At 38.7% G+C, this 60,948-nt stretch overlaps 4 protein-coding genes across 7 annotated transcripts; 2 read left to right on the plus strand and 2 right to left on the minus strand.

The window, feature by feature from the left end:
- Positions 1-9,862: 9,862 nt before the first annotated feature.
- pax8 (paired box 8) lies at positions 9,863-25,309 on the plus strand. Of its 3 annotated transcripts, none has more exons than XM_028024587.1 (12): positions 9,863-10,025; positions 12,353-12,511; positions 15,930-16,095; positions 16,223-16,420; positions 16,558-16,634; positions 16,839-16,964; positions 17,695-17,870; positions 18,075-18,195; positions 18,398-18,655; positions 21,529-21,630; positions 22,674-22,763; positions 24,393-25,309. In XM_028024587.1, the coding sequence occupies exons 2-12, from the start codon at positions 12,490-12,492 to the stop codon at positions 24,464-24,466; spliced, it is 1,410 nt and encodes a 469-aa protein (XP_027880388.1). In that variant the 5' UTR covers positions 9,863-10,025; positions 12,353-12,489; the 3' UTR covers positions 24,467-25,309. The 3 variants fall into 3 exon arrangements, with proteins under 3 accessions (XP_027880388.1, XP_027880389.1, XP_027880390.1); XM_028024588.1 differs by having other exon boundaries at positions 15,954-16,095; XM_028024589.1 differs by lacking the exon at positions 18,398-18,655.
- Positions 25,310-34,363: 9,054 nt separating this feature from the next.
- Positions 34,364-47,940, minus strand: LOC114149683 (PH and SEC7 domain-containing protein 4). The gene is made up of 16 exons (XM_028025710.1): positions 47,507-47,940; positions 44,603-45,192; positions 44,233-44,314; positions 43,587-44,100; positions 40,169-41,089; positions 38,745-38,825; positions 38,541-38,653; positions 38,392-38,450; positions 38,224-38,313; positions 38,090-38,133; positions 37,834-38,000; positions 36,804-36,874; positions 36,579-36,724; positions 36,321-36,465; positions 35,492-35,638; positions 34,364-35,412 (listed from the first exon to the last, which is right to left on the minus strand). Exons 2-16 carry the CDS (start codon positions 45,065-45,067, stop codon positions 35,128-35,130), a joined length of 3,330 nt encoding a protein of 1,109 aa, XP_027881511.1. The 5' UTR covers positions 45,068-45,192; positions 47,507-47,940; the 3' UTR covers positions 34,364-35,127.
- Positions 47,941-49,749: 1,809 nt separating this feature from the next.
- On the plus strand, positions 49,750-53,588 carry LOC114149684 (zinc finger protein 660). Its single transcript, XM_028025711.1, has 2 exons — positions 49,750-50,089; positions 51,238-53,588. The coding sequence occupies exons 1-2, from the start codon at positions 49,891-49,893 to the stop codon at positions 52,800-52,802; spliced, it is 1,764 nt and encodes a 587-aa protein (XP_027881512.1). The 5' UTR covers positions 49,750-49,890; the 3' UTR covers positions 52,803-53,588.
- A 950-nt stretch (positions 53,589-54,538) lies between these two features.
- hcar2 (hydroxycarboxylic acid receptor 2-) lies at positions 54,539-59,220 on the minus strand. 2 transcript variants are annotated; one of them, XM_028024840.1, is made up of 3 exons: positions 59,161-59,220; positions 56,040-56,963; positions 54,539-55,955 (listed from the first exon to the last, which is right to left on the minus strand). In XM_028024840.1, exons 2-3 carry the CDS (start codon positions 56,927-56,929, stop codon positions 55,889-55,891), a joined length of 957 nt encoding a protein of 318 aa, XP_027880641.1. In that variant the 5' UTR covers positions 56,930-56,963; positions 59,161-59,220; the 3' UTR covers positions 54,539-55,888. The 2 variants fall into 2 exon arrangements, with proteins under 2 accessions (XP_027880641.1, XP_027880642.1); XM_028024841.1 differs by lacking the exon at positions 59,161-59,220 and having other exon boundaries at positions 56,040-57,721.
- Between the last annotated feature and the right edge of the window lie 1,728 nt (positions 59,221-60,948).

Raw genomic sequence — 60,948 nt, forward strand, 5'->3', positions numbered from 1 at the left:
GAATTAAGTCTGTGGTTTTCAGCTGAGCTCCCTTCTCTCTCTCGCACACACACACTCCGACTCCCTTCCTCTATCCTTCCCTCCCTCTCACCTCTCTCTTTTCGTTTAATCCCCACTCTCCTCCTCCTCCACCTCCTCCTCACACCAGCCTCTCCTTTTCCCTCTGATGCCGGCTGTCTTGGACTGTTGGCCACACGTTGCTCTGTGTTCTGTTGCTTAACTCCATCAATCACTGAGCGCACAGAAAATAGTGTGTGCATCTGCGTGTGTGTGTGTGTGTGGGGGGAGGGGGGGAAGTGTACGTAGGGGATGAGGAGAGGTACGGAAACAGGAATATACGGTTGGAAGAAATAAGAGAGATGAAAACAGACTTTGAAGAAGGGCTAGTTTTAGGAACCTGGAGGGAAGGAAACAAATGCGTGGGAAGAACAGCTCTTAAATTTTTGAGATCTGCTGGGCCCCGGGTGTCGGTCCAGATAACTTCCTGAAAACTGTCTGCCTCTTTGGACGGAACCATGTTATTTCTGGCTTTCACTGAGCAGGGACCAGGGACAGTAACGATAATGATAATGATGATTATGATTATGATGATGATGCGTTTTTAGTGCTTATGTTAATGGTTATTACCTGAGCGAGATGAGAACCTGAGTGCAAAGAGTGCAGCTCTGTCTGAGCTTGATGAAACAGAAATCAAGACAGTCGCCGCCTACAAACTGCTGAATTTTGCTAAGCTTTCATTTCATTTTGGGAAAATAAATAAATAAAACTGATTACCGTAGTTTTACAATTTTAATTAGAAATGTAATTAGCTGTTCTTGGAATTGAATTAGTGTCCCAATCAGGGCACTTTTAAATGATCTGTAAGTGAGTCTCTGACTAAACTCAACTCCAAATATCTGCAGCTTGTGATTTTTATAGCCACCCCTCCCCCAACAAGTCATGTTTTCCTGGGCCTAAAAATATATTTTTCTATTTTTATATGCACAGCTTCCAGAACTGTTATAATGATAGGCTGTGTGCATTATTTCACTGATCTAACAAATCAGTTAACAATGGTAATTTTTCAAACAATTTCATGGACATTAACCATGTTAGTTAAAACCACTTCCTCTGTGTAATAGATTATGCCTCAGTGTGGGTGAGAAAGAAACATTTGTTTGTTTCAAAGGATTTAAAAAAAAGAGGACATGAATAACATTTTATAGCAACACATTGTAGTTTGTCCTGCAAAAAGCCCAGTCTGAACGAAATATAAATGTCAGCCAAGAAAAACGGATGTCATGGCATTTTGAACGTTTCTGGTGAGTGAGTCATGATTGGCACAGTCACAGTGCTGATGCAGACAACAAAGACAAAACAAGGTTTGTTTTGCTGCATTTTGAAGCGTGTAGAGTTAAGTTAAAACTTATTCAGATCCCTTGTAGTCTTAAATGTAAATTTATTTATATGTAACCAAGAATTTTGTTTCAGTTTGGAAATGAGACAAGCATCCCATGAAACGTAAACAATGTAAACAGAGGGTTAATTTTTGAAATATTATAATGCTTTCATTCTTATTTTCTCAAATTAAGGTGTATTGAAAATTATATTTATACTCTTATCAATAACCAACAGAAAAGCCCTTATTGGCAATAAGGCAGTGGAATGTGTCTTTTACAGTGTGGTTAATGTTAAGCAGTATTTTACAGCATTTAGCAAAGAAAACAAATTCACCACATGGATTTAATCAAACACACAAATCAAGGCCTCCAAATGAAAGAAGTGCTGCAATAATATTTTATATTTAGCTGGAAACAGATTATTTACCTGCTAACTGATGCAGAAAGAAGCTGATATGGTTGTGAAATACATGCTCTTGGTGATAGAAAGTTCTTGGAATCAGAATAGGAAGGGACATTTTTAAAACAAACAAAAAAGACCTTGTCAACACATTAAAACCTGTAATCTTAAATATTTCTCACTGAGTTACTGCAGAAGCTTTAAAACATATTGTTTTTTATATGGTTAAAATGATAGAAAAGGATGCTGTGTTCCCCCGAATGACTGGCGCTCATGAAATGATGCACAAAAACCTGTGAGCATTTAAATTGCAAAAGTAAATTCAAGGCACTCTCACAATTGTAGCTGTCTGATCTAAATCTGGTCAGACAGCTGACATCTGAGAAGATGTATCAGACCTGAGAAGATCCCATGAGTCTTTGTGGATCTGAAGTCTTCGGGATGACAAGCCTCCCAATAAAAATTCTTGGCCATAGAAACACTTGATGAGTTAGACCATGAGTATAACCGGTATTTAATTTAGACTTTCGACTACAGTTATTAATGTCATACAAAGATTTGCCAGAAAAAAAAGATACAACATTATATTATATGGTAAAATGTGACACAACACAAATGTTACCAATGCAATATGATACAGTAAGAGGCAATATGTACAGAATGACACAATACAGCAACAGCCAAGGCAATTCAATACAATAAGTTTGATAAGACCTGATAATACTATGATTTTAGATGGTAAACTATAATATGTTAAAAATCTAAAACTGTTGTACTATTTAATAAGAAATGATGTAATATAAAATGCCATAATACAAAATGATACAACATAGTCCAAAAATAAGACAATATAACACAAACTTCCAACACTCTACAACACAATACAATGCAATAAATAGGATTCAAAATGATACAAGACACCATTAGCTGACACAATCTGATATGATGTGATACAATATTGTATGGAAAGATATAATGCGATACGTGACACAATGTCTACAATGTGGTAAGATACATAATGACTGATGTGATTCAATGTGCTAATTTAAGCATAAAGTATGTTAGTACAGCATAAAACATGTGCAGTATATAATGTAGACAAAGGTATTTTTGTATGTAAGGTTGTGTTCAAAGAGTTTTAGTTCTAATATTATTTCTGCATGTATTTTCAGATGCTCAGACACATAAACTGTAAGTTTTTTTCACTAAATGATTAAATAGACCTATCATGAGCTCCAATGAGGCTACTGCTTTTTATTCTCTCAAACTTGTTACCAACTAAAATAAGTTATTTTTTACACCAATAACAAAAAATACTCTTCTGCTAAAATTAAAAGAAAAAGAGAAATGTATAATAAACAGTGTATCTTCAGCTTGAGTGGGATGCTTCAGAAAGACATGTTAGCTTGGTACAAAACATGTAATGACTTTTCAGCACTCTGGCAATGTTTAGTTTGTGTGTTGATTTTCCCAGTTTCTTTTTCTTTTTCTTTTTTCTCCATCTTACTGCCGCATATCCCACTCAGTCACTCACTCCATTGCTTCGCTGTGATCCAGCTGTCCACACCATTCATCATCCCGCCACTTTCTCCCTCACAGAATTATTATTTCTTCGATGTGTTACTAGTTGAAAACAAATCCATTTTTCTGACCATCAATTCATCATCTGGAATGGCGAGTCACACTCGAGTTGTGAGAGCAGTCACGTTCTCGTGACTTGTACCGTGTACTTTGTGTATCCGGCGTAGGTAGCTACTGTACACGTGAGCATGTCTTTGTGCGCATGAGAAGAAGAATGAAGGCGAAATGAAGAAAATTAGAGGTAGGTAAAAATGTTGTGACAGAACAGAGTGAGAAGTTATTGGAGGAAGTGATGAGGTTGAGGGAAAGTAGAGCTCATTGTGGGTGTGAAAGAGAGGAGGGGGCTTCCCTCTTCTTCCCGTCATCCTCCTTCACCTAACGTCTGTGATAATTTATCACTCCTCCTAGCTTCACTGACAAACTATTTGCAGGAAAATGAGTTTTTCCGCCACGGATTTGTCCTCTGGGAACAGAAAGGGGAGCCGCTGTGTTTTTATTTCCATCGCACACCCATCCAGATGTGTGTTTGTTCACGTGCGCGCACACGCATGGTCGTGAGATTTCCCGTATTTATTGGGAGGAGGGGGGGAGGTGGTTAAGATAAATGAGGTAAATTAATAGAGTCACTGAGGGAAAAGATCTGCTTCCACGCCAGCAGACTGCAACTGACACACAAAGAGATCAACAACACACACACACACACCCACACACAGTCCCTCCCTTATTCACCTGCCTCCCTTCGTCGCGCACTCTCCTCCTGATCCCTCATTTGCCCTCCCACAGATGACAAATGTAACACTCAGACAAACAGCGATCAGGGCCATACAGCATAATGTCAGCTTGGATCAACACTGGGACAAAAGCAAATATCAAAGCATTGACACTGCATCGCTGGCTCTCAGCCTGTGTGTGAACATGTAGGGGTGCGTGTGCGTGTGTGTGTGCTGCTTCTGGCCTGGGTCGGGAGAATCCAATCTCAACTTTCAACCTCATCAACCAAGATATCGACAGTGTGCTTGACGGAGAATTACACAACAGTAAAGGCCTAATTATACTGCTATTACCCTGGGCTATTCATAATCGTCAAACAGGATGTTATCATAGGAGGATCGCAGCAGTAAATTTGCAGGCGCTCTCTCTCTAATATAATGCCTGTTATATCATTACATTTCTTTGCACTTTATCGTCTGTTGACAATAGATGTAGCAGGATATAGTCAGTCCAGTACAACTGACAGCGCTTTGATTGCGTTGAGGTGAACACATGGACTGCACAGAGCGCTGAGTGTTGCATAACAAAGCTACAACACAAGGTTGTTTTTTTGTTTCCTTTTCGTCTCATCTCCTTGAGACTCATCTCCTTCCTTCTGCCCTTTATTCCTTTCTTCCTTCCTTCCTCCATGCTTTAATGTTCTGCATTATCTGGAGCATCTTGTTCAATGTGACCATGTTCCAGAGTAAAACACATGTTCACCTATTTGCTTATTGTGCTCAGTGTCTGTTTCACCTTTCTTTAAATACAAATTCAGATTTCACAGTGAGAGAGAGAAGCAACATGAGGACCTAGAGAACTTTATGTTGCTGGAATAACTTTCTGCCAAAATATGCTAATTTGTGATTAAGTTGATTAAGCCCAATTGTGTTTCTAAACCTCTTTTAAGATGCCATAAATTGTTCTTCTTGTTCTGGGAAGCAGAAATAAATCCAGATTGAATTTGTTTTTGGTTCCACATTGGTCTAATCTTTACAGTATTGTTTTTCCGAATCGCCTTACAGATAAAATGGCTCCTGAGCCTCAGTCTGCCTACAGATCTCCTCTACATAGAAAGTCCTTCTGCTCTCTCTGCACCCAGTAGCAAACCCTGTGATGCCTGTTTCCACAGCATTCTCCTCTGGGCTGACGGGTATGACGACAAGCTCCACCAGCTTCTGTGATCAAAGATCCCCACAATTACAAATGTGCGTGGATCTGAGAGAACCAGCATTGCCCACACTGAGGTCATTCATGTAAATCATCAAGGTAATGTCCACACGTTTAGCTGAATTCCAGCTCCTTTTCAGGCAGAAAATGACAAAACAGCCAAAGTCTGGTGAAATTTGAGAGACATAAAGAAAGATTTCCCTCCTGGCCACAGCTTCAGGTCACATACGGGCTTAACACAACTAAACATTATGCTCGCTGCAAGCCCCTCTGTTTCTAATGGCTATTACTGCCTGTTTGCCTTTGTGGGCCTCACAATAGCATTCATGCTGGGATTTTGTGTGAGTCTTGCTGGCAACAGTTATTAGCCCCCCAAAAGAAATCTGAAGGGGAAGCAGTCAAGAGAAGAACAAGAAGATTTTGGGGTCCCGGCTGCAGCGTGGGGGGGGCTGGGTGGGGTTGATGGAAAGGGAAAGGGAGGGAAGCAGGGAGTGAGGTCAGAGGGTAACACAAAAGCGGAAATGGGGGGCACACGGAGAACAAAGGACAGGGCCGAACCAAGACAGGCACGGCTGGAGGGAGGGTGGACAGTGCACAAAACACAGGAAGATGAGGAGAAAAAGATGAGGGGGCAGAGTGGAGGGGAGCCCCCAGCAGATGGTAAAGGCCGGGCGAACAGAGAGGGGCGGCACCGAAGGGATGAAGGAGGGAGAGCTGAAAAGCTTCTGGCAAAACTCATGACAGAGCGAAGAAGAAAGAGTCAACACTTCAACACGTCTGGGTCTGGGTCTTAATGGGAGCACTGAACGTCACCCATTTACAGCTTTTTTCTTTAAAATATATGGAGATTTGATTGTTTTAGGAATTTCATACGCCTCGCAAAAGTACTCAGACACTTTCAGGCGTTCACATTTTGTCACAGTAAACCTAGAAAAGTCGATAGATTTTACTTGGACATGAGTAGGTTGACACAAAGTATTGCATGGATGGCTTCAAAATATATCTTTACAAAAGCATGACAAGTGTGCACTTTGTAGAACCTTGCTTGGCTGTAATTACACAAAATCTTCTGTGGCTTTGTACATCTAGAGACTGAAATCTTTTCACATTACGTCTTGCAAAACAGTTCAAGTTTGGTCAGACTGAGTAGCAAGTGTGCGTCAGCATCAATTTTTGAATTTTCTCAGGTGGATTTGGGCCTAGACTTTCACAGGGTCAACCTAACAACGAGATAAAACTCTGAGAGTGATGCTGCCACAAAAAATGCTTTATGTTGGAGATGGTGACCTTGTGGTGATGAGCAGTTTTGGTTTTTCACCAAAAATAGTTTCTAATAAAAATGTTTGAATCTTTAATTTTGGTCTCATCCAGAGAAGCTTCTTCATCATATTTGATGTGTTCACTGGGTTCATGGGGGGGAAAATGGACTTCATTTTGCATCTTTGTTTTGTTTTTATTTACTTATTTATTTTGCAGATACCTTTCTTGTCACTCTTCCACCTGAGATGGATCTCTATTTGCTAAGTAAGTTGCTTCTGGATTTTATTAAAGCGAATCAGAGTCAAGGGGGCTGAATAAAGATGTTAAATCATGTGATTATTTTAACATTTCCACCCAAAGTTTGTGCTGTTCAGAGGTGTGAGGAAACTTCCAAAGTCATCAAATTCCACCTTTTCAGCACTTGTGAAAAATCATTACCCTAATGACTTCATCAATACTCTGCCTTTTCGTGAGCTATTTTAAACCAATTACAGGGCTCATCTCCACCCGGTGACCACAAAAAGACATTTAGCATCGCGGGTAAACGTTTCAAAGTTGTCAATGGATGGGAGGGGGGGGGGGGGGGGGGGGGCTCACGGGAGCGCGCAGAGGAACAGAAGGGAAGCGACGCATCACTGCGGGAGTGCGCACGAACACCCGCAGTATTTAATCTGGAAAGTTTATTTTCACGAACAGATGCTTGATTAGTACTTGACAGGCATCTGCTTGTCTATGATGCTGATAAATTACTCAACTCTCCAGCTCCCACGACGTCAGAGAGTATGACGGCGCAAATTAAAGGTTTCTGACAGGTGAACGTCGGGTGTACAATAGAAAGAAGCCGCTTCCGCTTCCAGTTGTTTTCAGAAACCGGACACTTTGGGCACTACAGTATAAACAGGAAACCTGTTGGCGTATGCATGAAGTCTTATCTAAGGAGTCGGAAATGTTGGTTACTCTGACCTTTTCCCCGCAGCTCCGGCAGCCACCTGTCGCCGCAGGTTACCGGACTTTTTTCTTTCTTTTTTTTAAACGTTGCTTCAAGAAGAATAAATCCTTACATAAACGATGTCTGTCCGAATAAAACACTGAATAATCACATTTTGTATTGAGTTTGAATAGAAAAGGACTAAAACTTCTAGATTATAAATCACCAAATTGGAAATTTGGTCCGCAAGACAACCGACCGAGTAAAAGGATCGAGTTATTGAGCCTGTGGGCTGTGGAAAAATGTTTAACTTAATTTAGTTCCAAAAGCGGCGGGTATTAAACGACATTAATGTGCAGATTTTCTACAAGAGAAAATACGTATAGGCCTACCCATTTATTTAGATTTTGTAAGAAAATCCCTTGAATGAATCTAAATGCACGCGCAACTCTAATAATTTATAAATAATGTTCAAGGGAGTTTATTTATTTATTATTTGATTAAAATTAAACTCAGTCATTCATCATAATGGTTTTTGTAGCATTTGGGGGGGAAAAACAACTAAAACTCCCCAAATGTTTTCCTAAACGTTCATATCTGAAATTTATTTATTTATTTATTTATTTATTTATTTATAGTCTTGCTGAGAATCTATTGCTTCTGTCATATAAATCTAACACAACTAACAACTTTTTTTTATTTGTTTATTCAATTATTTATATTTAGCTGAATAGAACAAACAAGTAAAAAGTGCCTGTAAAACTCAACCTGAAAGTATTTATTTATTTACGTTTTTAAAGAAACACTCTTCATCTTTTACAGTCTTGATCAGGGTGTGTGTATGAGTCTCATCTCCCTTTGGCAAGTTAGGACATATAATTAAGCTCTAATTTAATTGTCTTTAGTTTCCAATGTGAGAGATAGCGATCGGTGAGTTTTAATCCGTTGTTCAACTCTCGGTAACCTCTCCTGTGCCTCCTCTCCCTGCAGGCACTTGTCCTTTTCTCTGCCCGCCGCAACTTCTGCCTCCACCTGATGTGGGGAGTCTCTTCAGTCTCTCGATTGTTGTGTTTATTTTAAAACACTGCTCGCTTTTGTCCCGACGTATCGAGGCAGAGGCGGTTCAAAGGCGACAGATGACGGACTTCAGTGGCAAACGGAGGAGATAAGAGTTCCAGCTGCAGGAGCTTTGTGTTTTTCATTCCTTCTTCTTTTTCTCTAGTCATCAGAAATCTGCAGTTATGTGTCTTTAACTTTTCTCGAGATTTCTCCCCTGATAAAAACAAAGGGAGTAAATGGAAGTTTTTTTTGTTTGTTTTTTTTTTAGGAGACAGACGACACGGTGCCATGGATGGCTGCCATTAAAGGTGTTGTGTTTGTTTTACACACTGGTGAGAACAACTTCCACAGTGTTTTAAACACGCCGGGGTCCCGACACCCCGCTGTGACGTGGCGCACGTTTGAGGCCTGCAACAGCGAAAGCACCACGAACCAGCTCGTCTTTCCACGTCTGCCTGTGCAGTTTAGTTATAAAATGTATTTTAACTGGAAGTTAAATCATTTTTGCAGAATAAAGAAGTCGAAAGAGCGAATTGAGGCGATTTATTCAGTTTGTGCGCCTGCTTTTCACATGTTTTATTACTTTCCTTGCAGCCAGGGGAGGCGAGCTATTTAAATATAGCTCTGTTTAAAGCAAGGTATTAAAAAGCAGCAAGCTGAGCCGTCAAATCTATCGTTGTTTCCTAAAAGGGCAAATTCAGAACCAAAAGTGGTTTGTGAAGCGCGTATTACCTTGACAATAATTTATTTGAATTAATGGGCACGTCTTAATTTGTCTGATCTTTGTGACCGAGAGGCTTTTCATTCATCTGAATCAGATGGACAAGCGGAGGAAGAAAACGCCTCTTGATTCAGAATTGAAGTTACAAATTTAGAAAGAGCATTATTTCAGTTCTGACGCAAAATGAACATTATTAAACAGAACAATGCGTCTTGGTTCCATTTATATAATCATATGGAGATTATGTATATGTATATAGAAACTGGGATTATTGCTTTATCTAAAACCATTTAGATAAATCGTTTTCAGCCAAGTTTCAGGTGTTTCATTTAATCAAGACAGGAAGAAATATCCTTAAACAGTCTAATCAAAGCGCGCCTGACACTGGATCTAAATGGAAACCTCAAGTGTTTCCGTACGCTCACTCAGTGGGTGTTATGCCACCAAAATACCAGATCAGTCATCCTCCTTTTTTCCCCCCTTTCGTTTTTTCTTCTTCTTTTTCTTGCACAAAGCCACGCCCCCCTCATCCTCTCTGTCCAATGGCATCAGCGCGCAGAGCTGCGCGCAGCCCGGTTGGATAAAACCTGGGTCAGTGTTGGCTGCACACACACAATCCAACTGCACAGTGTAGTCAGAGTCAGGACACACACCGCGCTTCACTGCAACAGACTCATCAGTTGGACAATAAAACTATATCCGCTGTGGATCTTCTTTTTATTATTATTATTATTTTTTCAAGCCACAATTTTACCTGGAGCTCCGTCGTGGGAAAAGGTAAGCTCGGTTTTTCACGTCTCTCGCGGGATTTTGTCGCCTGCTTGCCTTTCTCAGTAAGATGGAAATTTGTTGAGCAGCAAAAGCGGAGCTTTAATTTGTTCTTGAAATTCTGCGAACTGCCGGGAGACGGAAGGAGCGCACTGTGGGGGTCTGAGTGGTCACCAGAAAAGTAGACAGACAAGGAAAAATAATGTAGCCCAATGAATATGAAGTGAGCAGCTGAGATGATCCAGAAGTTGTGGCTCAAACTGAATATATTAAACAGAGATTAATTTACTTGAACTAGTCTGTTACACATTACTTGCTCTGTTGTTGTTTTTTTCAGGTGGTTTTGTCTGTTTGTTTTCTGCCTATATGGTTTTGGTGAGCAAGAAATGATGTTTAGCCTGTAGCGTTTGTTGATGAGACAGTAATGTAAGCAGTTCTGCTGAAAATCATAAACCACGATCCGCATGCATGACACATTAGGTGACATAAGTGGAGGTAAAAATGGTGGAAGCGTTTCTGTTGTCTCCTTTTTTATTATTATTATTTTTAAATCCTAAACATTAAAATTTGAAATGAATCCCAGGAACACGACTTTAGTAACTCAAACCTACTTCCCGATATGTTGTGTATGTGGCAGCTAGATCAATTGGTAATAGATATGCAATAAAGTGATGTCTTCTTCAAATTAAATAATTTATTTCCTTGAAAAACTACACACAGCTTCAGATTTTTTTTTGTTTAATTTTTATCCTCAATGACATGAAGTGTAACACAGTTTTTAAGTTGCATATAACATACTAAAAAAAGGCAATACAAAATAACAGAATTAATGACAAACATTGTATTAAATGTAATAGTTTATTCTTACAGTCCCAATTTTCAACTAAAGCACTTTACAATAAAGCAGACTCAATTAATATTTTTTGTATTAATATATGAACAAATAAGTCAGAATCATTCATTTTACAGTAAAGTCTGTTGGGTTTAGATCTAAACGCTGTTACATGTAGTAACAAGTGTAGATGGAGTAAAATATTTCAATATAAATAAAATGACAAAGTTCAGTCTTTGTACAGGCTGAAATTTAAAGATGTTTTTGTTGATGGGGCTAAACTTAAGTAATCTGATGTATGACAAAGTGAAAGATTTGAAGCTAAAATCAGGCTGTCTGAGTAAGTTTTGTCACATTTTTACTTTGGGATAATTATTTCAGGTCACATTCAACAGGACAAAGCAGGAGGCGCTTTACTGAAAGTCAGTGTTTCACTCTAATCTTGAGTCTAATTATGCAGCTTGTCTTTAGGAATACAGATGATGTTTGATGCAAGGAAGCCAAGCCAGACTCATATTCTCTGAAAAGTCATATTTTCTGTCATTATTCATAAATTCAGAACTTTTTAAAGCAGAAAGCAGGGCGCTGAGCAGATGGAGCCTTCAAACAAGGCTTTGACTCTTAGTGTCTGACAATTGATTTAACAGGTGCTCAGAAATTGTCTCGGCTCTTAACTCTCCTCTTCCTATTTGATGTTGGCCACTTTTAACTTTTAGAATATGAAGCTCCTTCAATTTCTCCATGGATATCATCACACACGCAAACCTGCCATTGTTTTTTTTTATTGTTTTTTTTTTTTATCTTTTCCGCTTCTTCCATGCATGCAGTAATTTATTTGGGACTTTAAAGCTCTAGAGCTTTGAATGATGTTCCTCACTTGTATGAGTCACTTAGGATGAAGGCATTTGCTAAATGACAAAATGTAAATGTAATGCAACTTGTTTTGTCACATTTGGAAACAAGCAGACTGCCACAGAAGAATTATGTTTCCTCAAAGTAAAAGCATTTGATCTTGGTTGGTAATGCTCAATGCAAGTTAACAGACCAAAAAGCAGTTTATTTCTACTTCTATGTGCCTTAGATATTGTTTCAGATTTGTGCATGTTGATCCCTAAATGTCGTTCACTAAAACCAACCACTCTACTTTTTTGCAGTCACACAAACACCATTTATTGAGTTCAAAATCCAAAACAAACAGATTTATTAGCCGTAGGCATTATTAGACCAATCCGTTCTGAAGAAAAAACCCTGAATTAGAGCAGATTTATTGTTTGCACTTCACACATGCCAATATAAATTGTTGTTTTTCACATTTGTCCAGAGGCCTCTGAGACTTTGTCAGCTCCTGTTTGTCTCATTAACATACATGGAGAAAAACAGACATGTATGCTTCCCCATCCAGGACCAATTCAAGTTGGATGTCATAATGTGTGAAGAGACGAGCCGCGTTTAGGGAAGCTCATGACACAAACTGTCAGTTTCATGTTTTGCTGTCGTCCCGCAGTCTGACATCGGCGCTGGACTCTAAAACACACTCATGTCAGACGAGGCGGGAGGCTCACTGAAGGCACTTTAACCGGGACAGCGGTGGAGCAGGGCATCACGTTCAGCTGGTGGAGTAGGGAGTTAAAACTCAGGGTTATGTCCGGAGGCACTGGAAGAGGTAAGCAAGCTGCCTCTGCTAAGCTCTGATTGAAACACAAAGAAAGAAGATTTCTGTGCCTTCAAAAGCTGGGATCTGTCAACTTTTTAATAATCTGTTAAAGCTGTTTTTTTTTTTTTGTATTCTAAAACAATTGAAACAATATGGAAACAGAGAACTTGCAATTTCATTTCTGCCATGTTAGGCCGGCAGAATACAAACATTTAAGCAATATATTGTAGTACATTACACAGATGCACAAAAATACTTGTTATATTTTAAATAAAAAATTCATTTTTATGTGATTTTTACATTCTAAATGGATTTAAAGTTAATAATGTGGCAGTATGACACAATTTACGTTGCTGAAAGCCTTTAGAGTGGTTGCACAAAAACAGACTACACCCTTCAGACTTTTTGACACTCTTGGTAAGGATGTGTGAAAAGCTTTTCTACTAGCATAATTTCACACACACTAAAAAGAAGAAATCCTTTAATCAGAATTTATTTGTTCAGTGGGGGTAGAACCAAAAATCATGTGTTGAGAAATTACAAAAATGCAATGAAAAAATAAGCTAATCGAAACTATTGTGTTTGATTTATTAATTGCTAATTTTATGAAATGAAGTATTTAGGATTTTTTTGTAAGTTATTAACATATTAGATTAACTTTTATTTATTAATTTATGACGGCTTTTTCTCCTGATATGACGCTGGATCCAATTTCTCTCTTCGAAATGTGAAAGTCAGGAAAAGATAACATCAGAGTTTATTGTCACTCATGCTAAAAATAAGTATGTTTGTTTTTTCAGTACAGCAGCCAAAATTCACTTACATCAAAATGAAGAAGAATTCAATATTTAAATGTGAGTACATTTATTCAGGAGGCAAAAAATGAATAAATCCATGTTAAAAATTACTTTAAGACAAACAAATAAAAAAATTCTCCCTAACAATTTGTGTCAAATAAATGGTACCTTAATCTTTTTGTAATTAACTCTAATTGTATTAATTGATCAGTGCCCATAACTTTATGTTTTTTCTGACGTGACATGAAGGCCAACATCTGCTATAGCCATTCTTCAAAATAGTAAAAACAAGAGAACATGCTATTCAAGAAAAACAACCCTCAACCTAAGCTAACTCAAATCTACTGCCACAGCAAAAGATGTAAATGTTTAGAATAAGCTGGTTTTGTGACAAACGACGATGGACGAGGGCAAAAGCTTATTACTCCACTCTCCAGAGTGAGAGTTGGAGTAATAAATAAATGTGAAGATTGCCTGATAACTTATCTATCTATCTATCTATCTATCTATCTATCTATCTATCTATCTATCTATCTATCTATCTATCTATCTATCTATCTATCTATCTATCTATCTATCTATCTATCTATCTATCTATCTATCTATCTATCTATCTATCTATCTATCTATCTATCTATCTATCTATCAGTTTAATAAATTCGTGTTGTGTTTGTCGGTGCGCGTGCGTTGCTTGTGCGCGTGCAGGACCCCCCGGCTGTGCTCCTCTTTAATATCCTGCAGGTTGATGAAGCTTGGCGGCAGGTTTTTTTTTTCTTCTTCTTCTGCCACACTCGGCTGGCAGCGTTAATAGAGGCTGCCCTCCTTCGTCCGGCCGCCGTTTGATGTGGAAATGAAAGCTGGGGGACTCAGTGGGTTAAATTAAAAGCGCTGCTGTTGTTCTGGACGCTGAGCAGGGAGTCTTGGGAGCTGAGGTTTTCTTTCTTGTCGCAGCGCAGGAAAAGCGCACCGTGTCTGCTGCTGCTGCTGCTGCTGCTTGTTGTCGTTTTGAAGGAGCAGCTCCTGTCAGATCCGTGAATGAGAGCCTCTATTATGCATCTGTGTATTTAAAACACGGTGACAGCTATAATCTTAACCTCTTTTGAGAAAGAAAAAAAAGTCAGCCTTTCTCAGCCAGAGACATGATACGCGACAAGCCAAACTGAATTATTTTTATTTGTTTGGTTTTCCATTTTTTTGTGTGTGTGTTTGGTAATTGCTGTTTGAATGCTGAAACTTCTGTATAGTACTTCATGTTGCATTTGATTGCACAAAAAAGTGATCAATATAAATGCTGATTGAACCAATTTTACATCATTTTTAAAAAATATGTGGAAGATTGACATAAAAGACCGCCGTATGTCTGCGACACAGATGCTACATTCACACACAGTTAAGTGGCACATAAATGAAGAATGGGTATTAAACCAGCAGGGATTATCCATAAGGGGATAAGCCTAAAAGAACAATTAAAAAATCATTACTCATAAAGAATAGACTTTGTTTTCAAAGGTCTATCCTAAAATTATATCTTATTTTCAATGAATGTTTAACTCAAGCTGAAATAGAATATTTATCTATTTAGTCTAGAAATTTGTTGATATTTCATTATAAAGAAAACAATATATTATTAAGCAAGTTGGGGTTTTTTTTCTCTATAGAATAGAATATATAGTCACAGCAGCCAATTAAATAACTATGCATCCTTGCCCAAAACTACAACATTATGTGGGAAGCTGAAATCAAACTCGCAACCTTGCAGCTGCATTAAAAAACAAAAGCATATAAATAGCATATAGCCACCCTAAAGAAAGAGGAAACAACTTGAAAGGGAGCAGATATACCATCTGTAGAAAAAAAAGAGACAAATAATATAGAAAACATATACAAAAAAGCTCAAATATATACATCTAAAGTTAGTTCAACAATGTAAATTTGTGTAGTCAGTCCAGTAATTTCACTGCTTGGGAAAGAAAGTTGAGTATCCATCTGCTGGTTCTGTTTTAGATGTTATGTTTAGTTCAAAACATAAATGTTGAGGGTGTGAAGAGTTTCTAACAATTTTCAGAGGCCTTTATCCCTGAAGCAGAACTGCACAGTTTCAGCAGCAGACATTTATGTCTCACTAGGGTAGGGCACAGTTATTTCTAATAACTTAACCTTAATCGTCTTCTAAGGCCAAGCAGTTTCTTACATGAAAACAATTAATTGAAGCAGAGATATTGCAGTGACCTTAACTGTATTAGCCCTTTTCCCAGCAGAAAACTTTATCACAATGTTGGTGTTTCTGCTGCTTAAGAGAAAACATTTTTTCTTTTTTAATTCAAGTTTGTCAAATCAAAAGTTGTTGATGCCAACTTTTGCGTTTAGTTTTTATTTGTGTAAAATAATTAGCTTCTTTCTTTGCAAATTTGAAAAACTGAACAGTGAATTATGAAGACACTAACTGTGTGTTTTAGATCAGAGTTTTAATATGTCATGGAGCCAAACTGAGGTTATTTATTCACTAAATCGGACAGGGTCATGTGCTGCTAGTGATTAAATCAGCAGACAGAAGTTTGTGTTTGTGAAGTGGGTTGAGCTCTCTGAAGTTCCATGACATTTATGAGTGTTCATCCCCCCTTCTCCCCCAGGCCATGGGGGTCTTAACCAACTAGGTGGAATGTTTGTTAATGGCCGCCCGCTTCCGGAAGTTATCCGGCAACGCATCGTAGACATGGCCCACCAGGGGGTCCGACCCTGCGACATATCCCGGCAGCTCCGGGTCAGCCACGGCTGCGTCAGCAAGATCCTGGGACGGTGAGCACAGCGACGGATTACGTTACTCGACTACCTTTTGCAGTGACCTTTGAACTGTTTACTTCTCAGAGACACATTTGGTGATTTTTAACATTTTTTTTATTAACACAGTAACCATCTCTCACAGATATTATGAAACAGGCAGCATCAAACCAGGGGTAATTGGTGGCTCTAAACCCAAGGTGGCCACCCCGAAGGTTGTGGAGAAGATCGCAGAGTACAAGAGGCAAAATCCCACCATGTTTGCCTGGGAAATCAGAGATCGACTGCTGGCGGAAGGGGTGTGTGACAGCGACACGGTGCCCAGTGTGAGCTCCATTAACAGGTGAAAACCTCAATTAGGAAACATTTATGCCTTTATACCTTTCATCGGGTCTCAGCGACATATCATAACTGAGTTAGTGCAATCTTTCAAGCATTTTTAGAGGCTTAATAATACAGAGGGTCTTTGTTTGTTTGCAGAATAATTCGAACTAAAGTTCAACAACCTTTTAATCTCCCACTGGATGGAAAAGGTCTGAGTCCAGGACATACCTTAAGTAAGTCTCTAATATTTATAAAACACACACACAGTTAAGGTCATAAATGTTCTGCATCATCCTTTGCTATTACATCACGCTGAATTATAAAGATTAAGAATTTGCTCATTGGGCCGTAGGATTAAGTTTATGACCTTGTGGGATTCGGATTACTGGAAAAACAATTGTGCTTCTCTGACTCAAACCTGTGGGTTTTCCTCTCAGTTCCAAGCTCAGCCGTCACCCCTCCAGAGTCGCCTCAGTCAGACTCTTTGGGCTCCACTTACTCCATCAACGGCTTGTTAGGAATCCCCCCACCAAATACAGACGGCAAGAGGAGCCATGATGACAGTAAGGACTGAATCTAATTATAACAAAGCTCAGAGTTGCTGGAAAGCCAAAACAGAGAGGATGTGAAAAATGAACCTGTGATGGGTTTTCTTTTTAAAGTTCTGTAAAAAAAAAAGATGGGATTTATCTCCAGATTCTCATACGGTCATACAGTATATGTCCACTGTTTGTACTTGAACTTCATTCAAAACATCATATAGTTTTCACCCTTTAACTTTATGTTAAGTATTAAATATTGCTAAAACTAATAATTCATTTATGCTGCCATGTAGTGGGATTCGGGAAGGGAAAGAAAGTTTTGAACAAATTAGGGGTTTGTAATTTTTGTAATGAATGAATGCCCTGGAAATCCATCAGAACCATCTGAAGTCAAGTTCATTGTAAGGTCTACAGACACTTTAAAGTATTTATCATATGCTTTCATACTACAAATGGATATAAAAATAAAGTTTGCCTAAGAGAAGTGGTTCCAAAATATAGCTCTGAGGGACCCCACAAGTTCAGTTAGTTTCTTATTAGGACCATTTTACCTATGCTTCTTAATATTAGAGATTCTCTCAATTAATTTACGGATCAAGTCAAAAACAAGCAAAAATGGATTCCTGTTATTATGTTTGCAAATAATTTCTTAACCTTTTATGTAGTGAATCCTCACACAAAAAAAACAAACACAAAGTGTTTGCTACTTTTGAATTCCCTCCTCTCCTTCCTCCTCGCTGTGTTGATCCAGGTGACCAGGAGAGCTGTCGGCACAGTGTGGACTCCCAGGGCAGCGCAGGCGTCCCGAGAAAACAGATGAGAGTGGAGCACTTCTCCACAGCCGCACAACATCTGGACTGTGGGTTTGATCGTCACCACTACCCGTCGGATTCCTTCAGCTCCACCTCAAGCAGCAAGGCAGAGCAGGTAGCAGTGAAGAATAAGTCTAAAGTTATGTCTACTTCAGTCTGAAAACAATACAGAGACATTTCTGCGCGCTCTTTCTTATTATTTCAAATGCTATACTTGTTTATTTGTGAGGTGATGGAAATCTTGTCACTGAATTTTGCTTGTGCTCACTTTGAAGCAAAATTTAGGCCAATATATCTAAACCCTGTCTGTCATCTTTAGACTTTGTACCCGCTGTCGCTCATCAACGGCAGTCTGGACGAGGCCAAGACCAGCCTCTCATCAAGCAGCTCTGTCATTGGTCGAAATCTGTCAGCACACCCAAGCTACACTGTAGTAACCGGTAAGATACTTTAGGTAATGTCTTCTGACACACATCTGAAATGCAAACTGACTGCTTAGCATCTTTTAGGCTCAGATGTTTCACTCATCCTCACCTTTTCCACATGTCAGCCTACTTCATTTTAACCCCCTGCATTGTGTTTCTGACATTGAGCATTTGTTTCCATCTCTCTCACCCACTCACTGCATGCTGCCGCTGAAAGAGCCCCTTCAGACTCTGCCGCTCTGTCTGAAGCAGGAAATGTCCCCAGAAGTGACCAGTACAAGCCCCTCACCAAATATGGTGGCATCCACCCTGGCGTACGTGGAGCTGCAGGCGCTGCAGAAACCTGTTTCTGTCAGCAGCAGCTGCAACGGCACCAGCAGCAGCAGCAGCTCCAACTCATATCCCAATGCCTTCAACTCATTTTCCCATCATGCACCGATGTACGGGCAGTTCAGCAGTCAGTCTATTATGTCAGGTAATTCACCCATTCATCTCATTTATGCTCACAATCACAATGTAAAATGTATGGGTGTTTCTGACCATTAGTGTGGGAAGTTTTGGGGGGGGATGCTGGTGCTGAGTCACCCCCATTATGAGCAGCTGAGACCACATGATGTTTTTAAAAACTTTCACAGTTCACTTGCTGAATAGAACATCTTGAAACATTTTCCAGTTACAATAACGTCACATCAGTACATCAATAACAAACATTCTGAGCAACCAGAGAATGACTGAAAGTTTCTCCAAATTACTATTGTGTTGTCATGATCACTTTTTTACGCTTTTTGCCTCACTCATTAAGGGCACGAACGTCATCATTTTTTGGAACTTTGCTGGTCTATTTGTGCCAATTATTTTCCAGATGGGAAAGACTATCCAAAAGAAACTCGTTGATCCCACACAGATTTATTCTGTTTTCACTTTGTTGTCACTGAAATGATTCAGATCATAAAACAAATTGTAACATAAGGCAAATAATTTGACATTATCCAATGGAGTTTTTAAATTATAATTCAATTTATTAAGGGAAAATTATCAATCCAAACCCACATGAGCCTATATAAAATATATTTATTGTGACAACCAGGTATAGCATGTTCTTATTTGCAGGGTTTGAGTTTTCTTGGGTGAACGGCCTGTTTAGGGTCGTACCGCTTCATCTAAGTCAACTTTAAGTACGACTTTTATTCTGCAACACCAAAACCTTCCTTTTTGGATTTTTTTTTTTGTTGTTGTTTGTTTTGTTTTGCTTTTAACCATTCACAGCTGGACATGTCGGTGTACTATGGGTCATTTTCACTGTTGCATAACCCAAGTGAGCTTCAACTTAAGATCATGAACTGACAGCCAAAACAAAAGGAATGATTTAATCGACTCTTGCAGGTCTTGAGGCAGTAACGTATCCTCAGATCATCACACTACCATCCCAGTGTTTGACTGAGGGTTAGATGTTCTTTTCTAAAATGCTATGTTAGTTTTATGCCAGATACATTGGGATGCAAACATTTGAGGAAGTTCTACTTTTGTATTATCAGTCCACAAAACATCTTCCTCATAGTTTTAGGGATCATCAAGATGGTTTTTTGAAACAGGTCTCTGTGTTTTTCATAGTCAGCAAAGGTTTTGACCTTCAAACTCTCCTATGGAGGTAATTTTTACCCAGTATCTTTTTTCCTGTTGAAGCTTGAATACTGACAATGCAGTTTAGAGGGTGATATATAATTTGAGTAAATCCAAAATGCAGTTTTCAAAGTCTGATTCCATTCATTTTAATTAATATCACCCATTTACTTCTAACTGATTGAGATGTGGAATCAAGAATTTACTTAATTTGCAACATGTCTGATGACATGAAGAAGGAGACAATATCTTAAAAAGTAAAACCACATGGCCTAGTTTTAAGAAATTCAAAAATTCAATGTTGTCAATCAGTCTGGAAAGGGTTACAAACAAACATCTGTTTTATATTAAAGTAGTTTGATGATCATAAATAAAAGGTAAGACAAGAGAAATCCACAGGAGGGAAAATATTTTAGTTCACTGAAAGTATGAGCACAAATGTATAAAAAATGCCACTGAGATCTGATTAAATATCTTTAGCGAAGTTGCACACAGTTTTTGTAGCCATTAAAAGCCTTATGGCATATTTCTAAAAAAATGATGAGTTTATTTTAATTTACTGCTTAGTTTCCTGAAGGTCACTTGGCTTTAAAGCACAGGTCACAAATGTTCAATAGAGCTGAGGTCAGTGGTTTAGGGAGGCAGCCCCAGAAGCCTAATATTAGCTTAATTTAATCATGCTAAAAATAGTTTTTTGTGTGTTTGGGATAATTTTTCTGCTTGAACATCTAATTTGTTTGATTTTGTATCATTCAATACTGCAAAACAAACATTCTGTACTTTTTTAAGCAAGAGGGTTTGGGGGTCTTTCTGCAAAGCGTTTGCTTTTTCTCCCTGTACATGTGTAGTTTTGCTACAGTAAGCTTCCCTTACTGTGCAAAAACATGCATGTTGGGTTAATTACTCTCTCTAAGCTGCTCTTAAACTGAAAATGAGAGTGAATTTGTTCATACATTGAAGTTTTGTCTTGTATGTCTCTGTGTTGCCCCGTTTTAGGCTGTCAACCTTTAGACGTCGATTTTGCAATCATGTTTACTTTATCGCAAAGCACAACAGTGAAATGATTATCTTTTTTAATATAAATTTAATCTTGCTTCCAAATCTTTATTATATAATTTATTTTAAGGGGAATTTGGTGGTAGTTTACATTCTTCATTCCAGCACTTTGTGAAATGCACAAGCACCAAATTATCCAAACAACGTGATGGTATGTCTTGTCATTTTGTCTTAGGAGGTCACCATTTATCTCATGTTACAATGAACATTTCCCTCGTCTACGATAGCAGCTGCAAATTGATGCCGATTTGGATCTTGTTTCTTGATTGGTGCCCTCTATGTTCATGAAACCCATTTCATTGTTTACAGGAATAATCAGATTCCACTTTCCATTCAAAATAATGTATCAGATCTTGGTCTTGCCAAGTTAGAATACTCAATATTATCAAACTAACTTTTTTTTATTTTTATTCAGGCTTTATCTCGCATAAGCATTCCACCAAGGGAAAAAAACATCTCAAATAAATTAATAAAATACTAACAATTATGACCAACATGTCCAGGTGTTACTACAGGAGGTTTTGAACTTGCACAAAGTTGTTTTTGAAAGCAAATTGAATAAAAGTATTAATTTAGTGAATACAGTGTTAATGCTTAGGGAACTTACTCTCCAGATTGGCTGATTCTCCACAATAAGACATAACCGAGTTTGTTTTATTTTTGTCGTTTCAGGGCGTGATATGGTGAGCTCCACCCTGCCAGGTTACCCACCTCACATCCCCTCCCCGGCCCAGACAGGATACTCCTCCTCTGCTATCACAGGAATGGTCGCAGGTAAGCTCCACAACTCACAGAGGGGCATTTAAAGTAAAAAGAAGTAAACAACAAATGAGTCACACAGGTAGAAGAAATGCAGGAAGAGAAAAAAAAACGTCGGAGGGAGGTTTGTAGATTAACTGGGAGGGAGGCTGAGTTAATCAGTAGCCTTTGCCAGGGTGGTGATCTGTGTACAAGTGCACGCGGGTGCACACAGGCCCGGGGGGTACAGAGAACAGGCTGGGGGGTTCCGCCCTGCTGCTCACACCCCCCATCCAGACACTTCTGACCACATATTGCCATGGGAACCAGGGGGCCCAGCAGGGAGATGCAAGCAAGGGTGGGCGGGAAGGGATGTGAAGTCTGGATCCAAACCGAAGAGTAGGAGGTCTTTGTTGCGTGTGTGTGTGCGTATGTGTGTGTGATGTGCCTTTATATTTGAAGTCTGCCCTCCGAAGCGCGAAATGAGAGGGTCTGATTTATTATTTTTCTGGTGGGCTCACAGTGAGGAAGCGTTGATACACAATTACCGAGTGAAGGAGGAGGGGGTGTGTGGAGGGGTGAGGCAGGAGGAAGAGGAGAAGGAGGAGGTGGGGGTGGGGGGCTCAGGGCTTCATTCCAACCAACATAATTACCAATTAGATATTGGAATGTTATAAAAAAAAAAGGAGAGAGAGGGAGAGAGGAAGAATGAGTGTTAGTGAAGCTAAAGCAGGAAGTGCAGGACGAACAAAAGAGGAGGACATTTCAGAGGGCAGCAACTGAACGATGCGAGTGGCTGAGCGCTGCAGAAAAAAAGGCCGCGGAGGCTGGGTGTGTGCACGCACCGCTGGGCTGAGGGATTTCACCCTCAGCCATCCACCTGCACCGCAGATTAATGGTTTACATGCTGCACTAACTGCTGGTGAATTATGAGCTAAGCTCCAGCAGTTGCTGGCACGCAGACAAACAGCCCGACTCTGCAAAGCATGTCCCCTCCTCGCCCTTTAATAACAAATGTCTTCATGAATTTTATCTGCGAGATGTGTCTCCTGCCATCATTTTTTTCAATTATTTTCTAGCAGGTGCAGACTACTCGGGTCAGTCCTACGGCCATTCGCCCTACACCTCCTACAGCGAAGCCTGGAGGTTCACCAACTCCAGCATATTGGGTAAGCAGAAGAAGACTCTGACAGCGTTGTGCAATATTTCTTGTTATGCATTCTTGGTTAGCAAGTTGAAAATGACCTCTACTATGAAAGACAAAATGCACAGGGGTTTGATTTTTTTTTTCCCTGCTCAAGCAAAGAAAGCCATGATTTTCCTTACATTTAAAGAGGATCACGTCTTCTGACCTTGTGATGCAAAAACATTGAAGCATGATTTGAATTTGAATGAGCAACTTCCAGAAAATTGAGCCCACGATGCTTTGGTCACATGTTCCATCAGGCCCTTTTGGTCTTTGTGGAAAAAATGCATCAGGATATTAATTGTTTGAGGTGTTTTAACAAGGTGACTATTTTTTTGTCTTGATGGGGTTTTTTTTATTTTAGGTCTTCAACCTTTATTTTTCCAATAATATCACATCAAAGCTGCCAGACGGTTTAAATGTTTTGGCAAAATTAAATAAATTAAGCAAATCTGAATAGGTTAAAGTAAACACAGAAAGAAACAAAATTTGTAAAATGCCACATTGGTTTAATGTAATATATTGCAAATATGTCATCTATCGATAGTGCCTCTTAAAGCTTACATCCAAACTTCGGCATGGAGCAAACATACATAAACACTCAACATATTTTATTGGGATTGCATGTTGTTTATTTTGTGTTTATCTGTGAAGTGGAAGAAAAGTTACATATTGTTTACAAAAATGCTGCAAGTTGATTGCCGTTGTATTTAGCACATTTTCTCCTCCAATTAATAAAATCCAGTACAACCTTCAGAAGTCACTTAATTAGACTCTGGAAACGATTTAAGAGAAGCAGCCAATAGGTCCATGATAACTCTGGAGGAGCTGTGGAGAACCACGGCTCAGGAGGAACAGGAAGCCATGTTTAAATTACCCACTGGGAACAGCAGACAGAGAAAAACTCTACTCTTGTGACATGAGATCAAAACATAGCTTCGGCAAGAAAAACATTGTTTATGGGAAGAAATTGATGCCCTGAACACATGATTCTCGTGGAGAAACATGAAAGTAGTAGTATCATGCTGTGGGGATGGAAGAAAACGCATTAGAGTCTGTAAAAGACTTAAAGGCTGAAGTAAAGGTTCACCTTCCAGCAGTACAACAGACCTAAGCGTACTAACAAGGCAGAAAAGGAATTAAATGCTTTGTACATTCAAGTCTTAGAATGGCCTAGTCAACATGTAGACCTTATTCTAACTAAGAAGCTGTGACAAAACTTGAAAAAAAATGTGCACAAATGTCAAACTCTGTTTTTTATATCCATGTATTATTTCTTTCCACTTCACACTTATACTGAAAGAAATTAAATCTGAAAGAAATATGAGGGATGTGAAATTTTTTTTCACATATGCCTACCTTACCTTAGAGATATTAAAGTAAATGAACAATAAAATGGGAAAATGAGTTGTTATTAAACACAATGAACTGTTCCTTTGCTGCAGGAGTCTGGTTATGAAGAAAAATTCAGCATCACAAGTTGAATACTTGAAATGTACAAGATGGAGCTCACATTCAAACCACAGACACTATAACCAGTCTCTGACTTTTTTGCTGGCAAATGTTTCCACAGCTGTGAACAAACTCCAACTCTCTGTGTCTCCCTCCACAGGCTCCCCCTACTACTACAGCTCGGCCTCCCGCACAGGTCCCCCCTCTGCAGCCGCCGCCTATGACCACCTCTAGTCCCACGCAGCTGCAAGCCAAGACTCTTTGAAACCAGACTGAGAAATGTAGCTAAAGTGGACAGATGTGATCCTGGACCATGAGAGGCAAATCTGGAAACTCTGCTGGAGGAATAATTGTTTCTCGTACCCTTTTTATGGTCTACAACCTCTAATTTTATTTATTCGTCATGACTGATGCCACCATGCAGGGTGACTGATTCATGTTTACACACCCTTTCTGGGAATGTTTTCAGCTCGACTGTGCATTCATTTCAGTTGAAATCTCTTTAAAGCTGTTTTTTGGCCAAAGACTTTTTCTTTTCTGGCACATGTACAACTTGATTCAGCAGTGCAAGTTTATTGCTCGGTGATATGCAACCTCTGCGAACTAAACTATGCCTGATTTGTTTACATTGTGGATGTGTTCTTCCTCTTTTTTTTTTAACTGGTAAAGTTAAATCCAGTGTCCTGCTTGTGGATTCTCTGTATAGACAAACACTCTGAATCAGAATTAGAGCAAAAATATCGACTTTAAAAACATAATGTCCGTCATAGAAAATTCAAGGATCTCTCCAGCGATGTGTACATAATGTAAATGATGAATTACCTATGGGGAGGTGATTTTGCTCTGCGAATAAATGATGATCTGGGAGGGATGTAAACAATAAGGCTGGAAACACATTTGTTTTTGCTTCAACTGGTTTCAAGTTTGTTGTCATGCTGATGTTCTGATGTTTGGTAAAAATGGTGACTATTTTTTCTTATACTGTTATTAATATTATTGCAGATGTAAATATTGAACTTTTAAAGAAATATTTTAATTAAAAGCATGAAAAACTGCAATTCTCACGTCTCCATCATCATTATCATAATTATTTTAATTTCTTTTCCCCGTTTTTTTTTTTTTTTTGCAGTTTTTCCTCTTTTAATAGGACGAGATCAATGATCCTGAAAACGCGCATCTGTCTAATTTATTTTTTCTTTCCTTTTCTTTTTTTTATTTTTATTTTCTGCATCATGTAGTTTTATTTGCAATCATTCCGTCCCTGTTTGCGGCCTCATTATCTCAGTGCGTTAACGAGGCCACGGTTCGGCGGCGCCGCGGCCCACCTGGTGCCACCGGGAGGACGCAGGAGGCGCACGGAGGACTCCAACTTCAGCGACCCCCACGGACAGCATGAGTTCAACACTTATAGTGCTTCTCTTTTTGTTTACTAATTCAAAGTGTGAACTAAGGTGCATTTTAAAACTTTTGACTAGTCTGTTATTGATGAAAAACACAGGTTTTCGGGCAGCAAATTAACACAAAATAGCCTATGGGTATAATATGTTAGACCACATGCCGATGTCTGCAAGTGAAGTTGGTGTTTGCTGATTTTTGAGGAATGGCATATTTAAAATGTGTCACGCACACTGTAAAAACAAATGTTAATGGGCAATAGATTTTAACAATAAAAATGCCTAATTTATTTAGTAGAATATTAATTTATAAATGTAATATTCAGCATTCAAGTTAAGTTATAAAAAATATTGATAGAAAACATTAACTACCTTAATGGTAGTTTTGATCACAGCATGCTTGTTCATTCATTGTAGCCTGATTTGTTAATACCGGTTGTGTTAATGACAGAATATATCAGCTTAAAAGATAAGAACTTTGATAGTAAAAGATCAATACAAACTCTTTCTCCAAATTTGCAAAAACAATTTTGACATTATGCTGTTCTCCTTCCTGGAGTTTAGAAGTTATCACAACTTGTTCCTGACACATTCTGAGGAGAAAAGCTTCTGTTTTGATGTCTAAGAAACTTTAAGTGGGTGTTCTGCAGTGGGAGAGACTTGTGAAAAGCAAACTTTCTTGAATTCTTGAAGCATGAAATGTACCAAGTTGAAAGAACTTTGTCTCGCCGCCTCAAGCAGAAGGACAAGTTCATATTCTTGCGACGCTTAGAAGTCTCTGTCTTGCAGCAAGAATGTTAGTTTCAATACCACTTTTGCTAGCCTAGCATTGAGCTACGTCAAACCTGCTAGCAAGCTAAGTCACCACGAGGCAGTCATTGGAAACTGTGGGGTTTCCAGGGAAATGGCTGATAGAATACGGTTAAAAGTTTGTATCCAATTGTAATTAGTTGAGAAAGAACACTAATGCTAAAGCTAAATTTGCTAACACAAGCTAAACTTGGTATCTTGGTAACCTGAGTCAATAATTGATCAAGAGCAGTACATCTTAGCTGTAGCTAAAAAAAATTTTTATTGCTGTTTCAGTGACATTTTATGACTTAATTGTAAACCGACTCAATTGGTTTCTTTTTAGCATCAGAGGATTAATCTAAAAAGCAATATTAGTAAGAACTTAACCAATTACGTCAATTGCTGTAGTTGCCAACCACCTAAAGCATTGTAATTGTTGGCTACACATTAGCACAGCTGGCAGCACTGTAGCCTTACAGCAACAAGGTCTTGGGTTTGAATCCTGGCCTGGGCTCTTTCAGCATGCAGTCTGCAGGTTCTCCACGTTGGGTTCTCTCTGGGTACTTCAGTTTCCTCCCACAGTCCAAAAGTATGATTGTTACTTTAACTGCATAATGTAACTTGCTGTCATGTGGGGGCGAAAGGATGAGTGAGTGCAGAAAATGGATGGGTGGGCAGGTTGATGCCTCTTAGTTGTTAAACTTGCATATTTTCTACTTCACCAAAGAAAATTAATGCAAATTCTTACACAAATTTTGAGTTAAATTATAATCAGTATTTTTCGGACTATAAGCGGCTACTTTTTTCCTACGCTTTGAACCATGCGGCTTATACCCTGGTGCGGCTTTTCTGTGGATTTTTCTTCAACCGCCAGGGGGCTCTTTAGCAGGAAGTGAATCATTGGAAGTCAAAATTGAAAATCAAAGAAGAAAGTGCTGATTTTCATTTAGAACAAGCACATGCTAGCAGCAGGCATGACAGAGAAATTTTTTCAAACTCATATGATGCAACTTTTAAGTTGAGGGCTATCGGTCTGGCAGTACAGGAGGGAAATAGAGCCGCTGTACGTAAACTCGGCATGAACGAAATCATGGTTTGGCTTTGGAGATGGAGGGCTGTGTCCTTAATAAATCCAGCAGATTTATCCTTATGGAAAACCGGGCGCAGCGGAAACACCTGCGGCTTATAGCCCGGTGCGGCTTATATATGTACGTTTCCATTTATTTTTCCAAAAATCTGTAGGTGTGGCTTATAGCATGGTGTGCTCTATAGTCTGGAAAATACGGTACTAATCAAAACTATCTGCTGAGCTAATAATATTTCTTCAGGACTATATTTAGTCTTGTGTTAATAAAAAAAAGTCCAATAATCTAACTGAACGAAACTTAAATTCAAGTCAGTTTGTCGTAAAAAGGCAACCAGATTCTTCTGGGGTCTATAGAGTATAAGTGTGAAAATCCATTACACAGTTAAAAGGAAAAAATAAACTCATTGTAATTTATGCTTGGGATTTATTCATCAGGATTTATGAAACAAATGTTTTGACCTTAAATTGTTTAAAATGTATAGGAGTTTAGTTTTGTTTTCTGATGAAACAGGATCTTTCTTAATTTTTCTTTCTTCTCCATGATGTCAAATATGCTGATGGAGATCAGATCGATAGTATTTCTGTAAATTTTCTTGATTCATATGCCTTCTTCTGCAATCAGCATACACTTTAAACATGAGCTGCTCTTCAACCCATTGTTTCCCATGAGTCCAGTCACACTCGTTCCATTCAAGAAGCTTCTCAAGCATGAAATAAAACACACATCCAAGTATTCCCATGTAGGTACCGAAGTAGTTTTCAAGTGTGCGCATTTTCCTTAGATAGTCAAATATATGTTTGCAAACATTAAACATTAACGGCCTTTCAGGCCAAAAGAGTTAAAAAGGAAACATCACACTGCTGCTCACATACATGAGTCATGGCAGAAATTGCTGCTCTGTGTCCCTCTCTGGGCCTATTAGTGAGGAGGTTTCGGGCCACAGTGCTTCTGGTAATGAGCCCACCAGCACAATACAGGCAGCGGGCCGGAACAGCTGAGGGCAGACAGCACTGGCAGGACGGGGCGACTGGGACTTCCTACATTTAGCACAGAGCTACACTGACACTACGTTCACATGTGAGGTGCAGAGACAGAGTCTGTCTCATGTATGGGTTCGTTTGTGTGATACAACAGCGCCTGTGGCCCATTTTTAGAAACGAGCCACAAAAACGGTACCACCGGGGCCTCCCTGGAGAAATAAGTGCCAGAAAGGCAGCAGCGGAGTGTGGGGCAATCAGTGGGATGATGGGCTTGGGTTGTCCTGCACCAGTCATCCAGAAAGTTCTCCACTTTATGTGCCGGTCCAAGATGCAGGCCAAGCAATTCGGCCCAGTGAAAAAGCATAATGTTCTCTGGGAATGCAGTAAGAACCTGCCCAGTTTATTTCCCCCTTTGTTTTGGCTCTTGGAGAGACACAGATTGTGTTTACAGGCAATTTTAGGTGAAATATGCCTGATGGTTTTACGACGTGTGTTCCCCCCCCCTTATTAGAAATCAATGGTTTTTCATTTCTATCACAAGCAAAGACAGAGACATTCACTAGCTACTGAGCTCTTCGGCAATTTTGAAAACCCACCAAATGGACAAAGTTACTCTTCATCTCAACTACCCTACAAATGGACAAAGTTACTCTTCATCTCAACTACCCTACATGGCAAAAGTTTTAATACCTTCAAACCTTTGTACATTTTGTCACCAAACATCGTCACATTTTAGTGCATTTTATTGGGTTTTCATCTTCATGATTGAGACAAAGCAGTGCACAATCATGAAGATGAAAGAAAAGAATGAATATTGAATATTTTTACAAGTAAAAATCTGAGAGCAGTGAAAATGTATTTAATTTATTAATTTGTAGAATCATTTTTATTGCAGCTATAGCTGTAAGTGACTTAGGGTGTGTATCTCCCTGCTTTGTTCATGTAAAAACAAAATGTTACACCCATTATTATTGGACGGAGACTTTTCCCTGCTGAAGTACAGCATTCAGACAGAATGGTGCTTTGTTTATTGCATGTAAGCCAAAAAGTAAAATTTTTGGTAATACACTGCCTGGCCAAAAAAAAAGTCGCCACCAAAAAATGGTCACACTCTCTAATATTTTGTTGGACCGCCTTTAGCTTTGATTACAGCCCGCATTCGCTGTGGCATTGTTTCAATAAGCTTCTGCAGTGTCACAAGATTTATTTCTATCCAGTGTTGCATTAATCTTTCACCAAGATCTTGTATTGATGATGGGAGAGTCTGACCACTGCGCAAAGCCTTCTCCAGCACATCCCAATGATTCTCAATGGGGTTAAGGTCTGGACTCTGTGGTGGCCAATCCATGTGTGAAAAAGATGTCTCATGCTCCCTGAACCACTCTTTCACAATGTGAGCCCGATGAATCCTGGCATTGTCATCTTGGAATATGCCCGTTCCATTTGGGAAGACAAAATCCATTGATGGAATAACCTGGTCATTCAGTATATTCAGGTAGTCAGCTGACCTCATTCTTTGGGCACACAATGTTGCTGAACCTAGACCTGACCAACTGCAGCAACCCCAGATCACAGCACTGCCCCCACAGGCTTGTACAGTAGGCACTAGGCATGGTGGGTGCATCACTTCACCTGCCTCTCTTCTTACCCTGATGCGCCCATCACTCTGGAACAGGGTAAATCTGGACTCATCAGACCACATGACCCTCTTCCATTCCTCCAGAGTCCAATCTTTATGCTCCCTAGCAAACTGAAGCCTTTTTTCTGGTTAGCCTTACTGATTAGAGGTTTTCTTACGGCTACACAGCTGTTCAATCCCAACCCCTTGAATTCCCTTCGCATTGTGCGTGTGGAAATGCTTTTGCGTTCACAATTAAACATACTTAAACATACTTAACAATTAAACATACTCCTGAGTTCTGCTGTTGTTTTTCTTTGATTTGATTTGACCAAACGTTTAAATAATCGCTGATCACGATCATTCAGGATTCTTTTCCGACCACATTTCTTCCTGGAAGACGATGGTTCCCCACCATCCTTCCAGTTTTTAATGATGCGTTGGACAGTTCTTAACCCAATTCTAGTAGTTTCTGCAATCTCTTTAGATGTTTCTCTGCTTGATGCAGGCCAATGATTTGACCCTTCTTAAACAGACTAACGTCTTTTCCACGACCACAGGATGTGTCTTTTGCCATGGTTGTTTAAGAAATGAGGAGTTACTCATTGCATCGGCTGGGGTTAAATAACTTGTTGCCAGCTGAAAGATAATCACCTATGCAGTACTTATCCAATAGGAGGCTTGTACCTATTTGTTTAGTTAAATGCAGGTGGCGACTTTTTTTTTGGCCAGGCAGTGTATTTTTAGTCCTAGTTTGCCAGAAGCCTCCACAACATGTTTTTTTGTTGTTTTTTATTTTTATTTTTAGGTTTTAACAGTTTTAAAAGTAGTCCAAGTTAACTTTTGCATTACTGCAGAGAAAAAACAAGAAAGAACATTGAAATCTACTCTTTTCTCTATTTGCAACATGTCCAACATCCTATCACACAGTCACCTGTCAGCATGTGCTGGACCTCCTTTAGGACAAATAAAGGACGTTTACTTTACTTTAGAGACATTACCATTAGAAAAATATGATGTTGCGCTTTTCTTCAGTTTCCTTCGTCTAAATTTGCCCCACTTTGGCGTTATTTTCTAGAAAAAAACAAATCAGAGAGCATGAGCTTGAAGCACCACCGCCATGAGCCGACTGCTCCTCTCTCAAATTTCAAGACGCTATCTGATCCGGGTGAAACAAACGTGGCAGTCAAACGGAGCGCAGTGGTCAAACAGAGGGTGTTCCTGTGCACAGGCAGGTGCTCTGTGCCTATTAAACAACGCTCAGAGCCTGAAGGCAGGAAGCTACTGTTGACTGGAAGACATCAAGAAAAACGCACCTTTCAAAGCACACACACGCACACATTGAGGTGGATAAACTCTTCCAGGTATCAGGTACCGCCCCGAGGGATAGAGTTGACCTGTGAAGACCTGAGGAGTCAAACACACCTTTCATTGAGACATACATATTGATTTTACAGACTGATCTGTGAATAATACTGCAGATTATAGATTAATCAAGTGACGCAAGAACATATGAACATATCGCTGTGTATGAATGAAGCCTGGTGGTTAAAGAAAGGTAATGTATGAGTGAAAAGATGACACAAGATAAGATGGAGGAGATTAGACTTCAAGCATTCACTTTGCTCCAACAGTTGTTTTAACTCATGAAGCTCTGACCCGAAGGCCCCGCCGCTGCGTGTTTACCCTGCATCTACAAAAGATGCTGGGTCCACATCTGAAGACTGCAGTCTGAGCAGTGAGTGTGTTTATGTGTGTGAGTGTGTGCTGGGAGAAAAAAAAAGGGCAAAAAGAGGTCATGCATTGAAATGCCCTCGAGCAAAGCCTTAACTCCTCTTTAGATGCTCGATCCTTTGCCAAAACGCAAACATTTATAGACTTTTTTTCTAACAGGATCTGAGAGGAAGAAAATTTAAAATGATCCTAATTGAAGCTTCAGAAATGTTTCTCAGTTGAAGTACAAATCAGTTCTCTCATTCTGATTTACATTTTTGAAAAAAGTCCACAGGTAGTCCAGTAGAGTTTCCCCGTTTTCTCAAATTACAACACACAAAGGAGTCAAAGAGGAAGGTACAATGATACATGGTATTCAAACGTTTTTACAAATAAAAATGTGAAAAGTCCGCACATGTATTCAGCTCATTACTACAAGTCTTTCATAGTGTCTCTATCTTATTTGCCCATTTTTCTTTGCGAAATAGCTCACCCTTCAATATTCTCATTTAGATTTGGGACTGAACTTTTACTGAGCCTTTTAAACAATGTCTTAACAGGCTTACTCTGTTATTACTACTGCACTATAGCATACTCTGCATATAGGCATTGGAGTAAAATGGGGCAAATGCATGTCTCTGTTTTCATTTTCCTGTGTGCAAAATAAAAATACATGTTGGTCTGTCACAAAAAATACCAGTACAATACATTGAGGTTTGTGGGGAACGAATACCTTCCTTTTCGTTAAGTGGATATCAGATGAGAGCTGGAGTGAATAAGTGCAGCGTCAATGCCATCTTGAATAGACGAGGCGAGTCTGAGTGAAAAAAACAAACCACTTGAAAGAACCCAAAGAGAGATTTTAAGGAGCCTCGACAGTGAAGAACACTTCACAGGAGCAGGAGTCAAGAGCAAAGAGAGAAAGACGATAAACAAGAAAAACCAAAGAGGAGATCATTTTTGTCCTCAGTGGCATGAAATCAAGTGTTCACTCACACAAAAGATGGAAAGTAACAAATGGAGCATTTTTTTTTTGGGTCGCATTTTCTAGTGTTTTTGGCAACAAGGGAACAATTTTTAAAGCCACATTAAGGCATAGCGATGCCTAAAGTGAACAGCTGCATAGGGGGAAAATAAAAGAGAGGAACAAAAGAGAAACTGTGTTTTGAAAAAAGCCACTAATGATCCCAACTTGAGCTCTTGGCTTTTTAATTGCCCACCCAGGCCTGACTGAGTCGCCCAGAGCTTGAGAATGGAGCAGCACACACAGAACAAAAGCAGCCCGGTTCCAGGGACGAGTCGCCCTCTGAACCCGGCAGCTAACGCAGCCCCTGCTGCTGAGGCCCGGCGTTATTGTTGCTGCAGATCAGGAGAGTGATGGCTCTTCAAAGGAACAAGGCCACCAGCACCACTGCTGAAGTCATGCTCTGCAGGCCAAGTGGGAAGAGCTTTAGGACCAAATTGGCACATTCAGCATTAACTGTGGCACAGACAATTAATAAACTCTCCTATTTGAAATCAGAGAAACAATTCATGTGGCCTACATTTTCACATTTTTTCTGCCATTTTCCTTTTTGTTCTTCACATTCCTGTCTTGATCGCACTTGGCATAGAGTGAAAACAAATAACTTTATTTCCTTACAAATCTGTCAGGTTTTATCATTTATAAACCTTCTTCATTCTGCAACAGGATGCCTTTCTCCAGCCATGTTGTTAATGTACAGGTGGCCCCGGGGCCACTGTCACTCCTGTGGCCAATCAATCATTCTCATCAACAGAATCTGACTTTATCTTAATAAGCTGTTGTTATTGTTATGGACCGAGTGTTCCTCATGACGTTTACCCACTAACAGAAAAAAATAAATAAATAAAAATCACAAAGTAGATGCGCAAAGTTTTGTCAGTTTTTGACACCAAAGCCTCACGTTGTGACCCTGTTTAGTATTGTTCCTGCTCTTTGCTGCAGCCCGTTCACATCCCATTTCTGTATTTACTAGCAGTGTGTATGGGTGTGTTTGCGCGTTAGTTTCGGTCATTGTACTCAACTGCTGATTAACAGGCTGAGAAAACTCAAAACAGGACCTGGGCCAACTTGGTGCCACAATTTACAGGAAAACAGACAAAAACCCAGGAGGTTCGCCTGAGACAGTGTGTCTTATTTATGTCGTTTTCAGGTTTACTGCAGTAATTCAAAGTTTAGGAAAGTTTTATATTTAATGTTTTTATTTTTGTGAAGGACATTTTGACTCAAACAAATTAAATATAAAACATTAAAAAGCATTCCACATTTCACTAGTCAGTCAGATGACAAATATCCTAATTTCAAAATTTAGAAAAAAAAGAAATAGACATTTTAGTTTTTATTTAAATAGAAAAAATAAAAAAGAAACCAGATTTTTTTTTTAAAAAAACACAAACTAATTAATTTAATCTAAAAGAAAAAGAAATAAAAGTAAATGGAAAACAGAACATAAAAGGTAAAAAATGTAATTAGGAAAAAAATTAAAAGCATAACCAAATAACACTAATAAAGGCTAGTGGTAAACTCTGCATTTTATGTTTCCTGTGAACACTTTATTGATCTATCTGTGAAAACTGAACACAAATGGGTTCATTGATTCATATTTTGCAGTTTGGGCTTAGTAAGGGAATAAATGTCCTGAAGTATTTCAAATTATGTTGCTTTCTTAAATCCTGTCACATTTTCAACCCAAGTTTTTGTTTGTTTTTTTTACAGGTGCTGGGTAACATGTTGTGTTACTTTAGAAGTCCTTCATTTAAACAAATCATCTAAGAGATAAATTCATAGATGAAAAACAAATATTAAATCAACATTTTAACATTTTGAATAGAACACTTAGAACTATATATATATATATATATATATAAAAAGTGCAATACAAAAATAAAACTAAAGCAGTTCTTCTTCCTGGTTCCATTTGTTTAGACATGTGCTGTTCTACAGCACCCTCTTGTGGTAAACATCCGTAAGAAAGTTTGTGACCTCACAAAACATACACTTTGACCTAAAAGAAAAACATAAATGCTGGTACCACAATATTTCAGTTCATAAAAGACTTGCAAATTCAGACAAAACTAACCAAGTTAGGTCCAATTCAATTTATGGAGATTATTAGTTGTGCATTTCGCATTTATGTGAAAATGAACTAGACAAAAATAAAAAAATTACTGAGAGGGCTATTTGTAAAAGCCCCTTTTTACTAGTGAAATTTACAGCTTATTTCACTATCTGTAAAATCTCAGCAGAAATGCTTAAAAGTGCGTCTTTGGGCGCAACAATCGCTTCATGTCAGGCCTCCTTAATTCGAGGGACGATGGTCCGGCGATAAGTCCGTCTCTCGGAGATATTACGTTTGACTTTTACTATTGTCGGAGAGGTTAGCTCAAGATCCAAAGAAGGACTAGAGTAAGACCGTTTCAGGCCAGCTTCATTATCGTCTTCATCCCCCATGCAGTCTCCACAGGTAGCCTTGTCAAACAGTTTCAGGTCGGCGCTGGCCAATGTGTCGTCCTCAGTCTTCGGCACTGTCTTCCAGGCTTCCATCACCTGGATGTAGGTCTCGTAGCGACACACCTGTGGTTGAACGACAAACACTGAATAACCTGTAGATCTCCATATACTCATGCTTAAGCTCACACAGCAGCTCCAGTACCTCGAACTGCAGGTACTCTGTTCTGACACGGTGTTCCTCCAGATCCCTGGTTTTAGCTTTTTTGCTGTCTGGCGGGTTCTCCTCCTGATGCAAGAGGTCGGCTTTGAAGGAATCCAGTTTTCCTGTGTGACACTGCAGCTGACGTTCCTACATCAGGAAAATGACAGGAAAGAGGACAAATGTTACATTTCTGGTCTCTAACCAGAACCAGAAGTAAACAGTAAACTTAGATGTTTGTGGATGTGTTGTTTTTGGGATTGTGTGTGATAGACCAACACAAAGTAGTGCAAAATTGTGAAGTGGAAGGAAGAAAATAAACGGAGAGAAGTATAAAATTATAATCACAAAAAATGTTTATTTTGCCTGATTTTGTTATTTTATAATTATTTATTTATCTAAATTATTTTCATTTTGGTCTTGAAAATGGCAACATTTTCACAGAACGTTATATTTTGGTCTGCTTGATGATGCAATTTTTTTATATTACATGATTGGCTTTTTTTTATCTTGTACTATAAGTAGCTATTTTACCAAATACTTTTTCACTCTTACTTGAGTAATTACTTGGATGGCTAATTTTTACTTTACTTATGTAAAAAGATGTCAAAGTAGTTCTTCTCTTACTTGAGTACAATTTTTTTGTACTCTATCCACCTCTGATTTTGACTGTTTGACTATATTTACTGTTTCTTCAATTGATACAGAAAAGTCTGTTGCAACATAAATTGAAAAATTACACAAGCACAATTATCAAAACATAAGGTATTTTAAAACCGAGCTATAGCAATGCAACTTGTAATTTGTTACCAAAGAAGACTGAAATGCATACCAGAGAGTGTGCAGATTTTGAGGCAGGAAGTATCGGCCTGAAGAACCTCCTCTGGGAACCGATGGCGGCGGGGAACGGAGGAGACGAGTGAAGAGCGGAAATCAAGTTGATGCGGGAGATCCATGAATTCATCTCTGCTTTGGATCTGAGGGAAAATCCACCAAACACTCAATTTGTCACCATCAATCTCTTTAGAGGAAACCTGCGGTCTTGCACACAAACACAAACATCTCGCCCTGCCGATTCTATGCGACTTACGATGCCTGGAAGAGAAAAACCCTCCAATCGGCCGTCTGCAGGCGGAACACATGCGGCTTCTTGGTGTAATCGTTCGCCGGCTCAGCCAGGGAGTGATGGACTCCCACCATGTCCTCGGTCACCGGATGATCTCTGCGATAATCATGCTGACACACAACACAGAGAACTCAGGATCAAGTAAAAGAGCTACATGATGTTAGGAGAATTAGGAGCTGAGTCACTGACCTTCTGTAAGTAAAGGGTCATTCCCTTCAGCTCTGCAAAGAAAGGTTTCCAGCCCCGTTTCCCCCAGGGAGCTGCCACAAAACAACAACATTCAGCAGATCTATAATGACCAACGACTTGCATCACTAACATACAGATTTTAATAAAACCTGTCAAGCAACTATCAGGGATCTAAAATATGGCTTTAGCATTACTGTTATGCTCAAAAAGCACATCAAAACTGTTATTATTGATGAATAATGTCGTGAACTTCTTCCATAAGTGAACAAATATACCTATTTTGTAGAGAATTACTAATTTGAATTCAACAACTACAGATTCAAAGTTATGTAATTGTTCATAATTAGTAATGCTAGAATAGTGATGTCCAAATTAAGGTCCGTGGGTCATTTGTGGCTCTCAGAATGATTTTACATGGCCCACAAACACAACTCAAGATCGGTTGTTTAAGGGAAGATTTTTCCTTATATGAGGCCTTTCAAAAACAGATTGGAAAACGGGAAAATTTTAAATACAACTCAAAGTACTTGTATTTAAGAAGTCACATTTTTTGCTTTCATTTCAATTTCATGCTAAACCTGACTGCAAAAATTCATAAACTTTGCCTCTGAGGCACACTTTATACATCTATTCATTCTGCGCTGTTGGGTGTAAAAGTAAAACTGGTCTCACTTGTACATAAGATAATGGATCTCAATGGGACAACCCATATAAATAAGCAATATATAATATAAAAAATAAATAAATAAACTGCAGTAAAAGCATGTTTGCATTATTTATTACTACTGCTGTCAATTATGTAGCTCTTTCTGCTCTGATGCCTAAACCCAAACTTGGAGTTGGTCTCTCGTCTAGGTCTTTTACAAGTGAACTCGTGCCAATGCCAGCCTTTAAAAATAATTTTTCTATGTTTATACTCAAGCACGAAACACCATATAATGTCCATCTCAACACTGGTATTCTTCTGTTTTGTAAATTGTTATGTCTAATGTGATGTAACATAGGATATATGTGTGTCAGTCCCACTTACTGCGTTTTCCGTTGATGTCGGCATGCAGCTTCCTCTGCAGGAATCCCTGTTTGACCACAGTGGCCGTTTTGTCCTGAGGAACGTCCAAGAACGGGTTGGATTTTGAGCGCAGAGGAGCGTCGTCTCCTCCACTTTCATCCACCAGGTTCTTCAGCTCCTCCTCATCCCTTCGCCACAGGATCAAGTGAAAACATGAATGAGGTCATGTGCAGGAATCACATGGATCTGGTGATGCTTTTTTTGATGGGTTACTTACAAGGCCCACTCCAGCGGTTCACTCTTTATGGAATTATAAAGACTCTACAATATAAATCCAAGAGAAAAGTTACATCAGTTTTGATATACAAGTTTTAGACTTTAGCTAAGAGAAGAAAAATGTAAATATCTTACTTTCAGCAGCTCCTTGTTGAAGTTTCCTCCCTCATTCATCCCATCCAGGTTGGTCACAAACTTAGATGAAGACATGGATTTTCCTACATTCTGTAAACGAACATGTGATTGCTTAAAAGCTGAACAAATCGGTGTCAAAAACAAACTGTAGAGGTTGCTTGGTCTCACCTGTCCATGCAAGTCAGTGTTGAGAAGCATCAAAGCGCAGGTCAGAGCCAACGCGGCCCCTGAGGACATCCAAAAGAGACAGAGACAGATGTTAGACATGAATGAATCGTCGCAGCTGCGTCTTCAAGCGTGACGCATGTCTGCCTCACCCGGGGAGGAGTAGGAGTCGGGGTTGCACTCGTGGAAGCGGTTGCAGAAATGCTGCAGCACTCGTTCTCTCTCCTGGGTCTCCCCAATCAATACGACAACCTTCAGAAAAGATCTAGGGATGAGAGCGTGAAAAAGGATTAAAAAATATATATGTTTCGTGAATGTGATTCATAACACATAAATATCCGTCTGTGGTATTTTACCTGAGGGCATGATCCAGAGTTTGGCCAGAGAAATCAAAGAATTTGAGGTATTCCTCTCCGACAGCATGACTGAAGTCATTACTAAACACGGGAAAAATATTATATATGAATATATTTGTGTCAGAAAATAACATGAAGAAGCCAAACAAACTAATGGAGAACAGCAACTAATCATTTAGAGAAACTCATGTATGTAAACTACTACTAACAAAAAGTTCATTTGACCCTAGAATATCTGTATTTATATGAGTAGATTCATATCAACCTCTGATATTTGAAATACTTACACACTTAAGGACGTGATTTGAGATGCATTGTAACAATTTTAATTTCAAATAAATTTATCAGCACCAAAACCATTTTTTGACACAAATGTCAGATTAAAATGAACAAATCTTACGATTCTTACGTTCTTATGATACGACTTAGTTTCAAATTTCTAAACCATTTCAGGCTCGAAGGTTTTGATTTTTGCAGCAGTTTTTAAAGGTTCAGGACATTTGGTACAAAAAAAATAGATATATTTTACACATTGTATTTTACACATAAAACATAATGAAATATTTTTCATAAGAAACCTGAATTTAAGTTACAGATACAAAAATTACCCTTTTTTTGTTTGTTTATATATCTAAATAGAATAACATTTTCTTTAGAATAAAAAAAATATATTAAAAATATGTTTTTTTAATAGAATAAAAATATTCTGTTTAGAATATTTTTTTAAATATTAGGTTAGGTGAAATCATACTCTTTACTTTTCAAATCCAGAGAGCAAAACTGAGCTTGTGAAATGTTTCCAGATTTTCTCTGTCTATTGAATGTAAAAGGCTAATTTACTTCTACTACTAGAGTCAAGACTGACATTTTAAAGCAAAAAATAAAATAGAGTCGGTCATTTGATTGACTTATCCTTGGCAACACTTTCATTTTAGCCAAATTAAAGAACAAATCAATACTTTGATTAAGTGAACTTAAATGTTATTAAACTCCCTCTAAACTGAGCAGTTCAAGGCTTCCCTTTTAATTAATTACATTTCCTCAGCAAGGCTTTATAAATGGGCCAGAGTATCCTGGGATCGGGTTCAGCAATTTTAGAAAATAAAACTCATGATGTTTTCTTCATCAGATGCAAAGACAGAATACATTGAGGTTTATGCATAGCAGTAATCAGCATATTATGCTAATAAGATGTAAAGTTGAAAACCCTCTGAAAGCAGGAAGTTAAAACAATGGTTTTATGTGCTGATCAGAAACATTTACACACTGTCTCATGGTCATGATTAAATAATAAAACCAAGCTAATGTTACCTCATCTGCATAAAAACACTTTAATGCTTATGCAAACCTTTAAGCTGTATATCTAAAGAATGAAAACAAGCATTTCTTGAATAATAATAATGAAAGAGTGAATGTGTGCTTACTCTTTGTCCAGATGCTTCACCACATCTGAGCGTTGGATGTTGTCCAGCTTAAAGAGTTGCTCAGCGAGTCGCTGAGCCTTCTCTCTGTCCACCTTACACCCGTTAACGTAAGGCGCCACCGGATCCTCGTGTTTATCTCCGTTAGACACAACTCCCAGTGGACTCTCACTGTCAGTAATCCCAACATCTTCAGTCTGGACCAACGTCTCAGCCTCTTGGCCCACGTGGTTGGACTCAGCCTCTTCATCCCGCGGCGGAGCTTCGCTGTCAGGCGACAGCTGTTCTGTCATTTCTGACTCATTCGTCTTGTCTGAGGGTCCCGGCTGCTCAGACGAGCGGCATGTTTGCTGTGGCAGCTCATTCAGCTCTGATGGATTGCCCGCGACTGCGGACTCCTTAGCTTCATCACAAGCTGTCTGCTCTGGTTGATCCTCTGGAGCTTCTGGTGGGGTTAACTGGTTTGGTGATGCCATCTCTGGGGATTGGTCCTGAAGCTGATCCGACTCTTCTGGATGCATCTGCTTGGGCTCCTCACCCGTTTCACCCGGTTCAGACTCTGACGCTGCTCTGTCTTGGTCACACTCCTGTTGCTCTAAAGAGTTTGTCTCCTTCAGATTTGCAGGGTCTTCCGCCCGATCTGATGAGTTTTCTGCTCTCTCCGCTTTTTCTGCCTGCTCTTCTGACACTTCCTCGTTGTTATCCTCGGACTCTGACAGCTCAGGATCCACTTTCTCCTCCACTTCTTCACACATTTCTTCAGGCAGCACAGAGAGATCGTCACCTAACTGATCCGGTGTCTCTGCGTCCTTCTTGTCCTCTGAATGTCCACTGTCCTCTGGAAGCTCTTGTAGCTCTTTAGGCGTATCAGCAGGTGTGCTTAGTCCAGTGTTGTCAGTTTGCGGCACTTCTGCAGGTACTTCCCTAAAAGGCATCAAAACAAACATGCATTGAGTATATTTTTAAAATAGCTCAAAATTCTGCAAAGGTGTGTACATAAAAGAAGAATTCCGATGTAGGAAACGTTGGTGACTCAACACTCACATCTATTTTGAAAGGTGTGAACATAAAAAACAAAAAAACAAAAAACAGACAGTGTGTTAAACAGGAGGAAATGCTAATGTGGCAGCCTAACTTTTAGAAACAGGATGTGATCAGTGTTCCTGTTAGAAGCAGAAGGCTTCGACTGAAACTACCATTAATTAATTTAAAGCTAGTTTAATTTATAGTGTCATCTTGCAGGCGGGTAACATACTCTCCCAACTTGAACTGGAAAATAAATTGGATTGAACTCTACGTTTTTGTGTCAAGGTATAATTTTCATAAACTAACATAGGGAAAAAAACACAGTTCATCATTGCACCATGTCATTAGTTCTTTGGCTAAGTCAAAATGCAGAAGTGGAGTGTGAAAATGTCCTTACTGCTTGTACAGGGATTCAGAGGGGAAGTAGCAGTCAGCTAATGGCAATTAAAAGCATAGGAAGAAAGAGTTTTCACTTCTGAACGCAGTTTGCAGGTTTGAAATATTCAGGGGAGTGGTGGCAAAAAGCCGAGAAGGAAAGACATGAGTAATGACTTTAGAGGAGCTCTTTGGTTCTCCACTTAAAGTAACAATTGATCAGAATGAGATCCTAACGGTACGATAACCTTGAGTACAAACACCATAGTTTCACTGTATTCATACAAAAATGTAAAAGCAAATGTATAATATTCAGAAACAGCCACAAAAACAATATATACATATATAAACTATAATTTAATGTAATTTTGATTTGACACAGAAAAACAAACATATAGGATAGATTTTTGCCAATTTTGTGTTTTACTAGTGCTTAATGCAAAGAAGAATACATTTTAGGTATTCTGCTCTTCAGAGAGGAAAACAGGTCTAACAATCTTACATTAACTTGTTAATTAGGCTGGATTTTTGCTCAGGTAGCAAATGCACTTGGCTGCTTAGCAACCATGCCGAATTGTACTTTCAAAACAGTATTACTCACCTGTTCAGTTTTCATGTTTGATCCAAAAAGAACAAAATATTTCAAAAAGCTACTTTTTTTTTCTTGTAAGCGAGGGGAAACTTCTTTCAGACAGCTAACATGCAGTGCACAGCAGCAGCATTATGCTCTCTGAATCACTAAACTGACTTTAAACCATATAGAAACATGTTTGAATATAAAATTTAAGGGAATCTGAAACCTTAACCTTTTCAAACCTTTGCTTAGCTTGACATTGACACCTGGCAGATGCTTAATTTAAAGGTTTTCTAAAATAAATTAAAAAAAACATTAAAGAGTGGGAATTTAAGACAATTCCCAATCTTCTGAGGAATAAAAGTTCACATCAAATACAGAGATTAAGGCTCCAACAAAATGAAATATTTAAGAGTACTAACTGGGAGTTCGATTCCAGTACAATGATTGAACAACTGACTTATTTTGAATCATCGTTGCGACATCTAAAAAATTTAAATAAGTTTGTAAATTCACTTCTGATCAAACAACAAGACCTGAAGTCCTTTAGATCTACACTCCTCATAGCTCTGCCTAAACAATCTGCTGCTCACATCCTGACTAAAACCAGGAAGATAGAGCACATCGCTCCAGGTCTAAAGTCACAGAATAGACTTCAGAATACTTTTATTGGTTTATAAATTACTGAATACATCAAAGATCTGTTGTTGTTGTTGTTGTATCAGCGTTTCGGACCACTGTGGTCTTTTGATTCTCGTCTGCTCTGCATCCCCAGAACCAGAACCAAACATAGAGAAGCAGGAGTCAGTTTTAATGCTTAATGCACCTAGAACAAATGTCCAGATAACTGCAAAACAACCGAAACAAAGAGTTTCTATAAATCAAGGCTAAAAACTCCACCTGTTTAAAGCTGCCTGTGTTTAATATTAACACCATTGGTTTAATCTGTATTCCAATTTTTCATTACTTTCCCTTATTATATCACTGCAATTTAAATTTTCATTATAAAAAGCACTTGCACCAAATGTGCTATGCTAATAAACTTGCATTACAGCTGTCAAGTAATGTTGTTAAACATACTGAGAACTTGGATTGATTGCTTATTTTATCCTAGTTTAGCAACATTTCTGAGAGCTTTACTGGAGTTTACCAGTTTTAAACGTTACATGAAAAGATCAAATCATGTGGCTGAAATAGAAATTGTGTCTCATATGTGATAAGTTTATTTAAATGTTAGCATGTTGTAACAGAACGGTTCCTTATCTTTTAGATAACGCTGACTCATTAGCAGTCATGATGAACGAGTAGATGTTCAATGTAACAAAGTTATTTTTATTTGATAAAATGCGGATTGGCATCTGTAATTAATTTTTTCTTCTTTTTTTTCCTCTGGCTTCGCTGTAATTGAAAATGTCCTCTTTCCTTTTTTGAATGAACAATACTCACAGATAACTCAGAGTGCTGACAGTTTCTGCCTCCTCGCTTTCTTCCTCATTGGAAATGTCGGTCAAACTCTGCCGTTCCTCAACCTCGCTCACGTCCTGATGCTCTTCCTGGGTTTCGACACAATCTGCTGCGGCTGGTTCCTCCTCGTTGAAAACATCAGTGAAGCTCTGCTCTTCTTGTCCCCCACTCTCCTCCTCGGTCGCTTGTATAGTCTCAAAACAATCTGCCGAAGCCGGTTCCTCCTCGTCGGAAATGTTACTTAAACTCTTCTCTTCTGGAACCTCGCTCCAGTCCTCTGTCGCTCCGTCAGTGTCAACACCGTTTGTCGAGGCCTGTTCTCCTTTCGAGTCGTCTTGCTCACTCAGCAGAACTATGACCTCTTGTTCCTTTTCGAGTTTCACATCTAAAAAAGTGTCCACGTCTTCTGATAAACATTGGATCTTGTCAGAAGGTTTTAATAGGTCCTCATCTGATGTTACTGGGCTTCCATCGTCTTCCTCTGAATCTGAAATTCCTAGAAGATTTGGCAGAAGAGGTTAAACACGGTGAGAAAGGTAGGTCAAGAAGTGACACACACTTCCTCTTAAATTGAAACACAAATAATCTCCAAATAAAACTAATGTAACAGAGCTGCTCCGATACATACCGGTGTTACTTTCAGACTGCTCTGCTGTTGTATCTTCCTTTTCCTGTTCCGTTGGCTCGTTCTCATCTGCAGCATCACATGGCTGAAAATTGCAACACAGACTACTGAGCATGAGCTTATAGAGAGAAACTTGTGATTCCCTCTGAGTTCATGGAGCTGCACCATCTGACCAACAACACATATGCTCATTTACTCCCACATCCACCACAGAAACCCAAATTAGCAACAAAAACACAGGATCTAAACTCTTAATTCCAGTAAAATTAGGCTTAATGACATGACTCACTTTTAGTTGTGGACTAAATTGTCAGTAACAAGTAACAGAGGCAGGAAAGTGTCACACCTCCTCTTTTTCTGACACATTTCATACCTTATAGTCATTTCCGGCACTCTCAGTAGCTGGGTTTAGAGGCCGTGCCTCAGACTCATCTGGTTCCTCTTTGTCCTCCTGCTCGCAAGGCTCGGCAGTAACATCTTGAGGCTGATGGTGATGAGAGAAGGAAGTGCTGTTCAGACTCGTCACGCCCTCGGAGTAAAGCTGATTGGCCAAGCTGCTGTCAGTCGTCTCTGCGGAGACAATGGGCATGTCCCATCCCACACTGGCGAAGGAAAGAGAGGAGCTGGTGCAGGTGACGGGCTGCAGAGTCCACATAGTTTCCTCCAGCTGTTCTGCCTCTTCAGGAGAGGTGTGTGTCTCGCTCATCTCTGCCTCATCACCAGACGCCGGCTCCTCACGTTCTCCATTTATGCTCTGATCCGCTGAGATCTGCGAGTCATGTGTCAGTTCTGTTTCTACAACATCCGGCAGAGAAGCACACAGGTTCTCCTCCTCCATTGGCGCCTCGTAGGCAGTAAAGTTGCCAGCTTTTTGTCAAGTTTAGAGAGGGGTGATGAAGCTGTTTATTTACAAAAAGTCCTCCCCTGCTGGATTAGGCCTGATGATTTTACAAGGTGCCATCTCTGTTGGATTAAAAAAAAAAAAAAATAGAAACATTTTAATTTGAACTCAGATGAAACAAATAATTTCCTCTAAATTTGAATCAGCTGTGCAGCTAGTTGAATCAAATGGACGATCAAAAGTAAATAGAAAACTGGTTAAGAAAATATCTCGTCGGGACGATTTAAATATTCGACAGACAAAAGCCATTCTCATCGTGCCCTCCAAAAGTATTCATTACAGTCACAAACTTTACTGTAATTTGTTGGGATTTCTTTAGTCATACACTCCACAAACCCGGATTTTGGGGAAAGTGGAAAGAAATATAAAAAAAATAAAATAAAATAAAGACATGTCATCCCACTGTCATTTTGCAATAATTCGTGTAGAAGACATTTAGGAGAAAATCAACACTGCTCATCACTCTGAATGCACGATTCTCATCAGATAATGGAAATGATTTCATTCAGCAGGAACAGTAATGGTCGCAGTTAGAGGGTAAACCTGGACGAAAAACTGCTGAAAACTTGAGGCCAGAGCGAATGTTTACCTTCCAACAGGACAATGACCGTAAACAGACAGACAGAGCTACTTTTGATTTTTGTAAAAAGCAAAGTGTGGAGTGGAATGGCCCAGTCAAAGTTCAAACAAAAATCCAGTTAAAGATCTGTGGTTAAGATTTCAAAATCAACCTTCAAAGATACTATCCATCTAATCTGACTGAGATTTAGCTATTTAGCAAAGAGTCTTGCTCAAACTGTAAAATAGTAGATACATATCACAAAACTACCTGCATCCCCAACTGCGATGAAAGGTGGATCCAAAAAATGCTGCCTCAAGCAGAGGGTTGAGGAGTAAGCGTGGGGGGGGGAGCAAATGCATTATTTTTAGAGGTTTTTATTGTAAAAGAAAAAAACTGAAAGAGATGTATTCTTATCCATTTAATTCATAATCTTGCACTGCTTGATTTTGTTTTGTGGTTGTGACAAAACACGAAAAGGCTTGAATATGAATGCCTCTGCAATGTTGAACATCGTCATATTTATAAAGCAAATATAAATGTAATACAGCAAATCAATATAGCAAATCTATATTGTCTATACATCTAAAACTACTGTTAATTTGCTGCTTCTACCAATGTGCCGTGCAAGACACCCTGAAGACAAAAGCCCATTTTTACTTCCTGAGACCAAAGAAGAAAGCCAGCTGAGCAAACGAGCAGCAGAAGGAAGCGGAGTGACGGGGTGTATGCTGTGTTATGGACAGAGATTCGATGGAGAGAGGGTGGGGTTCTGGGGCTGCAGTTCAACTGTTTTGTCCTCTGTTTATCACTTTATCACCATGCGCTGCAAGCACATGCAGATGTCTGTCTGGTGAACTTGATTTCAGAGTGTGTTGTGAACACAAACACCAGCAACGACCCGTATCGGAAGAAAGTCACATGTTATATATCAGATTTTTGGTTTTCTGTGTGATCTCAGCTTAAACACGATCTCATTCTTTCTTGCACTTGCTCGTTTTTAAAACTTTTCTGTCTTTCTTTTATTATTTCATTCATGTCATGTAAGCCAACATCCGGGACAGACCTCGACCACATTTCCTGTGTGGGTGCAAAGTTCTCAGTTCCTGTCAGGGTGCAACAAATGCGACAGGAGTTAACTACGATTAACAAAGAAGAATAGATCAAAATAAATTTGTTTGATGTGTAAGATTTCTCGCTTAGAAAAAAGAAATTTGTCTTTTTTTTTCTAAAGTAAAGTAATAAATAAAAAAGAGCAGATTTTTTTTAATGAATTTTGGAAAGCAATGAGGTAAAACTGTAAATGCAATACATGACTGAAATGATAAAAAAAAAAAAAGAATGTTTCACGTTACAACAATTGTATTTTTGTGGATCATAAAATCACAGCAAAACCCTTATATGATTATGAAGTTTTCAATAGTGGAAATTTGACAGTTTTTGAAATAAAACATACAAAAATATAACAGGAAACACAAAGCCCAAATTCAACTGAACCTTGTCGACAGGTTAAGAATTAAAGGTTTCTACAGAATAGGAAGTTACTGCAGCACATCACCAGTTTAGGAAGTATGAAATTAAATATTGATGCCTGAGGGGGGAAAATGAAAAGAGGAACAACCTGTCCAAGTTAAAGGTGTGAAATTTGTAAATAACAATGGAGCATGATAGATCTTCTAGAGCAGTTTAGAAAAAACTACCAAGTCTGCTTAGAAAAAGCATCAGTGAACATGATGCATGCAGAAATAAACTTGAGAGAGAATTAGAACAAGAACATCTCTGTGAGGAATTTCTTAGACTGTAAAAGCATGACTTACCCCCTCCGGGCGCTTGAAAGCAACATCATATGATCAACCAGCTTGTGAGGTTTTAAGTCAAGACTTGTGGGAGGGAAAAGCACAGCCGTGTTGCTCCGGGTCTGCCGCTGTGCATTCACAGGCACCCTGAAGCATACCAGTAACGCCAAAGTGACTGTGTTTGAACCTGCTCTGCTTAACAAACAAGCCACACATCTGCTCTCTTTAAGCCAAGACAACCTTTAGTCTCTTACGCCACATAAAGTTACATGCAAGTTCTGGTCCTCCGTCTCTGAGCTTCCTGTCCATATCTGGAGGTGTGTTGTACTTTTTTTTATCTGTTAGTCTCTAAGCAGCAAATAGCAGGAAGGATGACGGAAGAAAGACGAGAATGGTAACAAAGAGGAAGAAAAGCTCCTTTCTGATTGGCAGATGACTCAGAAGTTCGAAAGACACCTGAGAGGCCTCGTAGCACACGCCTTACAGGTATGCAGGCGCACACATACAGGTCAGGTTAAGGGGAGGGGCCAGCATTCATTCCTGCAAAACAAATCAGACAATGTGGCAAAACCAGACCGTACTCAGATTACACTAGTATAAGTCATCGTCACCTCATTTTCTAATTGGTATGTTGGCTTTAATATGCAGTCAGAAAATCCAGGATGAAGTCCTGACACTTTTTAAATCAGGGTTAGTTGGTATAATTTTTAAAATAAAAATTCCTTTTATATAAGTTATTTAATATAATTAATAATAAATTACTTATTAAATAAGAAACACAATTTGTTTAATTAATTAATCTTTTGCAACACAGCTCGAAAATTAGCTTTAACATTTAAATGTGTTTGTTTTTTTTCTGTTTGTGTTTTGCACAAATTTCGCATAAGTACATTCTGGAAAATCAATTCAAATATACATAGTAATTTCGATGTAATCCCTACATATATAACGTCTCCAGTGGGGGGTCAGTGCTCCGATGAGTTAGTAGTATTAAAGTGCACTTAAATATACTTGAATAAATTAGAATGTTGAATAGCATTATATAACTAGAACAATGGTGGTATAGCAGACTGCACTTGTGGTAAACTTTAAATATTTTTAAATAAACTAAAATGTAAGTAGGCTACACCTAATAAACCAGTAATAGAATGAATGTACTTTTTACATTATACTTTTGTAAATGTAAAAATTTTCCTATTTAAGAAAAATAAATTTAGTATACATTCTAGTACTACAAGTATATGGAGGACCAAAACTGACATAATAAGAAATAAAAGCATAAATATATATTTTGTTTTTCCTTGTTCTTACACATGAGTTTCTGTCAAGAAACGTATATATTTTCTTTTTCATTTCCCCTAAACATGCAGACAACCAAAAGGACAAGCAGAAAAAGGACAAATAGAAAAACGACAAGTAAAAAAAGGACAAGTTGAAAAAGGACAAATAGAAAAACGACAAACAGAGAAAGGAGGAGGCAATGACAAAAGGAGGGCTTGTATAAGGAAAAGACAAAAGATCTACTTTTCTTGACAAAAACGCATGTTTAGAGGAAATGAAAAAGAAAACATACACATTTCTTGACGGAAACTCATCCGTAAGGACAAGGAAAAACTAAACATATATTTATGCTTTTATTTCTTATTTCTTATTATGTCAGTTTTGCTCCTCCATACAAGTATGGTCTGCAGCACACTTGCTATAGCTATATTTTCAAGCGTAATTAATAAAATCTCCTTACTACTGTAGTACTGTTTGCCAAAGGAATGTATAAAACCTACAAGCCTTGTTTGCTTGAAAATATCCCCACTACTGAAAGTTGCATTTTTGATGCCACGATTGCTAGCTCGTATCTAAATCAGTTGTGATTTTTTTTTTTTTTTTGCTATGTTTTGTTTTTGGAGCAACCTTTGGCATAAGAGCACATACGCTAGATAAAAACCTAGTTTTTGAGTTTAAAGTACATTTAAAGAGCTGCAGCTCCGTTTCTAGGATGTATGGGAAAGTTTAAAACCAACCTGGTTACATTAGCATTGCCGCTAAGTGGCTTACCAGCTAGCAACACGTTGCTGTTGTTTAAAAAGCACATTTATACACAAATGCTTTATATTTATACACATGCCAATTATTATCAAGGTTCTGTTGTTATTGAAACATGTGCAGAATTACATACGTCGTAATTCTGGCCTTTTCTTTTTACATGTAAAAACAGACTTGTTGTTACTCCACAACAGCAGGTGGCAGCCTACGTCTCTACGAGCTCTAAGAAAAATAAACTACCGCCTCTTCTGAGAGGAGACAGTGCATTTCCTGTTATGTCTGTGCCGCGCACACACACACACCTCTCCAGCACTTTTCCTGCTTCCCACCCGTCTGCGTCTGCTGGGCCGCTTTAGTCAAACACAATGGAGAAAACAAGCGAGTTAAAAATGTGCCTGGAGTCCTCACTGAACCGGATTTTTCAAGCGACGGTGAACGACATTCTGGACTCGGTGGAGCGGACCCTCTCTGAGTACCAAGGGGCCATTCAGACGATCCAGACCGAGAATGAAGGCCTGAAGCGGCTGCTGTTTGCACAGAGGAGCGCAGAGTCTGACCGCAGAGGTCCGTAGTTTGTTTGTTGCCAGTCTCTGCTGTCCTGCACTGCGAGGACTGTGTGTGTGTGCGCTTAGCTTTCTTTGTGTTTTGATTCAGAAGTCTCATCTTCTTTTAGTTCATTCGGCACATTGCATCAAACCCTTAACGTTCCGTGTATAAATCACAGTTTGGGGAAGTACGTAAAAAGAATAGCAAATTCTTAAAAATGCAATAAGCAATTAATTTATCTATGAAAACAGCTTGACGTTTTCAGCGTTTGTAGACATAATTGTTGCTGAAAGGATGTGTAACAATATCCTTTCATACTGTCTTAACGTTGTTCTAATAAACATAAACTGTGAGTAAATTGTATATTATTACCTTACATGGAACAGTTTTAACCAGAAGAAATGCTATTTTCCCAGCTAGTTTATTTTCATCATATCCCCTCTCGGTAGCATGGTTATTAACCAGACATTATATTTAAAAGGTAGTGACACTAATTTCTCTAAATATACTACATAGACCTGGCAGAACATAATAAAATTATGTTTTTTGGTCATTAAAATATTTTCTGACCGAATAGGTTAGATTTATTTATTTATTTATCTTTGGGCAAATAATTAATTGTTCTGACTGTAGCTTTGAGCAGGTTTATGTTAGAAGCTATTCATGACTTACAAAGATTAGCACACCTCTGTAGCAGTTGTCTATGTTTTCTTATCTTTCTCCCTTTGAATAGCGACTAAAATTAATGGGCCTCTGTGTGACGTCCTATTCAAGTTTGAAATAGAGAAAATAAAGTGTGTAAGTGTGTTTTTTCTTGTTTTTTATTATAACATAAAAAGCCTGCTTTTTATGTTATAATATTGCTCATATTAATTCACATTTTACCTTCTCATTAGATATTTATATGCTGATCTCCCTAAGTCAGATAAAACTTGAGCACTGAGATTATGTCAAACCTTTAGTTTAGTAATGTCATGGAGATTTAATAAGTTGTGACAGCTCATTGTTGTGTTTAGAGCCGCCCTCTAGTGGAGAAAAATACACTTACAACTCTACTGTGGGTTTTGCATCACATCTGTGGGATTTTTACTCATTTCACTAACAACAAATGTAATTCATTCTACACATGTATCAACCTGGTCATTGTTTTCATTTTTCTTTTTCAGATGGATGTGAGGAAGATTCTGCCTCCGATTGGAACAGTCGTCCTTCTACCTCCACCCACACCAAGTTTAAGGTGTCCATATGCAGCAGCGACAAGAAAGGCTTAAGGAAGAGGCGTAAGAGCAACCTGAAGGAGAGAGCATTCTCTGCTCCATTTTCTCTGGAGACAGATCAAATAGAAGAACAGTCATCTGTTGACAGGCCCGGAGGGATCTCAGTTCCTGTGAAAACAGAGCCTGGTTTGGAAGAAAGTGGTGCCGTCGACCTCTCCCAGGCTTCTCTGACGGCAAACCTGGTAAAGAATGAGGCCTCAGAGGTTTCCAGTGATTCGTTCACAGATAAGGAACAGCTGCATCCTTCAAGCCCTGACCAAAGAGGCAGTGAGTGCAGCGTTAAAGTCACCGTTGTTTCCAGTCGCTGCACACAGGAGGGACATCTCATCAAGGTTGAGAAAGAGGAGGACACTGACGGTGAAAGTTTGACTCACCCAGAGTTGAAGTATGAACTGAAATATCAGGAGTCAGAGTCGGACCAGAGATGGATGGAGGAAGCGCCCATGCAGGATACGGAGCAAGAAGAAATAAGTTTGGAGCAAAGCGATTCGCCCGTTGTTGCTGAAGACGAGACCCAAGAACAAAGTGTCAACCTTTTACGCTGCCCAATCTGTCCAGAGACATTCAGCAAAGCAGCTTTGCTCAATCTTCACATCAAAGTTCACAACAATAGTAAAGATCACAGCTGCGACCTTTGTGGGAAACACTATAAGCGTGCCGACCTCCTCTTATCCCACCTGCGCATTCACACAGGAGAAAGACCGTTCGGCTGCAACGTCTGCAGCAAGACCTACGCCCACCCCAGCCAGCTCAGGGTGCACAGGCGGGTCCACACTGGCGAGAAGCCCTACACCTGCTCGTACTGCGGGAAGCGCTTCAACGAGAACAACCAGCTTAAGGTCCACCTGAGGACTCACACCGGGGAGAAGCCATACGGTTGCCGGCAGTGTGGCAAAACATTCCGAAACGTCGGAAACCTGCGGATGCACGAGAGGATCCACACGGGCGAGCGGCCCTACGGCTGCGCTCAGTGCTGCAAGAGATTCAACAGCCTCGGCGACCTCAAGACGCATTATAGGAGCCACACAGGGGAGAGGCCGTACAGCTGTGAGCTGTGCAGAAAGACCTTCAGTCAGACCGGACACCTCAAGATCCACATGCGGATGCACACAGGAGAACGGCCGTACGGCTGCGACGAGTGCGGCAAGAAATTCACGGTGGCCAGCAGCCTGAAGCTGCACCAGAAGACTCACACGGGGGAGAAGGAGTACAGCTGCGCGTCCTGTGGGAAAAGCTTCAGGAGGTCCTGTCATCTGAAGAGGCACGAGCTGGTGCACACCAAGGAGAAGCTTTTCTGCTGCGGTCAGTGCGGGAAGGCCTACGCCGATAATTCCAGCTTGAGGAAGCACCTCAAGATTCACGCGTCGCAGGAGCGCACCCTCCAGAGCGCAGGAACTACGAGTGAGGCTGGAGTCTCTGCATCTGCGACGCTTCAAGACATGACAGAAACTTAAACTAGTTGGCCTAAAAGTACAGCGGCATATCAGGACCACTGTACAGAGAGACAAAAAGGAATACATTTAGTCTCAGAAAAATTCTAGAAGTCTAAAATTTGCCAAAACAAAAAAATCTAGAAAGAAAACTTGAAAATTTGTGAGTTTCAAAAGTAAAAAATTACTTTTGGAAATTTCCTTGCTTTTTTTGTCTAGAAAATTTCTGAAATTAATCTAAAATTTCAGAATTTTTTGGCAGAAATTTCCTCCTTTTTTTTACAATGGCCCTAATATACGGTCTGTTATTTCTCTGTGGATAACAGAGAAACAGTTAAAGATTCACTGCTGTAGAGTTAGCTATAAATCAGTTTGAGTGTTTAGCATATTTTACTACATTATTTACAAAAGCTGCTCCCTTTTTTTGTCTTTCCTGTTGTAGCACCACCAAAGGAAACATTTTAAAAATAGTGATTTTGTTGTGAAATCTTCAAAGCATTAAATCAAAGAAATGAATAAATGCTTTTTTACATATTTACATCACTGATGTAAGTGACTTGATTATAATTTGTGTGGTCTTGTTTAATGATGTTATTGTCAGCTTTTCTGAATGTGTTTAATATTTGTCTTCGTATTCGTTCTGAGTTCTGTTGATTAAGCTGCTGGAAGATGTTTTTATTGCCTTTGCTGTGATACCAGAAACAGTGACCCGCTCTGTGAATGAGAGGGCTGTTGTTTGTTGTAGTAATTGTACAATTACATAATGTAGCAATGTGCATGATGTATTAAATCTCCAAGCTGTCATTGTGATTTTTGTCTCATTTAAATATATTAGTCAAAAGACTTTTTTTTTTGGTCTCATTTCCCTTTTTATACAAAATGATTCATATCTTTAGTCAAACTTTCCAAATTATAGTGTGGAAATTTTGTACACACCAGAATATTTATAAGAGGTTTTTAAGAATGAGTAGCATGCCAGGACCAAATTTATTATCCAAAACCTAATTCTAATGCACAAAACTTGAAATGCTAGTGGGGAAAGAAATGCTGATTAAAAAAAAGTTATGTTTTGTTACGTAATAGCTATGCATGTGGCTTGTGCAACATCAAATTATTATGAAGATTTAAAGAATTTTTCAGGCACAGAATCAAGACGTTATCAAATTAGTCCCATCAGAATACAACGACGGATCTGCTGTAGATATTTCAGCATTTTGTTTGTGTTCCACATGAAAGCCATCAACATTAAAGTAAAAAAAAAAAAGCTTAGGCGAGCAAAACCAAATTTGTTGGTTGATTTACTGTTGACTCATTGTGGAAACAAGTTCTGTCTAGAAGCTTTTATTTATTAGTTGCTTAACAGCAAGAAAGGCTCAAGACGAAAAACGGGAAAGTGTGCAGCAAATAACCGAGGGTCAGAAATCAAACAACCGACCGCAGCCCCCGCATATGGGACAGTTTTCATTTGTATTCTGCCAAATTACACAAACGTGAAAAATGTTCAATGTTAATTCATTTTAAGATTGAATGCAGAAACAGTGTGTTAATGGGTTTTATCAGTACATTCTGCCTCAACCGGCTTTGTGAGGACATATAAGATCTTGATAAGTAGCAAACAAGAAAATAAGTACAATGTCAAAAACAATAACATTACAGAAGGCTGAAGCTACATCTTCGACAGTGAAAACCTGCTCCATTTTACAACCAGTCCTAGAAAATGGCTTTGTGCCGATCTCTGCAGCACAGTTCACTCTCATAAAAAAGGCAAGCATTGGGTTTTTTAATTGGATTTATATAATACATCCAAAAAGCAGAATAATACAGTTTTTAAATGCATATTTCTCCACAGCATGGGTCACTTGCTTCTTCTTAACATAATATGAACCAAAAAAATCAACATTTATTCAACACATAATAAGAGTTATAAAATTGTGCTTTACAGCATACTTTGTGTTACCTAAAATACTGAACAACGTATTATAAAAACGACACTTCTACTTTTCTAATGTCTTGTATGAGCTAGCTACGCTGCAGTGCTAAACAGGAACTATAAGTTGGGGGTTTGGTTTGAGCTGTGTTGTTTTTACTCATGTCCTTCTTTATAACAGAGCTGAAGCTAACAGCATTTCTGCTGACAGAAATTAGCATCTCCTTGCTTAAATAGTCCCAATATCCTCCTGAGTTAATGTTGATATTAGTAATTACAGCATGGAAATTTTTATATGTATTGACCTATCACATATTTTGTTGAAAAGCAGATATAGAATAAAATCAGAGATTGTGTAAAGATTTCAGAAGTATTTGATCTGAAGTATAAAAGAACCATTTAGAGTCTCTTCATGAAACAATGGAAACCAGTAAATAGTTCCATATTTTCGATCACAGAATGTTGATATTTGTTAAAAGTCTATATTATTCTTCGTCTATTCTTCCCATAAAGAAGACTTTCTGGATACGTGCCTCTCCACACTTCCTCATGGAAGTTCTTCTTTGGACTTTGACAGATTTTTCATTTTTCTTTGAAAGACTTAAAACAGAAACTGAGAGACGCATCATTCTTCAGTTGATTATTTACTATATCTAACACATTTTAAGCTACATAGTTGTGTCTGTGGAAAATTGCCACTTTATTCATTTTTATACAAATTTAGCACAAGAAATAGCTGAAGCATTCTGCCTTTGTGATGGGTTGAAATTTACAAAACCGCCTGAGGATCCAATAAAAAAATTGCACTTTTACATTCATTCCTTACGTTTAGAAATGTTTAAATGCCTGAATGATTTATAGAACAAGGCAGAGTGTTTTAGGAACCTGTCATACTGGACTGAGTAACAATCAGTTAAAGTCCAAAGAAGACTCAGGAAAGCCAGAATAACTGTTTAAGACAAATTTGAAAGATTAAAGGGAATTCCTGGTACACAATAAAAAGAAATAATTGATGAATCAATATTTTTGCAAAGTACAGGGAACTGTTTTGATTTCTTGTGATTTACTGTTGCACATTTATGTCATTGCAATCAAAAATGGTTCTGTTTTGTGTTTTTGCACAGGCAAATTGGAAATGCATGCCTCCCCTGTTCTTCGTTGTGTTCTGTAATCCACTGCTTCTTCAGAATAATCCCTCGCTGACGTTCTGTGACTGCTGGGATAAGCACCAAATCTCTCGTGAGACTGAACTGGAAAAAGCAGACAGAAAACTAATTTATCTATACATTCACTTAACTCTGGTAAAGCATGAGAAATACAAGAATAGGCCTCACTTTGTTTGTGTCTCGTTGGTTGTGGTTCTGCAGCAGTTGAGTCTCCATGGGAACTTTTCCTTGGATAGATAAAGCATAGGTTGAATGGTGCTGCTAAAGTCCATCAAGCCAAAAGCGACATAGTGTATATAGCAGCGAAATACGTCTTTAGAGAAGTATTCTTGAAAGGGGAGCAGTGCAACAGGAGGGAAGTAGTTGAAGACAATGATGGCCAGGATTATCAGAACCATGTTGAAGGCTCTCTTCTTCACCGGATGCTTTGCGTCCTGGCCGGGCCTGGACTGCTTCAGGGCCCAGAGAATCACTATGTTGCAAAACACCATGAAAGCAAACGTTGAGAGTATCATCACTGTGAAGACCAGTTCAAAATGCACGATGTTTCCAACACATTTAGCTGAAGCGTAGGCCAGAATAATGAGCCAAACCAGGACGGCCAGCGCCGGCCTGTACGGATGGTCCTTCAGCCTGGTGAAGAAGATGGGGTGGATCACGGCGATGTAACGGTCCAGGCAGATGCAGGACAGAAAGAATGGAGAGAAGTCTTTTAAGCCGTAGAAGAAGCGCAGGACGTACCAGGTGCTGCTGGTGGTGAGGAAAACGATGCTGGCCAGCTCCAGCGGAGGGATGAGACAGAACAGCACGTCAAGAACTGCCAGGTGAACAATGAAAATATCCGAGGTGGAGGAGTCTCTCTTGTTCTTGTGGATGAGCCACAGCACTGTGATGTTGGCCGGGATGCCCAGGAACATGTTGGTGAACTGCAGGCTGAAATACCAGATAAGAACTCCTGGCATGTCTTTGCAGCTCTCATAGATGGTTATATCACCACTGAAATTTGCAGATCTCTGAGAGATGTAAAACCCAGAGACGTTGAAGTCAAAACCCTCCATGTCGGCTGGTTGGATCAGGCAGAAGGACAAAGCTCTGCTAAGCAACAAATCAGCACACGTTTAAATTAAACAATAATTAAACTCCATTTAAGATGACTAGGAACTATCTACGTGTAACATCACATCTGAAATGTGTGCTCTCGTTTTTATGTCATGAAGATCACTTCTCCTTGTGTGAATATGGATGAGGGAAACTGTTTAACTATTCCTGATATAAACTGTCATTGAAAAGCATTCAGCTTTGTACTCTAACCACAAACTGCAACAACTTTTATAGAGATTTCACGACAAATAAGCTCATATTTGTGGATGCATGAAACACAATTTTCTTTATAAATTAAATCTGAAAAGTGTGGCACAATTTGTGTTCAGCCCCTTTTTCACTTAGCACAACCAATAATCTTCAGAATTCATTTATTAAACATTTAGATCCACCTGTATGCATTATGATCAAAATGCAAGCCATGCATGTCAGACACAGTAGATGTGTAAAAAGGTTGATTCAGTCACATAAGACCAAAAACGTTTTTGTAGCTCAAACATTTTTTGAAAAACCAAAACTTCACTCAACATTGTCATTCTTCATTTTTTGCTTTCAATGGGGCACACTTTCTATTGAAGTGTCAACAATATTTATTTTATCTTTCTCCAAAGGTTTTTTTTTTTAACCACATGTTCCCATATTTTTACTGAGTACTTGCTTTTACTTCATTTATTTAAAAATGAACAATACAAACTACTTAACCAGACAATTTCTGCAGGTCTTCTCAATGCGCCGGATTCAGGCATTTCAGGCATTTCCTCTTCCTGACAGGCTGATGGTGTTAAACAAAATTGTAGCATCAAATCATAGAATTTGATGTTATATCATGTCATATAACATCAAATTATATGATTGATTAATTTACTGAATTAAATCATAGTGTTTTATGTCACAAACAGGATGACTGATATAACATTTAAATAAAACATGGTAATTCCCAGTTAAACTAAGTTATTTGCTGGCATTCCAATTCTTTCATTATTGGATACAGTTATCTTTCCTTAAATCCTTCTTGATTTAAAAGTGTTTTAATGCAGCATGTAGGTGCTGAAAGTATGAGCTTGTATTCAAATGTTGCTCTGTCATCTCTTCTACTTGTTTGCACTTGCAGTTCCTTGGAAGCAAAATCTCTAAAAGCATGTAAAGTAAGCAGAAGTCAAATGCAGAAGTAGAAACACAGCAGCCCACAGTTGTGATAAAATTCTTAAAGTAACCTTAAAAGAAAGCTCAAGTCATATTAAAAAAAGATCATAAGAATGAATTTCTTTCAACTTGTAACATTAATTTGTTGTATTAGAGATAACTTGTTTTGATTTGTCTCATAATTTAAATGAGATATCAGCCATTGCACTGTCTATTTTCAGTTCCATGTTGACTTAACACCATTTAAATCTATCGTGCTGCTTCAGTGACAATTCACATTTCCGCATGCAGAATTAATTTGGAGTTGTTATCTTTGACGCCGGGTAAGCTCCAACTTTACAAGAGGCCTATTTTAATATAATTTTATTTTCTGTTTTGTGTGTGATACACATTAGTCACGTACAGCACATTAATGTTGTAATAAAATTGATCCAGCATAGCCTTGTTATCAGTTTTATTGTGTAAGAATTGTTTTTAATTCCTCTTTGCCTCATTAGTTCATGGAATATCAAACAACAGTTCATATGAGACATTTAATTAAATCTAATCTGTTACCTCAGGTCATTTTTATTTATTCATCCCGGGCTCTCGTGTTTGAACTTACTAAAGCCTTTTTTTTTTTCTCTCAGTTTCCATGTAGGAGCTTCATGTGAAATAAAACTGCAAAATTTAATTGAAGACAAAATACCCTAAAAGGTCTTGAAAGTATATTTTATGACTCATTGGTGTTAGGATGCAAAAAATGTTTTGCAACTTCCTTTACACATCACTGGTTAAAAAAAATTCTCTTCAGCTTAAAACATAAACTTGTCCAAGCATTCTTTAGAGTAATATAAATAAGTAAAATATTTAAAATACATAACATATATATATATATAGATCTCTTGATGAATTACATTAGATATAATTTAATCCCTACCTGTGAAACAAAACTTTTACATTTTTAAAAAATATGAAAACTTGGAAGAATAAACTATGTTCTTTTTAAAACATATCTCACTAACATATGCTTTTAGCTTTTATGATTTTAAATAAAGCCTCATACCTCTTTCAACAGGACCGCAGTCTTGTCTGGATTTAACTTCTATGAACTGAGTTGTGTGAGAGCTTTGCTGTCACTAATGTCATTTCCTACTTCGTTCTGTTAGCGCTTTGCCGGGAAACTGCAGTGAAAAATGGCTGCCATGCGTGCCAACAAGTAGACAACTACGTCAAAACACTATCTCTATCTCATGTAAATAAGGAGTCAGAATGTATCCTGGACTTCTGTCACAAATGCCAAGCAGAAAACTCGGGTGCAGATATTTCCATAAAACTGTGCACTCTGTTTAAATTCAAATGCTATGAGTTCTAGATTAAGGATAAGCCACACTCACCTGTTAACCTGCGAGGTGACATATCCATCGACTCTTCACTGTGTCTGCGGTGTTCCTGCATGAAAAAACACTGAACCTTCACCTTAAAATGGACAGATTGCATCCATTAGAGTCTGAGCAAACACTTGAGGGATTGTTCAAAATCCTCCAATCACAGTGTGGGGATGAGGGTGTGGAAGCTAAGGATCTTCCCCTAGAATGCCATGATTGTCCCTCTGCATCAAGATTAGCATGATAAATCTATTACTAAATTAACAAAATTTACTAATGCATAAACTACATTTATACATTTTGCAAACAAGTTAAAGTTGAAAATGAATATTGGTGAAATCCAGTCACAACTAACAGTATCTGGAGAGACGGCGTCCCATCTTCCATTCGCACCAATTGACACTGATGCAACAAACTGATGGAGCCCGACGGAAAATCGGCGGTAAACAACTGATGCAACAAGCCTGTAAATCATATCTGATTAAATTCACTGTAACATGGTGTAATATGTTACGGGGCCTTGCAAAGGGATCCATAAATTTGAACTTTTATTTTTGCATTTCGTCCTGTTACGATCACAAACGGATTTTTATCAGGATTTTATGCAATAGGTTAACAAAAAGAAGAGTATAATGGTGAAGTAAAAGAAAACTGATATGTGTTTTCCATTTCCTTTTCCCCAATTAAAATGTAAAACGTGTGGCGTGGATTTATATTTTGCAACCACAACTCTGACACCTATAAAATCAGAGTGAGAAATTACATAATCAACTAATAGTCCGCCTTCAATTAGTCAGCATGAAATAAATACAGCTGTTTTGTGAAGACTTCAAAGATGTTTTTTAGAGAACATCACATACAAAACCCAAGGAACAGACCAGGGAGGAGATCAAATCAGGAAGAAGCAAGTTTCAAAACAGGTTGGTTTGAGCTTTAAAGGACGCTCAAACCTACCAAGTTCTGGATGTCTACCTGATCTAATGGACAGGGAGATACATAATCAAAGAAAAGGTCAATGACCTCTGAACCTCTGGAGGAGATTCAGAGATGATTCAGGTGGTAAAGCTCACTTTAGGTATTCTGCTGTCCTACTCTAATCCTGAGCAATTTGTAAAAACAAGTAACATAAATTTCATTGTCTAACTGTGCAAAGCTAAGAGCAGCACACCTAAGGTGATGCAGCTGTAAATACAGCAAATGGTGTTGAATCAGTGGGAGCCCAATTCAAATGCATGCCACACTATTCAGACTATTTGTAAAAAAAAAAAAAAAGAATGGTTAAAAAATATATATATTATAATAATCCTTTGTTTTTCTTGACTGTTGCCATACTCCCTAAAGAAGCAATAAAATGCATTGAAATGTGTGGCTGTGGTTTCCAGGGGAACAGTTAAGACATAGTAAAAGAAGTAGGCATGTTTTAAAGTGCTCAACAAGAATCACCTCATAACCTCCTGTAACCTCTG

Source organism: Xiphophorus couchianus, chromosome 8 (assembly GCF_001444195.1).
Source record: "Xiphophorus couchianus chromosome 8, X_couchianus-1.0, whole genome shotgun sequence".
Lineage (NCBI taxonomy): Eukaryota > Metazoa > Chordata > Actinopteri > Cyprinodontiformes > Poeciliidae > Xiphophorus > Xiphophorus couchianus.

What these genes read in the sequence shown, in the direction of transcription:
- pax8 (XM_028024587.1), top strand. Translation starts at nt 12,490, where the DNA reads ATGTCCGGAGGCACTGGAAGAG. An exon ending in CAAGCAGCAAGGCAGAGCAG is followed by an intron (nt 17,871 to 18,074) that starts GTAGCAGTGAAG and finishes TGTCATCTTTAG; the next exon opens with ACTTTGTACCCGCTGTCGCT. An exon ending in TATCACAGGAATGGTCGCAG is followed by an intron (nt 21,631 to 22,673) that starts GTAAGCTCCACA and finishes ATTATTTTCTAG; the next exon opens with CAGGTGCAGACTACTCGGGT.
- LOC114149683 (XM_028025710.1), bottom strand. Translation starts at nt 45,067, where the DNA reads ATGGAGGAGGAGAACCTGTGTGCTTCTCTGCCGGATGTTGTAGAAACA. An exon ending in CGACTCCTACTCCTCCCCGG is followed by an intron (nt 38,451 to 38,540) that starts GTGAGGCAGACA and finishes GGATGTCCTCAG; the next exon opens with GGGCCGCGTTGGCTCTGACC. An exon ending in CGACATCAACGGAAAACGCA is followed by an intron (nt 36,875 to 37,833) that starts GTAAGTGGGACT and finishes GTTTTGTGGCAG; the next exon opens with CTCCCTGGGGGAAACGGGGC.
- hcar2 (XM_028024840.1), bottom strand. Translation starts at nt 56,929, where the DNA reads ATGGAGGGTTTTGACTTCAACGTCTCTGGGTTTTACATCTCTCAGAGA. An exon ending in ACCAACGAGACACAAACAAA is followed by an intron (nt 55,956 to 56,039) that starts GTGAGGCCTATT and finishes TGCTTTTTCCAG; the next exon opens with TTCAGTCTCACGAGAGATTT.
- LOC114149684 (XM_028025711.1), top strand. Translation starts at nt 49,891, where the DNA reads ATGGAGAAAACAAGCGAGTTAAAAATGTGCCTGGAGTCCTCACTGAAC. An exon ending in CGCAGAGTCTGACCGCAGAG is followed by an intron (nt 50,090 to 51,237) that starts GTCCGTAGTTTG and finishes TTTCTTTTTCAG; the next exon opens with ATGGATGTGAGGAAGATTCT.